At 37.1% G+C, this 62,785-nt stretch overlaps 2 protein-coding genes across 2 annotated transcripts; one reads left to right on the forward strand and one right to left on the reverse strand.

The window, feature by feature from the left end:
* Positions 1 to 1,226: 1,226 nt before the first annotated feature.
* On the reverse strand, positions 1,227 to 8,539 carry LOC132548005 (isochorismatase domain-containing protein 2-like). The gene is made up of 4 exons (XM_060211819.1): positions 8,330 to 8,539; positions 6,134 to 6,244; positions 3,925 to 4,057; positions 1,227 to 2,984 (listed from the first exon to the last, which is right to left on the reverse strand). The coding sequence occupies exons 1-4, from the start codon at positions 8,514 to 8,516 to the stop codon at positions 2,801 to 2,803; spliced, it is 615 nt and encodes a 204-aa protein (XP_060067802.1). The 5' UTR covers positions 8,517 to 8,539; the 3' UTR covers positions 1,227 to 2,800.
* A 329-nt stretch (positions 8,540 to 8,868) lies between these two features.
* LOC132548004 (GDH/6PGL endoplasmic bifunctional protein-like) lies at positions 8,869 to 25,034 on the forward strand. The gene is made up of 5 exons (XM_060211818.1): positions 8,869 to 8,958; positions 9,977 to 10,068; positions 10,622 to 11,312; positions 16,279 to 16,370; positions 21,512 to 25,034. The coding sequence occupies exons 3-5, from the start codon at positions 10,645 to 10,647 to the stop codon at positions 23,116 to 23,118; spliced, it is 2,367 nt and encodes a 788-aa protein (XP_060067801.1). The 5' UTR covers positions 8,869 to 8,958; positions 9,977 to 10,068; positions 10,622 to 10,644; the 3' UTR covers positions 23,119 to 25,034.
* The last annotated feature ends 37,751 nt before the right edge of the window (positions 25,035 to 62,785 follow it).

Here is a 62,785-nt window from a genome sequence, read left to right on the forward strand (position 1 = left end):
TTACCAGTCTTACAAAATGTAGTACAATGTTCTGGTTGGTTGACAGGTTCCGTCTCCATGACTCCTCCGTTGCCGAGTATCGAGACTCCTCTGGCGACTGTTGTTGACAGGTTCCGTCTCCATGACTCCTCCGTTGCCGAGTATCGGCTCACCGACGAACGTCAGTGTCCTGTCGACTGTTGGTTGGTTGACAGGTTCCGTCTCCATGACTCCGCCCATGTCTGGGTATCGTCTCACCGACAAATGTCAGTGTTCTGGCGACTGTTGGTTGGTTGACATGTTCCGTCTCCATGACTTCTCCGTTGCCGAGTGTCGGCTCACCGACGAACGTCAGTGTTCTGTCGACTGTTGGTTGGTTGACAGGTTCCGTCTCCATGACTCCTCCCGTGTCCGGGTATCGTCTCACCGACGAACGGCACGGTGGGGAGGATATGCAATTTTGAAATTTTGGTTGTTTGTTATGAACAGGCCAAAACTGATTGGTCAATTCAGTCGACCAACTACATGTATCATTGATTGGATTTGATCCTCTGAATTCACACTTGTTTACAATAGCAACTGGTGTCAGATGAAGTGTTAGTAATAATCCCCATGGAAAACGTATTGCAAAAACATTTGAAAACTGAAAAAAAATAAGTTACTTCTTTGTGTAATATCCTTTAAAATAACTGCCCCAAGTTTTCATCTGTGCTGTAATATTGAAAATAACTTACAGATATGAGAGTATCCGCTTGGTAAAATCACACTCGCCTTGAATAGTAAATGTACAAGCCAAGCGGTAGGTGGAAATGTTCCCGTGAACACACCAGTAATGTTGTATAGAACGGTATGAATACATATTAGACTACGTTGCAGTGATGGTTGAATACAGGCATTTGAATTTTTCTATGAAAATCCCCCAAAAATGCCATCTTGGACGGGAATCCTCCCACGGTAGATATAAATGTCGTCCAATCAAAAATGACAAGATTGTAGCCCTGACCTGGCATTGTATCTTTGAAGTAAAAAGTGCCAGAAAACAGAAAAACTCGGGCAGGCAATGCAGTCTAGTGGTATGACAGGAATAATGATTTACTCACATTCATGTAAGTTTTATTTTCCCTGATACAAACTGATATCTGACAGTGTAAAAATTATTGTATATGAATTCCAGACACCACCCGTCATCTGCAAATAAACTGTATCGCTAGTCTTAGTGTCATAATATCACTACACAAAGACTCATGGCAAAATTATCTTTATTCTTTTATCATCAAGAAAACAGACATAGGAACTGACAACATACCACTATGACAGCTTAGACTACATAGAATATAATTGACTGATTCCTTACTGATACAAATTATATTATTTTTGTGCTAAATAGAGATACTATATGTACAGTGAGGACATTAAGGCTTTGGGGACTTCCAGGCTGGCTTACTAGGTTCTAAATTATACCTTTGATTTCTGTTAGCACTTAGCAGTGTTACACCACACTCAGCAGTGCTACACCACACTCAACAGTGCTACACCACACTTAGCAGTGCTACACCACACTAAGCAGTGTTACACCACACTTAGCAGTGTTACACCACACTCAGCAGTGCTACACCACACTCAACAGTGCTACACCACACTTAGCAGTGCTACACCACACTAAGCAGTGTTACACCACACTTAGCAGTGTAACACCACACTCAACAGTGCTACACCACACTTAGCAGTGTTACACCACACTTACATGTAGCAGTGCTACACCACACTCAGCAGTGCTACACCACACTCAACAGTGCTACATCACACTTAGCAGTGTTACACCACACTTACATGTAGCAGTGCTACACCACACCTTGTAGTGCTACACCACACTTAGCAGTGATACACCACACTCAGCAGTGCTACACCACACTTAGCAGTGTTACACCACACTTAGGAGTGCTACATTACACCACATTTAGCAGTGCTACACCACACCTAGCAATGCTACACCACACTTAGCAGTGCAGTGCTACACCACACCTAGCAGTGCTACACCACACTTAGCAGTGCTACACCACAGTGCTATACAGCATGTCTATTGTTCTACGAAGTCTTCACCTACATAAACTATAATAGTGATGGGACCATAACTGATTCACCTCAACATTATATTATACAAAAAGTAATCAAATACACAAATAAAAAATATCTATATTCTAATACATTTTTGATAAAGTATATAAAAAAACAATACAGTATTTAAAAAATCCCTTTATATGTCTTGTAATTTTAATAATATAATTTGTTAATTCATTTAAGTGTTTGGATTACTCCTAAAAGTAGACATGATCATTGCATGTTTGTTGTACAGCTTGAAGGGATTGTAATCACATACTGTACCTGTGTGTGCTGTACACACCATCAGTACACACTAATATACCTACTACATCTGGGAGCAAACCATCAGAAACATCATTCTTATCCAACTTCCTCATTATATAAATGATTTAAATCAAAACACTTCTCAAAAATGAAATATCAGCATTATTGTATAATAATTTTGGTTGGCAAAATGAGAAAATGATTCAATGATAAAGCTATTCATATTTCATCAACCTCCTTGTCCTATTAACCAAATTGTAATACTGTTAACTGCTGCGTAAAGTCGGACATAATAATCTTATACACAATTTTCACATCAATCCTTGTATAAACACTGCTATAATTAATTAAGGTGCCTAATTTAACCTAATTAATAGATGTAATTATCAACAATTTTGGATAACAATTAAAAAATTACAAAAATAGACATATGCCTTTTGCCTCGGATTGAAAGTCCCTACACAGCAGTCTCGCCTTTGATTGATGTATTAAGGAGGCCACTGTCTGGTGCCATCTCCCAGATCAATTTCTGAATTGGTTTGAACTTTGGATGTGCCGCATCATTACACAGAGAAAGTAACATGCATTCACTTGTAGTGAGGAAAGCTCCAGCCTCCTTCATCCTCTGGAATGCAAACATCCTGTAACACCAAAATTATAAGGTTACTTCCAGGCCATAAATGTACCCTTGAATTTCAGTCTTTTTAAAATGAATCCCCCTGGTACTTAACAATGGTATATAAGCTACAGAAACTTGATCAATGACAGCTATGCTGTTCTGATGGTCTAACTGTGGCACATTGGCAACACACTAACCTTGACACCCCTGTTTCATTTCACTGATAGAAAGTGGAAAGGTACATGTATGCAGTAACTAGTCTCGATCATAAATGCTTCCCCATGATACTTGAATTGTAAATGTATATGTAAAAAGCCTCTCCCATTCAGGTCAATAAGACTGATCAGTAAGAGTGATAATCTGTACAGTGTTAATCTACCTTTACACAGTGTTTACATCTGTGGGTTTTGCAAAATGAATCCTTTGTATCAGAATAATCACCTTGTATAAATAGCAATTTGACCTTGTGACCTTGAAGGTTGGTCAAGGTGTTTAATATTAAACTTGCGTCCCGCATTTAGAGGAAACTATTCTTCAATACGTTTTGTATTTGACACTCTGTCCCTAGCGTTTTCTTTTATACAATAAACATTATGACAGTAGGACTTTGTATGTTAAAGAAATATTTGTTGACATTTGTTTACACATTTCAACACATACAGCAAATGAGAATGGCACAAGATCACACTTTGTTTAACCCGCTTTTGATAATTAATCCCACATCGACATAAAAAAACTTGTTAGATATCATTATGCAGACATTCTGGGTTTTTTAATGTCAAAAACATGTATACATGATTGTTCACGGATGATAAACAACAATTTATGATAAACATTGATAAAGAAAATTGGAATCATTTGAGGCCGTAGTTCAGATCTTAAATGTGAATTGTAGACCAGTGCCACAGAACCGTTTTCATTGCAGTTTTCTGAACAGAACAAACAAGTAAATTTGGCTTTACCTGTCCACCATAGATCGAGATGAACAAGCGTCTGCAATCACATGGACATCATAGTTTTTCTCCAGGAGGTCTAGAACTGTATTCTGTATACATACTTGTGTCTCAATACCACACAGCACCACCGACTTCACCTCTACATTGAAAAAAACAAAGCAAAAAAACACAAAACGAAAATAAATAAAAAATAGATACAAGATAGTACTGCTACCTTCAGTCATTTCTGCAGCAAACAAAAAGAGGTCCACAGGCCTGCACAGTCCTCTACCTACAAACACTTACAATAGGACAAGGATTATCTCTTTGATATTCACGTCACCTTTACCAAAATCTGTTTTCCTAAACTGCAGTTGTGATCATTGGTCGATCAGTAATCGTAACATAGAGCTCATGTGTAAGTTAGTGACTTGATTAGAGATTAAATTGTTGCCAATTTACCCTTATTTGGCCCAATTTACCCTTATCTGGCTCTGCCTGTCTAGCCCCAGGGGATTACATGTCTGTAAATTTCAGTTTTGTTAAAAAAAAAAAAAAAAAAGTTTGTTCTGATTTTGAAGTTTAGGCCAAATATTTGTTCAGAATCCATGCAATCTTTCGACAGGAAGAACAGAATTTAAAGCAGAATGTAATATATTTCCCTTATTGAGCCTCTGGCCATCTTGCCAAAGTAATGCTTTAAATTGTATGTAAACCCTCAGAAGAAGACTATGTAGCATTTTCATGTAACATGATACCTCATGTGCCCAACCTCTCTCCGACCACAAGGGTCAAAACAACCTCATTTATACAAAATAATGCTCAAGTGATATTTCACACAAACTATAGTTACAGACTGCAAGCAAAATAGAGGAGTTGAATTAAATTTCCCCTATCTGGTATCCGAATTCCATAAACTTGTCTCTAGGGGTCAAATATCATTTAATTATAATATTAAGAATTGCCCTACTTCAGCGATGTTTTAGACCAATTTGGTTGAAATCAGATAATTCCCCTTTGGGGTCCCGCCTCTTTATCCCAAGTGATTGAAGCAACCTCCTTTATTAAACAAGAAATGGTGAACCTCTTTGATGTTTCAACCCAGCTTCTGCTGAAATTTACTGATATTTAAAGAGTTTCAAGCAAATTATTACCTTATCTTGCCTCGGGGCTATTTATTAAAGAAATGTGTGCCCTCCACCAGTGATGTTTCAGATACAACTAGAACTGCCATCTTGAGCATAACTAATATCGCCTCTCCCTATTTTAAGCTTTCTGAATTATGTTGTGCCATATTAAGAAATAGAAACTTTTGCCTTCTTAAAGATATCTTCTACTGTCACAGTACCAGACTTTTGGAGTATCAGTGTTCACCTTTACATCTTCAATGGTACAAATCTAAGCTTATGCAATGCACTCAGCCCAATAGAGATGTATCACTTATCTGTAAAAAGAGGTCTGCCCGCCTCGGAAACATGCATACTGGGAGAAAAATTGTCTTGATCTGATTATACATATTGCATAGTAATGGTGCAGAGTAAAAATATGACATACATCTGCATATACCATGTATATATCTCAACCTGTACTCAAAGGTCTGAAGTGTAACCACATCCTGTAGAGGTTTTCATCTCCATATTTGGTAAAGCACATGCTTTAGTATTAAGAATATGTTGTGAAGTCTAAACTTCATTTGACTTGTGGGTGAAAGTTTGTCATGTGCTTGTCTATTTACATCTGTACACATTGATAGTGATTTCTCTGACCTGATGTAGCATCAATGGCATCACCTTGGCACAGCGCACAAAAAGAAAACAGAGTCATTGAATATAACAATGTAAAACTACACTGACAGATATCAAGATAAATGACATATAACATCATGGTCAAGAATGGCATAGATATAATTTAGAGTGATTTCAAAAGCATTTATTTATCTATGTAATAGGAAGCAGTAATGAGAAACACACTGCCAATCGTTGGGGTTCGAACCAGTGACCCTTTAGTATCTAGCCTGACACTCTACTGCTCAACCAAAGGAAAATTTGCACTAGCCAAGACAACTAGGACTCTCATCTTCTGCATCTATCACAATTCTTAAGTCAGAAATTATCAATCTTGAAGACGACACTATAACAACACTAGAGCAATATATTCCATGTAACATCTCCATACTATCTACGTCAGGGCAGTTTACAGACAGGATGTCAAAATACATGTAGGTGAGAATAAATACCTTTCATAGATGATAGCCGATCTACCACATCAGGTATCAACATGGAAAACTGTGTCTTAGGGTAAACCTTCAGCTGACTTACATCGAGTTCTGACACTGTAGGGCCGAGACCTGTAACACAAAATACAGAGATTACAGAACTTCAAATCATCTATGTATATAAGGTCAAATTCATTGAAATTGTATGTTTAATTGTCAGAAACATCTGATATATACGATACACTATACTCTGTTTCAGCTGTGTAGTCTTATCAATTTATTACCAAATATTACTATGCCAAATCTTATTACAATTCTAAATTTTCTATAAAAAGTAATTAATATCCTGCTATATAGATGCAGAACTTTTATTCTTTTTGTTGAGTAACCTGTATTTATAGTGCTGGGGGACAAAGTGGCAAAGCACCTAGCCACACAGGGTATGATTCCCAGAACACATGTAAAAAGGCACTGTGGTTTCCCTCCCACAATAAGACCTCTCCCGCGCTTGCAATCAAGACAACAAGAGTGAATAGTATATTAAGTTGCAAGAACTTGTTTCGCAATTGTTGTAAAATAAATAAAGTTTATATAAAATTCATATATAGTATATGAGTATAAATTGAACATATTTGTTTACATACATGGTACATGTACAATATTTGTACTGAAAGCATTAATTTTATTTGAAGTGTGAGCATGTAATTCGAAAATTTTTATTCATAGAAATGTGTAATTTTTATTTCTATATTAGCCTGGGGGTCTTCCAACCTCCACAGGGTATTTCCTAGTAACACTTTTTGATTGGCATCTGTCACCATTTCACTTGCAACTTTAATTGGTCCAATTATTGTCTTTGTGTACAGTAGCCCTAAAGAAGGTGTGTCCTCCTTTCTCAGACTCACAGAGAAAACACATTAATGCAGTAATGTTGTGACAGTAACTATTTATCTGTTTTCTTCCACAGTTCTTGGATCAAACTTCCATATATATTATATTCACATAAACTGTCATTTGGTTTATTTTCTTCAATTTTAATGGTTTTCACATAATACATATACAAAGATGTAAAAATTATTGTACACTGTGATGGTTAGAATTATTACTATTGTAGAAAAAAGGTCTAGAAATATTTTTTGATAAGCAAGCCCATTAGATCATTGTATATTTATCGTCACATCTCAATTATTGAATTTTGAGTATGGTGTCTTTATATCGACATCTAAAGCTGGTGTTGTGTATTGTCAAACCATGCACAATATTTTGAAGTGTTTGGCTCAATAACATCTAAATACTCCAATACTTGGAAGTATTTGGTTTAATTACCACTGAATACTTACAGTGATTTGAAGCAACCTATACAAGTATTCTGTAAGATGAATTTTGAATACTCACAATACTTTGATGTATTTGGTTTAATTACAAATATACAATTTGGATTCCCTTTCAATTCATTGGTCACTTGGTCAGGTGTTCGTGGTTTGTCCAGTTTTCATTGGACATATTAAATGTCCAGAGATTTTTCATAACACTTTGCTGTGAATTTGGCAAGTGATATTTCACATTCAGATATTTACGGGAAAACTTTGCGCCCCATAGTATTTATAATTAACTGAAAAAGAATATCTGGTTATTCCGTGTTAATGCCAATACGATATGTGACAAAGTCACATGTATAGTGACATCGATTGAAAATGGTTCATAGGTGTAATTTATTGCTCAGTTCAGCCAAATTGATCTGATCATATAGCGTTTGTTGACAGTTGTATGTGCTCTGTGTATACCAGTATGTGTGACATGTTTACTGTTCAGTGCACATAAAGCCGGGATAAAGCCTGCCTAAACCTTTTTCCATTTGTTTGTGTCTTGTTGTGCTGGCAGTCAGTGAACCAGATTTTTAGCTTCACAATCTTCTTCAAAGTGTATGCTTGGTAACATACTAGCTGCAATATACCACTCAGCTAGAGAGAATTTCTCTGTAACTCAATCGCTTGGGAGTCAGACCAGTAAGCCTGAGGTCCCAGGTTCGATAACTAGTGGTGGCATTGAAATAAACAGCGACCTCTTTTACAAAAGTATGCAAAACATGTGACAATGACTTATTTAACATGATACAAGCCACATTGATTAGCTTCTCTACAAAAGTATGGCCGTCAAGGTATACTGAACAAAAATCGTGCTGATATATATAGGCTATCTATCTATAAGAACTTTGACCTTTGGGATATTGTTCTGTAACTATCACTGGCATATCCAAAGCATGAGCCCCCTGGAGCATCCTGTTGGCCACGTTGAGAATCTGGGGATAATACTGAATGTTTCCGCGGAACTTTTCCTGCATGTCACATAAGAAGAGCACGGAGCTCTTGTAGTTGATCTTCCCAAGTTTTCTTGCGAGGGCCATGTTGTCGTTCTACTTAAAGTGACTGCGATGACACACGTACATCTAAAAGCGTTTCAACGACCAAGATTGTGACTTAAAACAAGAACCGACAACTTATGCCGACTAAAAAGAAAATAGTGACAAGTAAAGAGGAAAATATTTTGTTTTAAATATTAAGCTTATGAGTATGCAAACATGGTAAATACAAACCCAATACGTATTTTTGTTAGAGATATATACATACTAGTAGTCTGATACTCCAGTACTGGCTCAAGCGAAAAGGTGATCATGATCTACTTTCGTTTTCAATCTGACTCATTCGCGTTAGACAGCTGCATAGACTTGCTGAAGGTAATTTGAGACAAAAAAGACACGAAAAAAGCGCAGCGTTTCAGTAATATATATTGACACCTGGCTGTTGAGACTTTATGTTAGAAGTCATTTTCACCACAGGCACGTGCATGTACGTGAAATACATCCATCATACAACTGGCTTAAGACGTAACAATAATTTTTGAATGTGTTAATATTGGATTGATAAATTAGATTGTACATTGAAGCTTAAACAACAAATTTTGTATACCCATTTTTTTTTTTAAATCTTGCAGCTTTTGCTCAGATTTGTTAAAGATAAATACTTAACTGGTTATTGTACTGACTTAGTTGTGGAAAGCGAAAGCTGCAAAATTCACCTGGCACTTAATAAAAAATATTGTTTGTCCCTTTCACAAAACAGGCAAACACTAATTGTTTGATTAAACTGGATGCTGGAATTTTATGTTTTCAGTATATATTGTACATTGTGAAGTGAAAACATACAACAGCTTAATCTGACAAGTGATAATGGTATAGGAAGAGTGACCTCAGATGACATATAGAGTAATCCTTCAACAGCTGGCTAGTGCTCAACATGTATGCATGTACATATGTATCATACATTGATTGTCCCCTCCCATACACCCGACCCATTATGTTACGGATTGCCCTGATTTAGAACGTAAATTGAACAACTAGTTGTTATCAAATACAATTGAATGGCCTGGTGAGAGAATAGATTTTTTACATGCGAAAGTTGATGTTTGATATTAGATGGCAGAAACATTTTGCTGTTTTGCATTGCATGACAATGTACTTTTATTGTGATGTTGGTTTCGTGTGTTTGTGTTACAATGTATGTGGTGACATTGATAATTTGGTTGACATTTATTGTGATGTTGGTTTCGTGTGTTTGTGTTACAATGTATGTGGTGACATTGATAATTTGGTTGATATTTATTGTCATGAAGAAATTAAGTACAATTTTTTTATTTTAGAGCTTTCTGTGTTCTATGGTCAAACTTGATTTTAATGAGTTATAGGTTAGGTTTCAGAGATCCATACATAGGTGCAGAGTTGTGCCCCTTTAAGGACACTTTATTTAGTCATGTGGATGGATGGTTATCTTTACATTAAACCCATGCTTTGTTTACATTTTTATACAGGGAATGTGGGTTAAGCGACACAGCTTTTACATGTATTCACATGCAGAAAACCAACAGATGATCTTTAGCTGTGTATAGCTGCCTTACCACAGGTAGGATACAGTATGATCACAGGAAATGTAATTGTTAGTAAGTTGGACAGACCTGAAGAGAGTTTCATAAAACTATACATTTATGTTCTGCTTACCAGGTGCAATCCTCTCTACATTTGTTTGTCCTTAATTAAAGCAATATTCCGGCTTTACATTTTCCATGGAAAAAACTAATTTCCATGGAAAAAATGGGTATTTTCTATGAAAAATGCATGGACAAAATTAATTCCATGGACACTGTCACAGTTCAACACAATTTTTTAGTTTCCTGAAATTTTGCATAAACAGATAAAGCTCACAGGTCCTTATGGAAAAATATAGTCCAAAAATATAAAAACCGTGGGCAAAATATTGATCTTATAACCAATGTCTATTCACTATATGTGCTGATAGCACTTTTCCTCTGAACAAAATCAGCATTAAAAGACAAAATAGTGGTTCTTTCATCAGATCGCTAACTAAATTCAACCTACACAAATCTTTTACTATTATGTAATATCTTTCAGTCTCAATGTGATGATTGGCAGTTATATATTTTATATCTACATTGTAGTAACCTTGGCAACCAATACCAAAATGGAAGTTTGGATCATCTCTTGTTTTATCCTAGGCTTTGTAATAAGTACCCCTTTTATACACTGCTCGGAAGTTGAGAGGACACACACAGATTTTGTACTGATTGGAGCAACAGGAGATTTGGCCAAGAAGTATTTATGGCAAAGTATGTTTCAGCTCTATTTTAATCATGCCAGTGAGAATGTCGCGTTTAAATTCTTCGGGTGTGGACGTTCAAACTTTGAAGAGGGCACAAGTTTAATGGACAATATTTTACAAAAACATGTCAATTGCGATTTCAAATCACGTAGTGATGAATGTGAAAAAGCAAAAATAAGTTTCTCAAAAGCTGTTAGATATTTCCCTCTTCAGACTGACTTAGATTTTGAAAACCTTGGACTTCTTCTTGACATCGAAGGAAGCAACGAAGGTGTAAAGAGGGGTCGAATTATGTACATGGCTATTCCACCTAGTGCTTATGGGTCTATGTCAGAAAAGGTATGGAAGTGTTGCTATAGCAGATCATCAACGTCTTGGAATCGGCTTGTCCTGGAGAAGCCATTTGGGAGCGACCACAACTCCGCTGTAAAGATGGCAGAACAGATTGCTAAATACTACAAGGAAGAAGAGATATACAGAGTCGACCATTATCTAGGGAAGTCTGTTGTGAAACAAATACTTCCATTCAGGTAAGACGGAAATGGCATATTTCATTTTAAAGCTGAAAGTTTAGTTCATTATAATGTTATTTCAATTGTTTCAGGACGAGATTGGGTAAACATTGGGTAAACATCGGCATACATAACACACTTCATTGGATAAATGGTACGAACCAGTAGTTAATAACACACATCAGAAATATGTAATACACACCAAGGATAGATAATACACACCAGGGGTAGATACTACACACCAGGGGTAGATACTACACACCAGAGGTAAATACTACACACCAGAGATAAATACTACACACCAGGGGTAAATAATACACACCAAGGGTAGATAATACACGCCAGGGGTAGATACTACACAACAGAGATAAATACTACACACCAGAGATAAATACTACACACCAGGGGTAGATAATACACACCATGGGTAGACAATACACACCAGGGGTAGATACTACACACCAGAGGTAAATACTACACACCAGAGATAAATACTACACACCAGGGGTAAATAATACACACCAGGGGTAGATAATACACGCCAGGGGTAGATACTACACAACAGAGATAAATACTACACACCAGAGATAAATACTACACACCAGGGGTAAATAATACACACCAGGGGTAGATAATACACGCCAGGGGTAGATACTACACAACAGAGATAAATACTACACACCAGAGATAAATACTACACACCAGGAGTAGATACTACACACCAGGGGTAGATAATACACACCAGGGTAGATACTACACACCAGGGGTAGATAATACAAGCCAGGGGTAGATACTACACACCAGGGGTATATAATACACACCAGGGGTAGATAATACACACCAGGGGTATATAATACACACCAGGGTAGATACTACACACCAGGGGTAAATAATACACGCCAAGGGTATATAATACACACCAGGGTAGATACTACACACCAGGGGTAGATAATACACGCCAGGGGTAGATACTACACACCAGAGATAAATACTACACACCAGGGACAGATACTACACACCAGGGGTAGATAATACACACCAGGGGTAGATAATAAACACCAGGGTAGATACTACACACCAGAGATAAATACTACACACCAGGGACAGATACTACACACCAGGGGTAGATAATACTACACACCAGGGGTAGATACGCCAGGGGTAGATACTACACACCAGGGGTAGATAATACACACCAGGGTAGATACTACACACCAGGGGTAGATAATACATGCCAGGGGTAGATACTACACACCAGGGGTAGATAATACACACCTGGGGTAGATTCTACACACCAGAGATAAATACTACACACCAGGGGTAAATAATACATGCCAGGTGTATATAATACACACCAGGGTAGATACTACACACCAGGGGTAGATAATACACGCCAGGGATAGATACTACACGCCAGAGATAAATACTACACACCAGAGATAAATACTACACACCAGGGGTAGATAATACACACCAGGGGTAGATAATACACACCAGGGGTAGATACTACACACCAGGGTAGATACTACACACCAGGGGTAGATACTACACACCATGGGTAGATAATACACACCAGGGGTAGATACTACACACCAGAGGTAAATACTACACACCAGAGATAAATACTACACACCACACACCAGGGGTAGATACTACACACCAGAGGTAAATACTACACACCAGAGATAAATACTACACACCAGGGGTAAATAATACACGCCAGGGGTAGATACTACACACCAGAGGTAAATACTACACACCAGAGATAAATACTACACACCAGGGGTAAATAATACACACCAGGGGTAGATAATACACGCCAGGGGTAGATACTACACACCAGAGGTAAATACTACACACCAGAGATAAATACTATACACCAGGGGTAAATAATACACACCAGGGGTAGATAATACACGCCAGGGGTAGATACTACACAACAGAGATAAATACTACACACAAGAGATAAATACTACACACCAGGGTAGATACTACACACCAGGGGTAGATACTACACACCATGGGTAGATAATACACACCAGGGGTAGATACTACACACCAGAGGTAAATACTACACACCAGAGATAAATACTACACACCAGGGGTAAATAATACACACCAGGGGTAGATAATACACGCCAGGGGTAGATACTACACAACAGAGATAAATACTACACACCAGAGATAAATACTACACACCAGGGGTAAATAATACACACCAGGGGTAGATAATACACGCCAGGGGTAGATACTACACAACAGAGATAAATACTACACACCAGAGATAAATACTACACACCAGGGGTAAATAATACACACCAGGAGTAGATACTACACACCAGGGGTAGATAATACACACCAGGGGTAGATAATATACACCAGGGGTAGATAATACAAGCCAGGGGTAGATACTACCACACCAGGGGTATATAATACACACCAGGGGTAGATAATACACACCAGGGGTAAATAATACACGCCAAGGGTATATAATACACACCAGGGGTAGATAATTCTACACACCAGGGGTAGATAATACACACCAGGGGTATATAATACACACCAGGGTAGATACTACACACCAGGGGTAAATAATACACGCCAAGGGTATATAATACACACCAGGGTAGATACTACACACCAGGGGTAGATAATACACGCCAGGGGTAGATACTACACACCAGAGATAAATACTACACACCAGGGACAGATACTACACACCAGGGGTAGATAATACACACCAGGGGTAGATAATAAACACCAGGGTAGATACTACACACCAGAGATAAATACTACACACCAGGGACAGATACTACACACCAGGGGTAGATAATACTACACACCAGGGGTAGATACGCCAGGGGTAGATACTACACACCAGGGGTAGATAATACACACCAGGGTAGATACTACACACCAGGGGTAGATAATACATGCCAGGGGTAGATACTACACACCAGGGGTAGATAATACACACCTGGGGTAGATTCTACACACCAGAGATAAATACTACACACCAGAGATAAATACTACACACCAGGGGTAAATAATACACACCAGGAGTAGATACTACACACCAGGGGTAGATAATACACACCAGGGGTAGATAATATACACCAGGGGTAGATAATACAAGCCAGGGGTAGATACTACACACCAGGGGTATATAATACACACCAGGGGTAGATAATACACACCAGGGGTAAATAATACACGCCAAGGGTATATAATACACACCAGGGGTAGATAATTCTACACACCAGGGGTAGATAATACACACCAGGGGTATATAATACACACCAGGGTAGATACTACACACCAGGGGTAAATAATACACGCCAAGGGTATATAATACACACCAGGGTAGATACTACACACCAGGGGTAGATAATACACGCCAGGGGTAGATACTACACACCAGAGATAAATACTACACACCAGGGACAGATACTACACACCAGGGGTAGATAATACACACCAGGGGTAGATAATAAACACCAGGGTAGATACTACACACCAGAGATAAATACTACACACCAGGGACAGATACTACACACCAGGGGTAGATAATACTACACACCAGGGGTAGATACGCCAGGGGTAGATACTACACACCAGGGGTAGATAATACACACCAGGGTAGATACTACACACCAGGGGTAGATAATACATGCCAGGGGTAGATACTACACACCAGGGGTAGATAATACACACCTGGGGTAGATTCTACACACCAGAGATAAATACTACACACCAGGGGTAAATACTACACACCAGGGGTAGATACTACACACCAGGGGTAGATAATACACTCCAGGGTAGATACTACACACCAGGGGTAGATAATACACACCAGGGGTAGATACTACACACCAGGGGTAGATACTACACGCCAGGGGTAGATACTACACGCCAGGGGTAGATAATACACACCAGGGGTAGATACTACACACCAGGGGTAGATAATACACACCAGGGGTAGATACTACACACCAGGGGTAGATACTACACACCAGGAGTAGATACTACACACCAGGGGTAGATAATACACACCAGAGATGTTTATGGTTCTGATACCAGTATATTTGTCTGTATTGTATCTTTATTGATCTGACATCAGATATGTTACTGATACATATTTATAGAATAGAAGTTCTTATAACACAACCAGTAAAAGATTAGAGTGTCATGTTTTGATGACTACATGGTCACCTTCATCAGACAAATCTTGACAATAAGTTGACATTGAATAGGGTTGTTTATAGTCAGCTTCAATTGTATATCTTATCCTAACTTATCTCATGTCAACACTACCAAGAATTAATAACAGACAATGGCATAAAAAGGCATTGTCAGTAAACAGAAGATTTATTTAATTCACTTTTATCTTGAGAATAAAAATCAACCAGAATTATCAATAATTACAACCTATAATTTGAGAAATTGGAATATCAGCCAAACAGTGAATCACTTGAACATTTTACTGAAAGAAGATGAAGTTATGAAAAGTATATTTGAAAATCAATAGTAAATGACATTTTAAAAAGATCTACATGATTATTATGCAAAGTTTCAAAGTAAAAAGATCTACAATGTGGCACATGTGAATATCTAGAAGAAGGGACTTCCAAAAAATTTGTGGAAAAGGAATATATCTACACGGTTATGTAATTCAAATTGGAAAAATTTATCAATTTTAACTTAGATTGACAGATGTACACTGCCGAAATGTAAACCTGATACAACAATAAAGAAATGATGTAACTGAAATTTGATGGAAAAACCCTATGTTTGACATTAAACTGAAATTTTAATCTTTCCAGTAAATATTTATTTTGGCTTCAATATTCTCTGATCTTGTCTGTGAGGAAATCTTGTATACTTTATCATCTATAGATTTATATTGTGTATACTAGAGAGAACAACATCAGACATGTCATTTCATAGTGATATGACCAGTGTCCATCTCTGATTCTGTTTTAAGACACGCCAACCAAGATATTCTAGAACCACTGTTGACCAGTGGACATGTGGCACGAGTAGAAGTGGTCATGAAAGAAAACATTGGTGTCCAAGGTGAGTACGTAATACAGTGCATACATCAAGGTGAGTATCTACTGTAGTACACACATCAAGGTGAGTACCTACTGTAGTACACACATCAAGGTGAGTACCTGCCATAGTACACACATCAAGGTGAGTACCTACTATAGTACACACATCAAGGTGAGTACCTGCCATAGTACACACATCAAGGTGAGTACCTACTATAGTACACACATCAAGGTGAGTACCTACTATAGTACACACATCAAGGTGAGTACCTGCCGTAGTACACACATCATGGTGAGTACCTACTATAGTACACACATCAAGGTGAGTACCTTCTATAGTACACACATCAAGGTGAGTACCTGCCGTAGTACACACATCAAGGTGAGTACCTGCTGTAGTACACACATCAAGGAGAGTACCTTCTATAGTACACACATCATGGTGAGCATCTACTGTAGTACACACATCAAGGTGAGTACCTACTGTAGTACACACATCAAGGTGAGTACCTGCTGTAGTATACACATCAAGGTGAGTACCTACTGTAGTACACACATCATGGTGAGCATCTACTGTAGTACACACATCAAGGTGAGTACCTACTGTAGTACAGACATCAAGGTGAGTACTTACTGTAGTACACACATCAAGGTGAGTACCTACTATAGTACACACATCAAGGTGAGTACCTACTATAGAACACATCAAGGTGAGTACCTTCTATAGTACACACATCAAGGTGAGTACCTACTATAGTACACACATCAAGGTGAGTACCTACTGTAGTACACACATCAAGGTGAGTACCTACTATAGTACACATATCAAGGTGAGTACCTACTATAGTACACATATCAAGGTGAGTACCTACTATAGTACACACATCAAGGTGATTACCTACTGTAGTACACACATCAAGGTGAGTACTTACTTCCGTAATGAATAGAACCACAAAAAATGCACACATTTAGTTTAAAATCATTTAACAATAGTCCATTACATGACTTCTATGAAAACACATAATTGTCGTTCAAAAACTTTTGGTGAAATCTCCAAACTTTTACAAACAATCATGGTTGATAGAACAAATAAAATGATTGCTTTTTATAGTTTTTTTTGGCCTGTGAAATACAGAATTCACCAATTTAATTATATACCTATAATGTATATTATCACCAACATTTGACAAATCAGAGCAGTGCATTTTGGTCATTGCATTGAGAATGGCCAATTTTTCTTTTGAATGTAAACAAAGCAAATTTGAAGTTGAAAAGATGGTTTTCCATAAAGTCTTTTCTGTGAACAATTTGGGTTTTAAATTCTCCTTTTTGGTATTTAAAAATAGTTTAATTGATTATAAAAAGATAATTGCATAAGATTGTAGAATACATTGCAGAGCAAAACATTCAAAATGGTTCTGCCTCGTCAAGTATGATATCAAACTATCTGACGACAAAGAAAATGCTAGTATTTCTCATGTAGTTTTGGACATTAATCCACCTTGGCTTTTTAAGTCACCTGAGACAAAGTCTCGTAGTGTCATATTGTGATCCCATTTGGTTGACTGTATTCTTGTCAACATATTGATGAAAATGATGTCTGGGGTGAGGGAGGGAGCATCACTTTTCCATGTCCATGATTAAGTGAAGCATTTCACTTTTTGGACATTCAATCCACCTTGGCTTTTTAAGTCACTTCACTTTACCATAATGGTAGATAATCACACTCCGTCATTCCAAGTAGATAATCACACTCCTTAATTCCCATTAGATAATCACACTCCTTCATTCGCAGTAGATAATCACACTCCTTAATTCCCAGTAGATAATTACACTCCTTCATTTGCAGTAGATAATCACACTCCTTAATTCCCAGTAGATAATCACACTCCTTAATTCCCAGTAGATAATTACACTCCTTCATTTGCAGTAGATAATCACACTCCTTAATTCCCAGTAGATAATCACACTCCTTCATTCGCAGTAGATAATCACACTCCTTCATTCCCAGTAGATAATCACACTCCTTCATTCGCAGTAGATAATCACACTCCTTCATTCGCAGTAGATAATCACACTCCTTCATTCGCAGTAGATAATCACACTCCTTCATTCCCAGTAGATAATCATACTCCTTCATTCCCAGTAGATAATCACACTCCTTCATTCCCAGTAGATAATCACACTCCTTCATTCTCAGTAGATAATCACACTCCAGTAGATAATCACACTCCTTCGTGATCATTCCCAGTAGATAATCACACTCCTTCATTCCCAGTAGATAATCACACTCCTTCATTCCCAGTAGATAATCACACTCCTTCATTCCCAGTAGATAATCACACTCCTTCATTCTCAGTAGATAATCACACTCCTTAATTTCCAGTAGATAATCACACTCCTTCATTCCCAGTAGATAATCACACTCCTTCATTCGCAGTAGATAATCACACTCCTTCATTCCCAGTAGATAATCACACTCCTTCATTCGCAGTAGATAATCACACTCCTTCATTCCAGTAGATAATCACACTCCTTCATTCCAGTAGATAATCACACTCCAGTAGATTCACATTCCAGTAGATAATCACACTCCTTCATTCCCAGTAGATAATCACACTCCTTCATTTCAGTAGATAATCACACTCCTTCATTCCAGTAGATAATCACACTCCTTCATTCTCAGTAGATAATCACACTCCTTCATTCCCAGTAGACTCCTTAATTCCCAGTAGATAATCACACTCCTTCATTCCCAGTAGATAATCACACTCCTTCATTCCCAGTAGATAATCACACTCCTTCATTCTCAGTAGATAATCACACTCCTTCATTCGCAGTAGATAATCACACTCCTTCATTCTCAGTAGATAATCACACTCCTTAATTCCCAGTAGATAATCACACTCCTTCATTCCCAGTAGATAATCACACTCCTTCATTCGCAGTAGATAATCACACTCCTTAATTTCCAGTAGATAATCACACTCCTTCATTCTCAGTAGATAATCACACTCCTTCATTCCCAGTAGATAATCACACTCCTTCATTCTCAGTAGATAATCACACTCCTTCATTCCAGTAGATAATCACACTCCTTCATTCCCAGTAGATAATCACACTCCTTCATTCCCAGTAGATAATCACACTCCTTCATTCTCAGTAGATAATCACACTCCTTAATTTCCCAGTAGATAATCACACTCCTTCATTCCCAGTAGATAATCACACATTCTCCAGTAGATAATCACACTCCTTCATTCCAGTAGATAATCACACTCCTTCCTTCATTCCAGATAATAGATAGATAATCACACTCCTTCACTTCAGTAGATAATCACACTCCTTAATTTCCAGTAGATAATCACACTCCTTCATTCGCAGTAGATAATCACACTCCTTCATTCGCAGTAGATAATCACACTCCTTCATTCCCAGTAGATAATCACACTCCTTCATTCGCAGTAGATAATCACACTCCTTCATTCTCAGTAGATAATCACACTCCTTCATTTCCAGTAGATAATCACACTCCTTCATTCGCAGTAGATAATCACACTCCTTCATTCGCAGTAGATAATCACACTCCTTAATTCCCAGTAGATAATCACACTCCTTCATTCTCAGTAGATAATCACACTCCTTCATTCCCAGTAGATAATCACACTCCTTCATTCCCAGTAGATAATCACACTCCTTCATTCTCAGTAGATAATCACACTCCTTCATTCGCAGTAGATAATCACACTCCTTAATTCCCAGTAGATAATTACACTCCTTCATTCCCAGTAGATAATCACACTCCTTAATTCCCAGTAGATAATCACACTCCTTCATTCCCAGTAGATAATCTCACTCCTTAATTCCAAGTAGATAATCACACTCCTTAATTCCCAGTAGATAATCACACTCCTTAATTCCCAATAGATAATCACACTCCTTCATTCCCAATAGATAATCACACTCCTTCATTCTCAGTAGATAATCACACTCCTTCATTCGCAGTAGATAATCACACTCCTTCATTCCCAGTAGATAATCACACTCCTTCATTCCCAGTAGATAATCACACTCCTTCATTCTCAGTAGATAATCACACTCCTTAATTTCCAGTAGATAATCACACTCCTTAATTCCCAGTAGATAATCACACTCCTTCATTCCCAGTAGATAATCACACTCCTTAATTCCCAGTAGATAATCACACTCCTTCATTCCCAGTAGATAATCACACTCCTTAATTCCAAGTAGATAATCACACTCCTTAATTCCCAGTAGATAATCACACTCTTTAATTCCCAGTAGATAATCACACTCCTTCATTCGCAGTAGATAATGACACTCTTTAATTCCCAGTAGATAATCACACTCCTTAATTCCAAGTAGATAATCACACTCCTTAATTCCCAGTAGATAATCACACTCCTTCATTCGCAGTAGATAATCACACTCCTTCATTCGCAGTAGATAATCACACTCCTTCATTCCCAGTAGATAATCACACTCCTTCATTCTCAGTAGATAATCACACTCCTTAATTTCCAGTAGATAATCACACTCCTTCATTCTCAGTAGATAATCACACTCCTTAATTTCCAGTAGATAATCACACTCCTTCATTCGCAGTAGATAATCACACTCCTTCATTCGCAGTAGATAATCACACTCCTTCATTCGCAGTAGATAATCACACTCCTTCATTCGCAGTAGATAATCACACTCCTTCATTCCCAGTAGATAATCACACTCCTTCATTCGCAGTAGATAATCACACTCCTTCATTCTCAGTAGATAATCACACTCCTTAATTTCCAGTAGATAATCACACTCCTTCATTCTCAGTAGATAATCACACTCCTTCATTCGCAGTAGATAATCACACTCCTTCATTCGCAGTAGATAATCACACTCCTTAATTCCCAGTAGATAATCACACTCCTTAATTCCCAGTAGATAATCACACTCCTTAATTCCCAATAGATAATCACACTCCTTCATTCCCAATAGATAATCACACTCCTTAATTCCCAGTAGATAATCACACTCCTTAATTCCCAATAGATAATCACACTCCTTCATTCCCAATAGATAATCACACTCCTTCATTCTCAGTAGATAATCACACTCCTTCATTCGCAGTAGATAATCACACTCCTTAATTAGTAAAATTGACTATCTATGATCTTCTATACGGAATAATTAGGGATGTCATGCAAAACCATTTGATGGAATTACTTGCTCTTGTTGCTATGGAGCTACCAGTGGAAATTACGAACACACAGCAGATTGATAAATCTAGGTTACGATTGCTGTCACAGATACGCCCTGTAAACAGGAAGTATCTTTTGACTGGCCAATATGATGACTATATGATGCAGGCACAGACAGAAAAAGATAATGTGACAATGTCCAAATTCACACCTACCTTTGGCGCTGCCCGTGTTGAGATAAGGAACCGACGCTGGAGTGATGTCCCCTTCCTTTTGGTTTCTGGAAAATATCTAGATGAACGTTCAAGCTTTATTCGAATAGTTTTCAAAGAAAATGATTTCTGTATAGCTGGATGTCAACATCATAATGGCAGTCACTGGAAAGGACAAAAACAAATCATTTTCCAAATTGGTCATGGTAACTTACCATCAGCAGGTATATTGGTTTCCAAGGATCTCTTTAACCCGGTTGTGCCCTCGTCTCTGAAGGACCTGCCTATAACTGCGGATGATATTGCAATGTATGGTCAAAATTTAAATGATTTCACCTTCCTGGTTCCGAAGGATAACCAACCTGCTTATGTGTCAGTGGTGGAGGATATGTTCATTGGGAGGCGGGAGAATTTTGTGGCTAAAGAACGGCTTTTAAGTCTGTGGCGACTTTGGTCACCAGTACTGAATGACCAACACAGCATCACACCACGTTTGTATCAACGCAATGAGGATCGGTCACTCAACTTTAAACTGACCTCAGACGGTCTGCAATATATATTTTCTGATGAGGAAAATATAATTGTGGATGAAACCTTTGGTCAGCACTTTACATCTCTACCTGCTAACTACCTTGGTCATCCAATAGTGGTTAAATCTACAGAGGATTCACTCGTTCATGCTGTTGCTGAAGTTATAGTCAATGCTGTTAATGAAAGCTTGAAGGTTAGGGATTATGTCAACATTGCGTTTTCAGGTGGAAAAACTCCTATAAAATTATTTCAAGTTTTAGCTGATAGACAACCGCCTGTTCCTTGGGAATTTATCCATATTTGGCAAGTCGATGAAAGATGTTTCTCTCGTCAACTTGATGAATCAAATTTTAAATCACTGCTTGATAATCTAATCAAACATATCCCCATTCCTTACCTACACATCCATCCTATGCCAGTAGAGGTCGCAGGTCGTGTGTGCAGTCCTGATGATAGAGGTAGCCGTGTTTATGAAGAAGATATCCAACATTACATCCCTGATCTAAAGATTGATGTAATCGTTCTTGGATTAGGCTCTGATGGACACACTGCTTCACTTTTCCCAAACAGATCACATGAAAACTCATCACTTATTTCCATGGAAACAAAAAAATCAAGAATGACTATGACATTACAGTTACTTAATAAGGGGAGACAAGTATTAGCTCTAGTGACCGGTAATAAAAAACATGACATATTGATGGCACTTCAAGATGATAAGAAAACTGCCTCAGAGTATCCGATACTTGGAATAAAACCAGTATTGGGCAATTTTACCTGGTTTGTAGATTACGATGCATGGTTTGGTAGTAGATAAAATTAACAACGAAGGATTTTTTTCTGTGACGCAGATTTAACAAATCAAGATTGAATATATTTGATTTCTATGATATTGTTATTTTGTATGTGTAACTCCTTTCAAGAAATATTTCGCATAAAGACATTCGCCATAATAATGCACGAGAGACTAGGAGAATACCTTGGTGCCAATTGAGCTAAAAATTAGTAGCCATCTTGAACAAAGAAATACATTTTCGACTTGTGCTGTTGAGATGAAAATTAATCAAAATATTAAGGGATAAAGTCCTCAAATTTGGGGGATATTTTTTAATTTTTTTTTATTTTAGTTAGGTTTTTCCCCTTCTTCCAAAGATCAATATGACAGACATGGCAGTCATTTTGTAACATGACTGCGCAATCTGGTTTCCCGGGAACAATATCTATTTTTAACAGCTTCTCGTAATTCACCTGTCGGATGTAGCTGAAACTTGGTCGAAGTGATCCTCAGATGGTGCTTACTATATGCTGTTAATTTTTGGATCAGTTCAAAACAAATATGGCTGCCATGTGATCTGTCTTTTAAAAAAAACACGTTTTAAACATCTTCTCTTGTTTTACTGGTGGGAATGTCAAGAAACTGAAATAAGAATGTGCCTTTACTGGGCTAAAATATTCCTGTTTTTATGATTTAATAATTGTTTCCACTGGGACGACTGTTGTTACCAACGAATCATGCTTTTATAGTCAGACGACCATAAAGGTCCGTGGGCTTCTTGTTTTATATAGATATTGAATGGTTTTATTTTTCAAAAGGAAGAAATTAAATGTTTTCTAAGGAGAACGAACTCCCTAAATCAAACATCTCAGGGATCTGTATTGAAATTTTGGGAAGATATTGGTGGTTTTTTTATGTGATTTGAAAAATTGATATGTAGTTGTCATGAGTGTGTTATAAGGTTTTGTTGTCAGTGCTCTTGTTTTAACTGAGAGAGAAAGGCACTTATTCCATAGAAACCTCAGTTCCCTATATTGGTCTGGTATGTTCTGGGTATCCGTGTATAATTTCAAGCTTTAGAATTGCAGTTTTGTTGTATAGAAGATATTCTTTGTTCCTTAATGAATAAATGTGACATGTCACCTTTTGGGTTGAAAACTACCCGTTTCTGTAATACATCTCCTAAACACATCGATTCAGTGCTCTAGGTGGGCTTTCTGCTATGGATGAGTTTTGCAGTCTCGTTCTTTCTTTCCTTACCATGGAAACAGAGAGTCTTATCCACGGATTCTAGCATTTTCAGAACATGTTATCTCCAAATTTTAATCATCACTTGTGTTGCATCGTTTAGACTGACTCCTAGTTACTGTGGCATTCAAAATTTGTAAGATACATGAAATAGTAATTTGATTTTTAATTCATACCATTGTGCATGATGACCTAATTGTCAATATATTTTAAAGTGACACAGTTTGTGACTCTTTGACGTGACAATATTATGACACATTTTTAAAGATCTAATATTTCTAATCAGAATCAATGCAAAATATTTCTCTATTCCATAAGCTAAATGATATTGTCTAAAACTGTTAAAAGTTTATGAACACCTTTTGTGACGTCACTTTTTCCGGAGCTTGGTAATACGTTTCGTTTTTATGATATGTTTCCTACTTCCCATTACGAAGTTGACTTTACGCCTAGGCGTTTTAATAAGGTTTACTATTTACAAGATAAAAGCTTTGGATAAGTATGGTAAACTTTTCGTAGTGGAATTAGATTTATTATTACGATCGGTGTATTAAATAATGAAACACGGTGGTTGCTCAGCAGCGGTATAAACAGGGTTGTCGGTGTGATAAACTTCATTACGTTGTTTTACTTTGTAGTAAAGATCATGATTAGCATTAATTATATAGAACGTAAATGTACAATCAGAATTTGAGAAATATATATTCTCTACAGTGCAGAATTCTTTTTGTTTTCTTTTTTAAGATATTTATGTCAGACTCTAAATGGAACTTGTGAAACGGATTGAAGTGCTGACAACAGAAGAAATGCCAAAGATTAAGTAATGTCGGTAAAATATTGGAACCGTTAGAATGTCGTCCTCTTGGCTTTCCATAAAGATCATGTGAGAAGTATACAAACAAGATACCCAAAAGGGTTGTTCATGTTCACAAGTATTTTATCTTCATTTGTTCTTTACAAGTCTGATTTTTTCTCTTGGACTACGGGCAGAGGGGTCCTGCTGTATATATGCACTTTTAGACTAATCCTCCAGTCAGTCCCTCTCTAGAAATAGCAATAATAAAAATTCATAATCAAAATCAAAGATGGCTACCTGGCAGCCATTTCAAAAGAGCACCAACTTGGGACTTAAATGATCCAAGGGATTGGAACAAGTGACTTGTGACGAGATCGACTTGCATTGATAGTAGCCATGAAAAATGACAAAAAGTATCTGAAAACGGTTCAACCGTATAAAGACTTTAAATATAGATAAGTAGGCCGATACTATTTTCAGATAACTTTATTATCCAAAATGATGGAGGTCTGAAACATACAAAAAGTAACATTGTAAATAAAATTAACTATCTGTTGGTAAGACATAAGTAATAGACTAACAAGTAAATACATAATCCTCTATCCCTCCCCGAGTCATTTATAAGTATTTTGAATGACTGATTTAATGTTTTTGTCCTTGTGTGGGAAATATGGATGGAATAAGTCTATTACTGTTCATTGTCACTAAAAATGTGATATGCCTCAACACTGTTATTACATTGTGAGATCAAATTATGTATCAATTAACAGTAAATGTAACATACAAAGAAAATGAAATTAAAATGATAATGTACTATTTGTACATTAATTAAAAAAGTAGAACTGTCATTGGGCAGACTACCCTCCAGTTCGGGGATTATTCTGCCCTATTTAATGCTCATAATCACTAAGCCATTTTGGCTCTATCGTTGTCGATTAGGACGTCTTGGGGTAAGGTCAACGGATAGTTGCTCTGGTCTGTTTGTCACGATCCTCCTGGGTGTGACTGGTGTTGCAGGTGAGGTAGTTGGAGGATGTGGTGACGGGTTAGCTTGGGCGATGCAGGAGAGGGAGACGGATTAACCATTTGTGGGGATCCGTCCAATTCCAAGGGTGTTTGCGGTTTAGATTGGACTGTATGAGACGTCCTATCCTGCACAGGAGGTGGACTGTTACTCAGATCTTGTGAAGCTGGTGCACGCTTACTTATCCCTTGATTGATGTCCAGACTGGGCTTCAAAGGATTTGCCGGGACCACTGGAGTTCCGCTCGTCGGTGGTGTAGAGTTTGGAATGTCCCTTTTGAAGTAATGTTTCAAGTCCTGCTCTATGGATTGCTTTTCAGGGGGAGAATACACAGGTGTATACTTGCGCAGAAACTTTCGATTGCGAAGCGTGATTCTGCCCGACCCGTCGATACGTACGACGTATTGGTCATATTGGTGAACCTCTATAACAGTTCCGGTTTTTCACCATTCACCATTGGACCAGTGTTGTTTGTGATCATGCGCTTCACAGTCTTCACGCCAAAAAAACTTCTGCTCTACAAACACACTGAAAAGGATAGAAAGGGGTGCACGCCCCATGTTTTTGGAAATCTCTGGTTGGCGCTGGGTTGGGATGGGGCATTTCAGAAGATGGTTCATGGGTATTCCAAATGTGATGTGTGCGTATGCCGGGCCAATCAACACAGATGTTTCTGCTCTTGACATCATGGATGAAGTGCCTTGGTGGGCTGAGTGTAGCCTTTCAGCACGTCTGTTCTCAATGAAGGTGGTATCACTATTCTGTCCTTATATATGATGACTCCGCGATAGTTTGTACGGAACTGGAAAAAGTCTGGGATGCCACTTTCAAACACACTGACAAATGGAGTCCTTATATCCAAGGTTATACACTGAAGTGAGGTGACTGATGACAATGCTGTCGGTAGGGATGGGGCACTTTTCAATGGGATTTCCAGTGTATCATCTGCGATTTCATGATTATGTGTTTGGTGATGTGGCGCCTCATTCTTGTTGCAGGAACAGAACACATCATCGATTAAAACCATGCTATCAGGTTTGACTGGGTGATGAGATGAAGTGCCTTGGTGGGCGGGCACGTGTAACATTGTCAGCACATCTGTTCTCAATGAAGGTGGTTCACTATTCTGAATTATATATCTAGTGATCTGTCACCAAAAAGTTTGAGAGGGCTTGTGATCTACAGCGATGATGCTTTCATCCGGGAACAAAGTATCTCGCTTTTTCTAAAGCATGCAACCGCAATCATCTGTACGAGCTGGAACATGTACTCGGTGGCGCTTGTTGTCCCAACAAGAGTTATTTTCCAAGGTTATACACAGAATGGCACAGTTGATGAGCAATTGCAATGTTTTTGAAAAAAGCCAATTTTCAATGGGATTTCTTTGTATCATCTGTGGCATTTCATGATTATGTGTTTGGTCAAATATCTGGACGCCGTGTTCTATTTCACTGATACAGAAGCTTTTATCATCGAAAAAAACCATGCTATCAGGTTTCCCAGCAAAATGGAGAAACGGTATGAGCAGCTCGATATTTGGCGCCGGGCACGTGTAACATTGTGAATTTGTAACATATCAGTTTTCTCTTAGGTTAAGGGAAGTCCAGAATTAGGAATATCTTCTAGTGATCTGTCACCAAAAAGTTTGATTAAGGGCTTGTGATCCACAGCGATGATTAGCTTGTCACATCCGAGAACAAAGTATCTCGCTTTTTCTAAAGCATCAATTGCACGATTGAAAGAAACTTTGCTGGATACTGTCCGACCAAAGAAGAGCATCATCTATACACTTTGTTTTGTCAGGAATGTCAGATACAATTTCGTCAAAGCGGCGTGCATATCCATCTCCGGAGGCTATGTGTCCTTGAGGCGCTGTCTTATATCTGTATCTGCCCCATGGTGTGATGAAGGTGGTCAAGTGCTTGTCCTTTTCACGAATAGGCACACTATGGTACCCATTCCAGGCATCGAAGACAGTCTTCTTAGTGTGACGTGGAACAGAGCGAGCTTGATGAAATGGGGATTGTGTGTGGTGGGTTTCCCTCACTGCATGAAAATTTAGTGCCTGAAAGTCTACTGTCCGTCGCGGTTTGCCATTCTTCTTTGCACAGACGACCATACGATGACACCATGTAACTGGTTCCCCGACCGGAACAGGCTCAATAACACCGAGTCGAACATCTTGATCTAAGCCTGCCTTCACTTCATCATGCCAGTGTAATGGTACTGGGACTGGTGTATGATGGGCAACAGGTGTGGCGTCAGGGTCCACCATGAGCCGCATCGGTTGGCCTGACATGTGCGGAAGTGGTTGGTGCTGACATGTATTGAAGGTGCTGGATTTGTACCAGTCTAGTAAGTACTGTTGCAGTTTCTCCCGGTTCGTTTCAGTTGCTGGGAACGGCAGAACCGATGGTGCAGGCAGTGGTGTTTCGCGTTTAGGACACTTGCAGTCGTCACTGTCTATACGTAATGTGGTTGTAGAATCCACAGAAGATGCAATTGTGAACCGTGGTGTACCAGCTGATCTTGTGATGGTCTCTTCGTTGTTGATGTTACGTGCTACACCAAAGAAAGCTGTTATCATGCCAAGTGATGCAAGTTAAGAAACACTTTTCCAGAGTTATTTAACGTACACAATTTGTGGTTTCTAAGTTTCAGTCCTTTCCATCGTGAGAGGAATGCTGGCGTTGTTAGCAGCATGCATCTTCATAGTCACTGGGATCATCTCTCGTGCCAAGCCGATGTAGCACCTTAATGCCGGCTAGGCAGCTTTGGCAACCTGTGTCAGCCATGGCGGTGACGGTAGCTGTCTTTGGTTTCGGTATGACCTTGGGGTCAATGCCGAAGTGGTCATAGTCTTTAGGGTCAACACGAGCAGTCACATGCATAAAAGGATGAGATTGTGACGACTGGCGAATCCAAGTGTCTGATAGCTGATTGTAAAGATGATGATCAAATTGAACAACATTTATGCCATAGTTATTGTCATGACTCTTTTTTGCGAGTTTGTGGCGTTGCTTTGGCACCATGACCTTTATTTCCACAATAGGTGCACAGTGTCTCTTGTTTTTCAGTTTTCTTAGTCACTATACGAGCGGCACTCTTATTGCGGCGATATGAACTGCTATGCTCTGCTCCTTGAGAAACAAGTAGTTTAGATGTTATTCTGTGAATTGAAATGTTTGTTCAAGTGTCATGTTTTGATTTCTTTTTCAAGTTGAATCTCAGAGTCGTTGAGTCCACGAATAAGCACATCACGTAAGATTGCGTCAGTATAGTTGACTTCGTTGTCGCAGCTGGGGCATGGTATTAAAAACTTGCACACACCTGCTTGTTAGTCGACTCCAAAATGCACAGTTTCTTCACGGTCTTGTGTCATGTTGTTCAGTGCTACCCGAGCTACCAATTCTCTTCACGCACAGCTAGGATCCTGATGGCTGTTAATACATCTTCTTGAGACTTATCCGTCAGCGCGCCACCAGCTGATCTTGTGAGGTCTCTCCGTAGATTCTCATCGCTACACTCAAGAAGCTGTATAACAAGTTCCTTTTCCTTTATTTTAGTGGCTTCTACGTAGTCTTTCCATCGTGAGAGGAAGTATGACCAATCTTCACTCGTGCCAGCGGATGTAATAGTGGGCCGTTTGACTTTTTCCACTTTATTACAGCTTGCAGAAGTCGAGGCTGCTGTGTGCACTAGCCCATGGGTAGTCAAATGTGCAGCAAGGATTGCAGCATCTAAGTCATCTGTTTCAAAGTCACAGTCTGGGATTGGACACTTCACTGAAGGCATCTTGCTTGTGTGTAGTTGTTGCTGTGATGTGTTGTTAGTGGTCTCTCAGTGGATTGAATCATCCATCATAGATAAGTAGGCCGATACTATTTTCAGATAACTTTACTATCCAAAATGATGGAGGTCTGAAACATACAAAAAGTAACATTGTAAATACAATCAACTATCTGTTGGTAAGACATAAGTAACAGACTAACAAGTAAATACATAATCCTCTAAAATACTTGTAATTGAGTCTTAACAATATTTACAAGGTATAATCTGGAGGCAGGCCGACCCGACCCGTGTCTGTTCCTGCCCTTTGTTATAGAAGTACTTCCCATTTTCTCTGTGTCACCCATTTTGTCTGTGACATTTTTATTGAACTACTCCCCATTCTTAGTGTGTCCTTCCGTACGGGAGTTACCCCCCATTCTCTGTGTTTCCTTCCGTACGGGAGTTATCCCCCATTCTCTGTGTTTCCTTCCGTACGGTAGTTATCCCCCATTCTCAGTGTGTCCTGTACGGTAGTTACTCCCCATTCTCTTATATTAACGTGATTTCCAGTGTTCATAGCTTGAAGGGCCACGTGAGCTTATAGTAGGTCAAGTCCTTTCCATTCATCTGCTATTCTACATATCGATTTTGACCGAATTTCATCAGGATCATCCTTGGGGAAGGGAAACCAATCTTGATAAATGGTGAGTCTTGGCACCCCAGGGAATGAGGAGTGGGGACGGAAAGGGGGGGGGTCGGAAATTGTTAAAAGTCTTCATTCTGTGGGATTTTGTAAGATTTTGTCTTAATTTTGTTGGAACCACTCTTGGATAAAGGGACTCATTTGTTTATAATTGGTTTGTCTTAAGCATTTAGAGGCTTATCGGGTCCCAATCGGGGAATTAGATGACTCACTTTAAAATCCTTTTCGTTTGGTATGAATTTTTTTTACCAAATTTAGTCAGAAGCAATTTTGAGAGACTCGGAAAATAATTTCGAAGAAAGAGTTAGTCTCGGCTCCTAGGAGTCTAATGTGCCTAGTTGGGATACACAGGAAATTTGTTTAAACTCGCTTTCTTTTGTTGGACTGACAGGCTTTTAGGCAAATTTGGTATAGTTACAGTTATGGCCTAGTATCCACTTTTGTCGTGCCAAATGGTGGTCGGCCGCTGGACAAACGACGGCCGAACACTGGTCGGTCAGAAGCCGAACGATATAGCCGATTGGCAAAGCTAGGTTTCAGCCGCTCTGAGCCGAGCGGTCGATATGTTTGGCAGCAGGCCGAGCGAACGAGTGTTCGATCATTCGGAAATCGGAGAACATTCCTAATATATAAATGTAATGAATAGAGCGCGTGACTATCCAAAGTAACAGCACACTGCTATTCAAGGTTTTACCTGTACAGCTGGGAGGTTCCCTATTTGCCTATTTCTATAAGATATTGTTTTATGAAGACAATGACAAACCAATTATAGTAAGTTCCATGCTGTTGATATATTTCACCGAGTTCATTTACCTTTGTTTTTACCTGTGTTACCCGTTACCTGAGATACTATTCCTCAGAAGATTTTAGCTCACCTGATCCGAAGGGCCATACCCCGGCGTCCGTCGTCCGTCGTCCGTCTAGGCGTCTCGCCGTCCGTCCGTCAACTTTTTCGTACAAATCACTACTAGTCATAAACGACTGAAAGGATGTTGACCAAATTTGGTCAGAAGCATCCGAAGGGAAAGCGGAAAGCATTGTTATACCAGTGGTGGGTCTCGGCCTCCAGGGGTCTGCGCAGCGGGGCCCGTAAGAGCAATTCTTAAAATCCTACACATCCTGTAAGAATGATTGGATTTTGCCAAATTTGGTTTGAAGTATTGTTGGATGAAGGGGAATCAATTTGATATAAACGGTGGGTCTCAGCCTACAGGAGCGGGAGGGGCGGGGCCCAAGGGGAAATAGAGTAAATTCTTTAAAATCATACTCCTTCTGTAGGATTTAGATTTTGTCCAAATATGGTCGGAAGCATTGTTGGGTGAAGGAGAATCAATTTTGTATAAACGATGGGCCTCGGCTCTTACGGGCGGGAAAGGCGGGACCCTATGGGGGCCTTTAAAAGTCTACTTCTCCTGTAGGAATGATTGAATTTCCATCAAACGTGGTTTTAAGCATATTTTGGTAAAGGGAAATCAATTTAACATAAAATATTGGTCACGGTACTCTGGGGTTGGAGGGGTGGGGCTCAATAGGGGACTTAGAGTAAATTATTTAACATCCTTCTCCTGTTAAAGGAATGAATGTATATTTTCCAAATTTAGTCTGAAGTTTTCTTGGGTGGAGCGGAATCAGTTGTGTATAAACAGTGGATTCCGGTCTCCAGGGGTTTGAGGGTCGCGGCCATTTTGGGGGAAATAGAACACATTACTGTACCAAGTGACCTCTTCTTACCAGGTATAAACTTGCCGAGGCGACGAACATTACCCAACTCGATATGGTAATCAATATCTAACTCGAAATGAAGAAAGTCTCTGAGTTTGCGCTCAGTATCCTCTTCCATGCCCTCGCCTAAGTACCCGTGGAACACGGACCTAGATTCTAGATCAAGAATTTAACTCATCTCGTCCTTCTCCTTTTTCAAAATGTCCAAACTCACTACGAATTACAGAGATGTCAGATATTGTAGTCTCTTGAAGAGTGTTCACCGGAACTTTGTTACCATCAACTTGTAATTTGACTGAGTCAAACATGTCTCCCAGAGCCTGTGCGCCGTGCGCGTAGTCACGGATTTGTACAGTTCATGTATGTATTTATCAACTTCAGCGTTTTTCACCCTTACATTACCCAGCTCATGTTCCAGTTTATTAACTTTATATGATGAAATGGCAAGGTGTGTTGTACGTCGTCGATTTTCTCTATCTGGACATAAACATCAGTTATACATAAAGTCATATCAGAAATTAGCAACGTAATTCGATCCAGCATTAGGTCAATATCATCGCTACTGGACCTATACAAAACGCTATGATCTTCGCTAACTACGCGTAGAGAATCAGTCATAATTCAAACACGAGTGACACAGCACAGCATACAAGGAATAGTACACATCAAAAATGAACTCTCTCCTATTGGGCCTCACGCAAGTTAAATGTCACGGTTCAATAGATTTACGATTGAGAACGCCTTAGTTTGTCATGTAGATACTCATGATTAATCGAACATTAAGATGCCGGCATTACAAAGAAGTTGAGTAAAAGTTAGAGACACTTCAGCAGTCTATAATAGGTAAATGCTGCAAAATCTTTCTGAGGCATACAATACGTGTTACGTCAGCCGCCATCTTGTCGGTAAATTGCCTTAACACTGAATCCAAACTTCTGTCGACGCCGAGGCGGTTCTGACCAAGCTTGTTCTGACTTTTCTCTGTTCGTGACAGCCAGTTCCAATGGTTGTGTTTAGTGGTTATGTTTTTATTAAGATTTAGATCATTTTACTTCCTGATAATCTAACAGACGGGTATTACTTTAACTTTTCCCCTGAAATTCAAGCGAAGATACAACATAGTCGGAGAAAAACCCCGTGGAACTCTTCTGTTAAAAAGCACTTTTCACGCATGAATGATTGCGCATTCTTATATTGCCAAAACGTCGTTTTCTTTTCTCGTATTTACAGATATCTGCCAGTTTAGCAAATGTTTTTACCGTGACGTCCCCTTAAAACTCCAATAAGGCAATACTTTAAATGAGAGCATAGTTGTCTTATATGGGAGAAAAAAATATCACAGAGAGATGGATATAAGTGGAACAGGAAGGACACTAGCCGGACACTCTACCGCTCGGCGAGTGGGAAAGCTAGTGAGGCTACCCAGAGACGTCTCTGGGCTACCTGTACTCTCAACTTCTACACTATTCCCTCCTTCACAAAGTCTTCGACACTGAAAACAACAACAGCTCAGGTTCAGTATCTCCAAGGAAGCATCTCAATCACCTATAGCTTCTACTCTTGGAGTTGTCAACAGTACCAAATCTGTAATAGGAAGGAGTAATGAAAAACACCCTGCCACCACTGGGATTCGAACTAGCGACCCTTCGGTCTCTAGCCAGACAGTCTACCGCTCGACTAAAGGGAAATCCCCACTAGCTGAAGATGTTAAGGCGACCTGTACTCTCAACTTCTGCACTCGTACTGATGTTTTACAACCCAGATTACTACAGTACTTCAAAATTATGCAGATAAAATTAGCTATTTGTTTATTAGCAAACCTGGATAAGATTGTCTGAACAAATGGATTGAATTGAGCTTAACGAATAAAGATGTTAAAGATATGAAATTATATTTTAATATTTGCTTGTAGAATGGAAAACTTTTGACCAAATCAGGCTCAACGTTTCTTAAACACATAGACTGATCTCAAATGACTGAAGAGTGATTAAAATCAAAATTTTCTTAGTTTAAAACAGCTAAGGAACAAGGCACCGATGCACGCCCAGTAGATTTCCTTGTAGAAAATACCAATAGCCTTATATCGTAATGTAGACACGATCATGTAATGTGTCCGTTATAAATGTTATAACTTGTAGTGGGATTGTAAATTAGGATCCACACGTGAAAAGTTGCCGACTCTCGGGATCTAAACATATTTCGTTGTAAACAGGTAGTCCTCTTGTTTATAAATCATTATTTGGAAAAAAATAAACAGAATTTATTTTGGAAAGTCTTTCATTTTATAAAACAGAATAAAAAGCCAAGTACACAATTATGACAACTCGTACCTATGATGAATGTTTTAATTATCAAACTTAAAAATTGAAGCATCAAGATGAAGAACCCGAAAAGGGAAAAACTGATCTGAACACATGATGAATTCCTACGTGTCTGCTGGTGTTTTTGTATATTAAAAATATATAAAATTAATTACAAGAATATGTGGATGACACAAATGACATGAAAAAGAACTTCAGTAGAGATATAGAGATCGATTTCTAATATAATTCACAAAAAAATCAGAACTGGCTAATAAAACGGTTATAACCAAAACACGATCCGAGTTATTTGGTAAGAAGCATATTTTAAACTCAAGAAATATGATCGGTAAAAAAGCAGGCAACCCTATTAGTTGGATTACATGTGTATGTCTCTGTACCTTGCTGCCGGGTGCAGCCACGGGACCAAGGAAAATAACTATCGATCGGATATATCATGGCTTTATTTTAGTTCAACAACCAAAACACAATATTGACAAGTTGCTTCCGGTAAAATCCAGTCATAGAGAGCTCGATTATGACGATATTAATCATCAATATCACGAGAGGTATTGAAGTCTAATTTGATGATAGGGAGTGGCGATGAGTATACACGCACGTTCTATTGACGAACTAAAACCTATTGTAGGCACCCTTTGTGTCTTATTCCTAACGACCATAGCCCGTATTTGCTATAAACCTCCCATCTAAAAACCGTGCATTTTCATATTTGTTTCTAGAGATCTAACCTTAATGTAACGAGCATTTTGTACCGTATATATCTTAGAATTCGTGCATTTTCCTGAATAATTTGTAATTATATCGTATTAATCTCCCTGACAAATTTGTGGGGCGTTTTTTGTCAGGAAACCTAGATAAGTAGATATACAATATCATGATGCTGAAGATAAAACGTCATTTAAAATTCAAAAACAGTTTTTACAGCTATTGTTTTGTGATAATAATAGTCTTACAACATTACAAATTTTACAGCAATTTATGTCGCTCACAGCAATTCTCATTCCAAAAAGGTCGAAATATATATATATATAACATCTTTCGGCCATTCAGAAATCACGGAGACCTTAATGATTTTGGCTAATTATTCATATTAAATGTCTCGTCTCGCAAGAAATATCACATCCAATTAGGCAGCCATGTATAGAAATGAAAGTTGTTCGCACGCTTTCTCACACTAAATAATAATCATGTGAGGTTTTAACAGAATTGATAAATATATAACTCTTTGGTCATAGCGGATAACGTCGAACATTGTAACTTTTCTTGTCTCTGTTGTAATCTTAATAGATTTGTAGTTGGAATGGACTTAAACGTAATGCATTTTCTTTTATTAAGAATCAAACGTGAATTGATCACTAGATGTTATTGATATAGTAAACAAAGATGTTTTCGCACGTGTGCTGTACAGGAAAAACAACCGGAAGACATCACCATCATTCTAATTATCAAGCCAAACTCTTCTCCATAAGTCATCATTGAGTGTTAAGGTGCGGTTTGATTTCGATCTCGTGTAAAAATGTTTCAGGCGGACCAAGGCATGTCGGCTAATGACACTGACCGATGACTGACAAGTGTGAATTGACCGGAAGTAACGAGGCTAATTGCGGTCATGAAATGACCACGACAGAAAGTCGGACAATACAGTGGAACAGGTGTCCGATTCTTGTCACTGCACTTGTAGATTGTCTTCGGGTCTAGTAAAATTCCATGCTAACGGAAGTTTGACATGCTCCATTAAGTTCACTTCCCCTGTTTACTGTTCGCAATATATCATCCATTTTAGTTTCGAAATAAGGAAAAAAGGCGTTCAATATCAAGAAAATATAGATTATTACTGGAAACTGCGAACAGTGACACGAATAAAACAAACTGAGAATAGTTTGTATAGGACAACAGTAAGTTAATTAAACTATAGACCAGTTTGTTCAGAGAAAAGAAATAATGGTTTTAACTTTATCATATAGGAACAGACTCTATCTTGCATTCAAACAGTAAATACTTCATTCGAGCGTTACAAGTGTATCTACTTTGTCCGTCTGTTCTTTTGAACATATCTTATGGTGTGTACCTTTGACCTTCTGTTCTTTTGAACATATCTAACGTTGTGTTCCTACTTTGACCTTCTGTTCTTTTGAACATATCTAACGTTGTGTACCTTTTTTGTCCGTCTGTTCTTTTGAACATAACTTACGCTGTTAATCGAAGTCTTCATCACTAAGTACTTTCGTGTCCATTTATTATTGTTAATCAACACGAACATACGTGTTCTAGTCAAGTCTCATTATGATAATTGGTGATACATTTTTATACGTACAAACATTTAATGATTGTGATGAATATTGGAGTTCGTTTATCTACAAATCACTTTGTGATTGATAACATTTTTCAGAATATCAGAGAAGTTTCTATATTTCATTACGCATTCAGTTACATTGCTCTCAAATGCTTGACAATCCTTGTAAGAAAAGTGATGATATGAATACCATTTGTATCAGAGGTCACCAATTAATACAAATACATATGTAGATGATAGACTAGACGTGCAATGAACTATCGATAGATAATATGAAAATTTCAGATTTGTTTTACTGGTGTGTCAATGAAGCGACGGGGAACCATGAACTACCAACAGTAGCGTGATAACTGTACAAATAGTCAAAGTATATAGATTTAGTGATATTAATGATATAGTCATAATGACAGGTGTGATCAATCATTTGTTTTGTGATGCCTTGAACTATCCATTATGTTTCTGTTGAAAATATGGAAATCCTTCAGGGGCATTGGTTCAGCCAATTACACGTAACACTTGTTAAAGCATGCTGTAAGTTTGCTACGCTGAACTGGTGCCATGGTTCTTAAGAATACCCATTTATTTTGTTTGGTCACATCAAACGAATTTTGAATTGAATGTGAACACTTCGAAGTATATTCCACATTATTTGAATATCTTTAGAGTTTCGACAATAACTTTTTAACTGATCAAGCGGCACGCGGCGTTTATGTGAGACATTCGTAACCATGATTACCGCGCGGTGACGTATCATAGAACAATAGGGATTTACCACGCGCTCACGTGTTTACTTATTATCTTCAGGATTCAGCACATTTATCACGGGTTCAACGTTATCATATAATAGTATCTGTTTTAAGGTTGTTATAACTTTAGAATGAATTCTGTTTTAAGGTTGTTATAACTTTAGAATGAATTCTGTTTTAAGGTTGTTATAACTTTAGAATGAATTCTGTTTTAAGGTTGTTATAACTTTAGAATGAATTCTGTTTTAAGGTTGTTATAACTTTAGAATGAATTCTGTTTTAAGGTTGTTATAACTTTAGAATGAATTCTGTTTTAAGGTTGTTATAACTTTAGAATGAATTCTGTTTTAAGGTTGTTATAACTTTAGGAATGAATTCTGTTTTAAGGTTGTTATAACTTTAGGAATGAATTCTGTTTTAAGGTTGTTATAACTTTAGGAATGAATTCTGTTTTAAGGTTGTTATAACTTTAGAATGAATTCTGTTTTAAGGTTGTTATAACTTTAGGAATGAATTCTGTTTTAAGGTTGTTATAACTTGAGAATGAATTCTGTTTTAAGGTTGTTATAACTTTAGAATGAATTCTGTTTTAAGGTTGTTATAACTTTAGGAATGAATTCTGTTTTAAGGTTGTTATAACTTTAGAATGAATTCTGTTTTAAGGTTGTTATAACTTTAGAATTGTTTTAAGGTTGTTGTAACTTTAGAATGAATTCTGTTTTAAGGTTGTTATAACTTTAGAATGAATTCTGTTTTAAGGTTGTTATAACTTTAGAATGAATTCTGTTTTAAGGTTGTTATAACTTTAGAATGAATTCTGTTTTAAGGTTGTTATAACTTTAGAATGAATTCTGTTTTAAGGTTGTTATAACTTTAGAATCTTGTTTAACTTTTAATTATTTGAAGTTTTTTATTCTTCTAATCACATTTGTTTGGATTGCTATCGACACAAATATGACCTCTCATCCCTTTGTAAACAATACATTTAATCGGTGTGTTTTGTAAACAATAAATATAATCTGTGTTTTGTAAACAATAAATATAATCTGTGTTTTGTAAACAATAAATATAATCTTTGTTTTGTAAACAATAAATATAATCTGTGTTTTGTAAACAATAAATATAATCTTTGTTTTGTAAACAATAAATACAACATGTGTTTTGTAAACAATAAATATAATCTTTGTTTTGTTAATAAATATAATCTGTGTTTTGTAAACAATAAATATAATCTTTGTTTTGTAAACAATAAATATAATCTGTGTTTTGTAAACAATAAATATAATCTTTGTTTTGTAAACAATAAATATAATCTTTGTTTTGTTAACAATAAATATAATCGGTGTTTTGTAAACAATATATATGATTTGTGTTTTGTAAACAAAACATATCTTCTCTGTGTTTTGAGTAAGTGACGTCACACACCGCGTAGAATACACAAAGCTTTTTCATTTTTATATAAGTAAAACGCGAACAGATGATTGTTGAATCAATACAACTATAACCAAATCAGACATAACAATTGTTTGAGGTTGTTTTCTAAAAAAAAAGAAAATGTATTCATTGCTCCGTGTTGATTTCGTGTGTGGGCCATGGCGGATATATTTCCTTTACATTCGAAACTGCACCCTGCTTACGTCTTCATGTGTCTGGGTGCAACGTACTCCATATTCAGAAATACCACGAAAAATCAATTTTTCATTTCTGCCTGCAGATAGAACAATACTGCACTTGTAGTGCAGCAGTGTCGCAGGAACCTATTACATCACACAGGAGCATGTTAAAGCACAATGTTTCAAAGAAAAAATCGGTCTTCTTGTTTGTTTTCATTAGCGAAATAAAAGCTGAAGTGGTGCCTTGATAATCGACTCAATAGGTATTCGTTCGCTTCTACTGCAGTCCCTCAAAGTAAACAATTCTAACTGTTTATGTCCAGGCAGATATCCTAGTCCTGAACATCCGGTAGATCTTGGCCCCGGTTAAGGGTTTTTTTCCCTTAATCTAAATAACCAAAAGGAAAGCATTTCATAATTTTTAAAAAAAATCCTTAAATTTATAAGTTTATTTTCTCAACGTGTAACGTTTTTTTATGTTAGTACAAATTTCCTTAAGTTAAGGAAAAGTCCTGAAAGTATGGCCTGATTAGTCTCGCTCTTCATAATTTATGTATATGGCACGGTTCAGTACACAAAACAATAAAACAATGTCATTAAATAATAATTATTATCATAAATTTCGGTCAGGATCTAGAAATGTACATCTGAAAGGGAGACTCAAGTTACGATTTAAATGCAAGGCATCCAAAGTTTGGTTTCTCATTTTGATATCATAACGACAACAAGACCTGGGATATCACGTGCCGCGAATAAATATACTGCTCTAGCACTGCAAATAAGTGAGCTATTTTCTTAATTTTAATACACAGTGTTGACGTTTGACCTTTAAAGAAGCTCTATATACAGTGTCGCCATCATTGGATTATGGCAAATAAATGTTGAACTAATAGAAATTTTTAACATGCAGATTTTGACAAAAAAGATATTTGTTCCAAATAAAATACAATCTAAAACTTATATATGGTTTAGAATGGTTTAGAAATAAAGAAAATTCATTGTATGCTTTTCTGTTTTCTCAAGTTGCAATCAATTTGAAAAAAGTCTTACAAGCACTTTCAATTATGACTAATACATTATTTTTCACCTCGAATTTCTGCGCTTTTCTAACATCTAAAATCTTACTGCTTAAAGGATGTGTTACTTCTATGACATAAATAACAGGGCTGGTTCTTAAACGGTCTTTATCTTGGTCGTGTATGTACCATACCAGCAATACTATATTTACAATGTTTATTACATGAAACCTTGATAATGAAACCCGAGATTTTAGTTTACAATAACTCATTCACATGAACACCCCCGCAAATTGGTGTCCTTGACATTATCGATTTTGTCTCAATTTGAGTTTAAACAATGATGGTGCTCTTCCATCGATCGGAAAACTTGCTATTTCATTCTAAAAAAAAGATAATGTTTAGACTGTTTTATTCAATTCAATAATTATCTCAACGTTGAACATTATAATGCATTTCATCGCGAGCTATTTAAATAATACGCACATAGTGAATTGTTGGGCCCGAGACCGGAACAGGACACCGTTATCCGCTCTAACCATTAGTAGACCTATTTCCGGTTCCACGACTACCAATAAAATGTTAAGTATTCTTAAAATGTTATCAGCAAGAGGATCGAATTTGGTAACAATAGGATTCTAAATGGGACGGTTGTTAAAAAAAGATGTACGTCATTGAACATAATCAAGTACAAATACTCACAAAACCAATGGTACTTTAGTGATTTGATGCAGAGATTAAATTTGCATTTTCACTTAATGTTCGTCAGTACTACACGCCCATGTGGAAAATATTTGCTGCATTCGGGAATTAAATCTATCGCACACTATTCAGCTCTTCCAGAACAACGAAGATAGCTATGTTAGGAAAGTTCTAATTAAAAACACATTTCCTATAGGTTTCAGTTATAAGCAAACATCAGATCAGCGTATCGGTTTATAACGCTCCCTTGCAACAAAAAGTTGTACTAAGACAGATATTCAAAGCCTGCATGTATTTAGAACTCTCGCCCATAGCCCCATGAACATTACCAAAGGTGACTGCTTTAAATGTAGCGTGAAATCGAGTCTATATTGCCAGATTGACAAAGAGTTCCTCATGTCTTAGAAAATATTAAAACAGTTAAAATAGTTTTAAGCTATCGCAAGTACCTAGCATAATATTGATAATATTTGTCTCGCCCTTAGGCAGGTCCAATTTCATATAAAAATTAGCGTGCTCGGTAACCATGGAAATACATTTGATCCAATATTTCGAAACACGACATACCAGTGATCTCCAGCATTCTTACCTTAAAATCATATTTATATTAAAACTTTTTAAAGATTTTTTTACATTATATTAGCACAATCAGTTCCAAAAAAAAATATATCACCTTTAGTCTCTGGTCACGAGGGTTGCCGATGTAAGATGAATGGCAATACTGGGTAATGGGCGTGGTCTTACTGGACTGTATTACGAGTAGTAGTAATTAAATATAAACTTTATTTATTTTACAACAATTGCGAAACAGGTTTTGTCAACTTATACCAATCACTTATGATGGCCTTGATGTAAGCGTGCGAGAGGTCTTATTGTGGGAGGAAACCGGAGTACCCGGGGAAAACCCACGTGATCGGGCAGGACGAGAGCGTTACCACTGCGCCATCCGATCAGTAATTAGAAAAAGCTTGCTTACTCTGTTGGATTTGGTGGTAAGATCTCCCAACAGATTCATAGGTACAATCTATTTCCCTTTCTTAGCCTGTCTAAGATTTGTTTTAGCTTATACCACACAAGCTGGTTTGATAAAAAACACACAACTATTGACCATACTCATAGCATATAAGAATTTGAAATCTTCGGTCAACACACAAACCTAAATAAAATCACTTTTCGTCGAGTTTCATGAGACACATGTCGACTTCCCACATAATGTGTTTTTCTAGAAAGTAACAAACCGTTAACGTCCCTTTTATTTATTTCCTAATTCTTGATTCGATATTCTCGGACCTATTCTAAATGTTATGATCGCCATAGAAGATCGGCTGACAGATAAAACTACAACACAGTGTTTGCCGGGGAGTTCTTCCTGTAGACTGTTGGATTGACATACACAGTGGGTGTCGTCGATGAAACAGAAGAAGCTAGTTATTCCATCATCTGAAATTATTTTCTGCGTTTATGCAATGTCGGTTTTGTCTCTCTTTGTTAACAGCGTGATGTCGGTTTTGTTAATATTCGGTTTTGTTTACATGTCGGTTATTCGGTTTTGTTATCATGTCGGTTTTGTTTACATGTCGGTTTTGTTTACCTTCGGTTTTGTTTACATGTCGGTTTTTTTACATATTGGTTTTGTTTCCATGTCGGTTTTGTCGGTTTTGTAAACATGTCGGTTTTGTTTACATGTCAGTTTTCTTTACATGTCGGGTTTGTTTACATGTCGGTTTTGTTACCATGTCGGTTTTGTTAACATGTCGGTTTTGTTTACATGTCAGTTTTGTTTACATGTCGGTTTTTATAACATTTCGGTTTTGTTTGCATGTCGGATTTGTTTATATGTCGGTTTTGTTTACATGTCGGTTTTGTCGGTTTTGTTAACATGTCGGTTTTGTTAACATGCCGGTTTTGTTAACATGTCGGTTTTGTTTACATGTCTGTTTTGTTAACATGTTGGTTTTGTTGACATGTCGGTTTTGTTATCATGTCGGATTTGTTTGCATGCCGGTTTTGTTTGCATCTCGGTTTTGTTTGCATGTCGGTTTTGTTAACGTATCGGTTTTGTTTGCATGTCGGTTTTGTTTACATGTCGGTTTTGTATCATGTGTTTTGGTTACATGTCTGTTTTGTTTTGTTTATTTTCATGTCGGTTTTTTTTGTTTTGTTTATATGTCGGTTTTGTTAATATGTCGGTTTTGTTTGCATGTCGGTTTTGTTTACATGTCGGTTTTGTTAATATGTCGGTTTTGTTTACATGTCGGTTATATCGGTTTTGTTATCATGTCGGTTTTGTTTACATGTCGGTTTTGTCGGTTTTGCAAACATGTCGGTTTTGTTTACATGTCAGTTTTGTTTACCTATCGGTTTTGTTTACATGTCGGTTTTTTTACATATTGGTTTTGTTTCCATGTCGGTTTTGTCGGTTTTGCAAACATGTCGGTTTTGTTTACATGTCAGTTTTGTTTACCTATCGGTTTTGTTTACATGTCGGTTTTTTTACATATTGGTTTTGTTTCCATGTCGGTTTTGTTTACATGTCGGTTTTGTTTACATGTCAGTTTTGTTTACATATCGGTTTTCTTTCCATGTCGGTTTTGTTTACATATCGGTTTTCTTTCCATGTCGGTTTTGTTTACATGTCGGTTTTGATTACATTCCGGTTTTTTAACATGTCGGTTTTGATTACATGTCGGTTTTGTTTACATGTCGGTTTTGTCGGTTTTGTTATCATGTCGGTTTTGTTTACATGTCAGTTTTGATAACATTCCGGTTTTGTTAACATGTCTGTTTTGTTTACATGTCGGTTTTGTTTACATGTCGGTTTTATTTGCATGTCGGTTTTGTTTGCATGTCGGTTTTGTTTACATGCCGGTTTTGTTTACATGTCGGTTTTGCTATCATGTCGGTTTTGGTTACATGTCTGTTTTGATTACATTTCGGTTTTATTTTCATGTCGGTTTTTTACATGTCGGTTTTGTTAATATGTCGGTTATGTTTACATGTCGGTTTTGTTAACATGTCGGTTTTGTTTACATGTCGGTTTTGATTACGTGTCGGTTTTGTTAACATGTCGGTTTTGTTTCCATGTCGGTTTTGTTTACATGTCGGTTTTGTTAACATGTCGGTTTTGTTATAATGTCGGTTTTGTTTACATGTAGGTTTTGTTTCCATGTCGGTTTTGTTTACATGTAGGTTTTGATTACATTCCGGTTTTGTTAACATGTCGGTTTTGTTTACATGTCCGTTTTGATTACATGTCGGTTTTGTTTCCATGTCGGTTTTGTTAACATGTCGGTTTTGATTACATTCCGGTTTTGATTACATGTCGGTTTTGTTAACATGTCGGTTTTGTTATAATGTCGGTTTTGTTTACATGTAGGTTTTGTTTCCATGTCGGTTTTGTTTACATGTAGGTTTTGATTACATTCCGGTTTTGTTAACATGTCGGTTTTGTTTACATGTCCGTTTTGATTACATGTCGGTTTTGTTTCCATGTCGGTTTTGTTAACATGTCGGTTTTGATTACATTCCGGTTTTGTTAACATGTCGGTTTTGTTATAATGTCGGTTTTGTTTACAGATAGACAGACAGACAGACAGGCAGACATTCTTTATTTCCTTCTTACGGAGATTAGCATTTTCAACACGATATTATGAAAAGTTGTATGGACATAACATATTCAGGACAGTCGTATAGAAATAATAATAATAATGGACAATGACATGACTATAGATATTACAGCATATCACGCAATACCACATGTGTGGTATCATAGTCGTGATGACACAATCCTTTATAAGAGTTCATTCATTTCGAACATCATGCTTGGAATATTTGAAGCCATATTTAACACAAGTGCTTCCCATTCAGAATCCGTCACATATATATTACTTCTATCTCCTAGAAGAAAACTGCATTGTACCTTTTCAGGAGCGTTCGAAAATTGAATATAATTTTGCACTTCAATAGCGTTAACAACACCGTCTAGTAGCTTATCCCTACTTTTAAAGAGCTTTGGACACAACAATAAAAAATGCAGAGCTATGTCTTTGCTTCTTTTACCACATAATTTACACAGAACTTCTTCAGACTCACATTAATATGCTAATTTGATCAGCTTGGCAATTTTCCAAGTTGATTTCGGGTGCTTCCTGGTAAGTTTCCACAAGGGATTAGGGCCTCTCTGTGGATGTATCGATACGTATCTACTGAGAGCATCAATGTTATTTGCTCTTTCAATCCAAATTGCATCATAGTAATTCTCAACACAGTTTTTTACGAACATTTTCCAGTGCCTTGTGTCCGGTCGGAACGCTGAGAATATGTAGTCATAGAAAAGCGAAACAGCACCATATTTCACCATTATGTCAAATATGTCACGTATGAAGCTTACTTCTTTCAGGTAATTATTACACAAAACAGAGCCACACAAACGAATTAAAAACAGCGTTTTCCAAATGAAACCTGTATCAGCGCGACAAAGTTTGTTCCAGAAGAACAACTTTCTTACCTCCACTTCTCCCCAGATATCGCGCATTCCTAACGCCCTTGTTGTAATGAGTGAGGGAGATCTCTGTTCGAACCCTTGGCATCGCCTGGCGGCATATCGCTGGGTTCTTTCCAGCTCACTGATACAGGATTTTGTTGGGTCGGACCATAATTCGCAACCGTATAGGATACTGGAAATCACGACCGTTTCTACCACTTTACTGCTCAGCAATGGATTCATTCCATTTGGATGAATACCTACACTGATGAGAGAGTTGAGCGACTTCCTTCCTTTAGAACACGCTTGATGTATACCCTCATTACAGGCAAGATTGGAGCAAAACATTACACCAGCATATACTTTGGATGTTTCCTAAATAACACTGTGCAGTTGGTGTTTTCTGATTGCGTTTTTTGTTGTTGAACTGCATCACTGAACTTTTATTAATTAAGTAATTAAGTCTCCAAAGATTGGCGTAGTTTTGTACGATGCCCAATTGCTTTTGCAACTTCCCAATGGAAGCCGAAAGAAGAAGGGTGTCATCCGCCAGAAACACGCACGGTATATGTAACTGGCTTATTACCAACCCGTGGCCAGCTATGTCTAGTTGCTTTGCGAGGTCGTCGATCATGACTAAAAATAGCCAAGCGGATAACGTTCGGCCTTGACCGACCCCTTGTAGCACAGGATACTCCTCTCCTCTTTCTCCATCGAATAGTACACACGCGGTAACATTTGAAAATGAGTTTGCTAGAATGGGCGAAAATTTTCCGTTTAATCCTAGCTTATACACTTTGTAGAGCATCCCATCAATCCAAACACTATTGAAAGCTTTGGCATTATCAATATTATTATATATGTAATGTTTTGAAATTAGACAACGCTCTTTCAGAAAGTTTAGAAGGGCAAATTACTTTGGAGGAAGCAACAATTACTTTGAAGTGTATGAAAAATAATAAAAGCCCAGGTACGGATGGTTTTACTGTTGAGTTTTTTAAAATGTTTTTGGAAATATCTTGGGGGGTTCATTTTAAGGTCTATTAATTTGGGTTATGAAAAAGGGAGGTTATCGGTTACACAAAGGCAGGGGGTTATAGTATGTATTCCAAAGGGAGATAAGTCTAGACAATTTCTTAAGAATTGGCGACCAATTACATTGTTGAATATAGTATATAAGATTGCATCAGGAACCATAGCTAGAAGAATTAAGAAAGTTTTAGACACATTAATTAGTGACGATCAGTCAGGTTTTATCTCAGGTCGTTATATTGGGGAGAACACAAGATTAATATATGCCATTATGCAACATGTAGAGGAAAAAAATATTCCCGGAATGCTGTTAATGATAGATTTTGAGAAAGCATTTGATTCCGTTTCATGGAAATTTATTGACAAGGTTTTCAAATTCTTTAAGTTTGGTCCAGATATTCGTAAATGGATAAAAGTTTTTCATACTAATGTCAGTGCTTTTGTTAATCAAGGTGGTAATGTATCTTCATCCATCAATATAAGAAGGGGCTGTCAACAAGGTGATCCAATCGCGCCATATATCTTTATTCTCTGTGTTGAAATTTTGGCCATTAAACTAAAACATAACAAAAACATTAAGGGTATAAACATCAGTAATATTCCAATTCTTATCTCACAATATGCAGACGACACCTCTCTTATATTAGATGGCTCTGAAATATCATTAAAAGAATCTATTTTAGAATTGAATGCTTTCGCAAAATTCTCTGGTTTGAATCTAAATATTGACAAAACACAAGTGATCTGGATAGGAAGTAAAAAATATAGTGAAGATACTTTGTTACCTGACTTGAAATTACAGTGGGGAAAGGTCAAATTCACGCTTCTTGGAATTGAATTCAGTGTCAATCTTCATGAAATTCCAAAATTAAACTATGATAAAAAATTAATTAAATTGAAATCTATCATTAAGATGTGGAATAGGAGATCACTGACTCCAATTGGGAAAATTCATCTTATTAAATCTTTAATGATATCACAGTTTATCCATTTATTTATGTCTTTGCCAAACCCAGACAACCAGTTCTTGAATAAGCTCAACTCCATCCTTTTTAGCTTTTTATGGAACAGTAAAACTGACAAGGTAAAGAGAGATATTGTTACCCAGAATTTTGATAACGGTGGACTTAAAATGGTAGATATAAAGTTGTTTATAGATAGTCTGAAATTAGGCTGGATTAGAAGATTGCACCAGAAATCTGCTAAATGGCAAGCAATTCTTCAAACATATATTGACCTACACATGCTATCTTCCTGTGGAAGTGATTACATTCAGAAATGTTGTAATATCTGTAGAGATAATTTCTGGAGTGATGTTTTCAAAGCCCTGTTGAGGTTCAGTGAAATGGTGGGGGTAGAATATGTTAAGAAAAATATTTGGAAAACTCCTTTATGGTATAATAAAGATTTGTTGATAGGGAAGACAAGTATATTCTACAAGACATGGTATGATAAGGGAGTGATGATAGTTAATGATTTATTCAAAGATTTTTCTACTTGCACTTTCTACACTTTTCAAGATTTTAAGCAAATTTATAATGTAAATTCAAATTTCCTTGAATACCATGGTGTAGTCTCTGTGGTTAAGTCATATTTAGCTAGATCTGACTTTGTAAGAACATGTACCTCTCAAGTTTTTCCAACCATTCCAAGTAGTATTGAGTGTTTTGTAAAAAAAGGAAATGGGTCAAAAGATATATATAATCTTTTAGTAAAAAACGATACAATTTCTACTGGGAGGAAAAGATGGGAAGAAATATTAGAATTTGATGTTCTAAATTGGAGGGATATTTATAAAAATTGTTTTCGTGCAACAAAAAATACAAAACTTCAATGGTTTCAGTACAGAGTGGTTCAACACATCTTAACAACAAATTTATATATGTTTAAAATTCGACCACTGAATAACCCACACTGTACATTCTGTAACTTAGAAAAGGAGACAATTATTCATATTATGTGGGAATGTCCAGAAGTTCAAAAATGTTTAGAAAGTGTAGTGTAGAAGTTTTGCTGGAGGCTCTTTTTATTCCATTTTCCTTCAATAAAATAAGTTTTCTGTGTAAGGGTAGTGTTGTGATGTTAGTAAGGGTGTTGGTGAAAATGCCAGGCGATGATGTATGGATGGATTTCAAGTTATAATGACAAATTGTGTTGATAGTTAGGTTGATGATGAGGTGCATATGTGATAATGAATGCTGAGGATGAATCTATCGACATGAAGGTGGTGACAAAGGCATATTGAATATGACAATGATGAAGAATGTATTGACATGATTACTTGATTGAGATCATGATGACTGATGATTATGATGAGGAGGTAATGTTTATAATGAGGAGGATAATGATGATGAGGTAATGTTTATAATGAAGAAGATAATGATGATGGTAATGTTTATGATGATGATGATGATGATGATGACGATGATGATAATGATGATGATGTTTCTTTTTCTTCTTCTTCTTCTGATGATGATGATGATTACGATGATGATGTTTGTGATGATGATGATGATGATGATGATGATGATGATGATGATGATTATGGTGGTGATGATGATGATGATGATGATGATGATGATGATACAACTTAATCGAGATTATGGTGATGTGTAAGTGAGCATATTGTATGTTGTATGATTGATGATGTTTTGTTGATGTAATTGTTATGTACATTAAAAACTCTTGAAAAACAAAAAAAATTTAAAAAAAAAAAAAAACTATTATTATATAGTATTATCATTCTGTTTGCTCTGTCGATACATGTCTGCTAACTTGTCCTGTATTTCGTCCTTGAACTTATTGCTGAAAGTGTTTTTTTCGGAGGGCTTCGATAGCGCACTATAGTGATCGGTCCATGCCTTCCTATTTCTGTCCGGGTCACGGCTGACTACATTATCCACACAAAGTTCCATCGTATCGAAACCTTTCCACTTTCGCTTACGTACAATGTTATAGAATGTTCCTATATCTACATTGGCTGCCTCTTGTAAATCCTCCAGCTGTTGTAGCTCATAGACTTCGCGCGCAGCGTCTAAGGATTTTCGAAAACGCGCTTAGAGCGCTTATATGCTGTGTATGTTTCCGACCTGGGGCCCCTTGGTCGGCCGGCATGAATCCACTTTACCCGAAACTGTCGCATGGCAGTGTGAAGATCCTTCACTTGCCCTGCGTTCCAGTACGGCTTAAGGTATGGGCGGTATTGCTTCATAGGTAGAGTTGCATTAGCTGCTTCGTGCAAGATATCTACAATACATTTGGTAATCTTATCAATATCAATAGCATCACGTATTGTTCTTTCGTTAATTTTCTTGTCTAGAAGCAAAACATTTAATCGAGCCTCGTATTCCGCTCTCTGATCAGTGGTAACTCTTTTCCAATTTATCGACTTTTTGTGGATCTGTTTCCGTTTATGTGCAGCAGGTATAACATAGCATATTGACACGGGAAGGTGATCAGACACGTTTAGGTAGTGATCATCGTGTGTATAGGACGATCTTACACACTCGAGCTTACTATTCTCAACAAAAATATGGTCTATTAATGAGCAGTGACCGTCATTTGAAACATATGTACAACATTCTCCAGAGCTCCAGCTCTGAGAGTTAACAGATACAAGGTTGTTGTTCCTGAGAAACTCTTCTAGAAGTAAACCTCTTTCATTAGCTTGTTGAGTGTTTTTAGCACCAAACATTTTCGAGATCTGTGCATTAATGTCTCCAAGAATTAGGACTTGGCCCTGTTCGCTATATCTTTCATGAACATCCGATAGACATTCAAGAGTTTCTTTGTACACACGGATTGGGAGATTAGTGGACGGCAACAGTGCTCCCAGGACATACAAAGTCGAATTATTTTCCAGCTGTACAGCATGTCGGTTTTGTTTACTTGTCGGTTTTGTTATCATGTCGGATTTGTTTACAAGGCGGTTTTGTTTACATGTCGGTTTTGTTATCATGTCGGTTTTGTTTGCATGTCGGTTTTGTTTGCATGTCAGTTTTGTCGGTTTTGTTTACATGTCGGTTTCGCTACATGTTGTTTTGTCGGTTTTGTTTACATGTCGGTTCTGTTTGCAGGTCGGTTTTGTTTACATGTCGGTTTTGTTTACATGTCGCTTTTGTGTACATGTCGGTTTTGTCGGTTTTGTTCACATGTCGGTTTTGTTTGCAGGTCGGTTTTGTTTATGTGTCGGTTTTGTTAACTTGTTGGTTTTGTTTGCATGTCGGTTTTGTTTACATGTCAGTTTTGTTTGCATGTCGGTTTTGTTTACATGTCGGTTTTGTTTGTAGGTCGGTTTTGTTTATATGTCGGTTTTGTTTACATGCTGGTTTTGTCGGTTTTGTTGACATATCGGTTTTGTTTACATTTCGGTTTTGTTATCATGTCGGTTTTGTTTGCATGTCGGATTTCTTTACATGTCGGATTTGTTTACATGTCGCTTTTGTTTACATGTCGGTTTTGGTTACATGCCAGTTTTGTTGATATTTCGGTTTTCTTTGCATGTCGGTTTTGTTAACATGTCGGTTTTGTTTACATTTCGGTTTTGTTTACATGTCGGTTTTGTTTACATGTCGGTTTTGTCGGTTTTGTTTACATGTCGGTTTTGCTCCATGTTGTTTTTGCCGGTTTTGTTTACATCTAGTTTTTGTTTGCAGGTTGGTTTTATTTGCATGTCGGTTTTGTTTACATGTCGGTTTTGTCGGTTTTGTCGGTTTTGTTTACATGTCGGTTTCGCTCCATGTTGTTTTTGTTGGTTTTATTTGCATGTCGGTTTTGGTTACATGTCAGTTTTGTCGGTTTTGTTTACATGTTTGTTTTGTTTGCATTTCGGTTTTGTTTGCATGTCGGTTTTGTTTACATCCGGTTTTGTTTGCATGTCGGATTTGTTTACATGTCGGTTTTGTTTACATGTCGGTTTTGTCGGTTTTGTAAACATGACGGTTTTGTTTACGTGTTAGTTTTGTTGACATGTCGGTTTTTTTGACATGTCGGTTTTGTTAACATGTCGGTTTTGTTTACAAGTCGGTTTTGTTTACATGTCAGTTTTGTTTACATGTCAGTTTTGTTAAGTTTTCGGTTTTGTTTACGTGTCGGTTTTGTTGACATGTCGGTTTTGTTAATATGTCGGTTTTGTTTACATGTCTGTTTTGTTTACATTTCGGTTCTGTTAATATGTCGGTTTTGTTGACATGTCGGTTTTGTCGGTTTTGTTTACATGTCGGTTTTGTTTACATGTCGGTTTTGTTTACATGTCGGTTCTGTTAATATGTCGGTTTTGTTGACATGTCGGTTTTGTCGGTTTTGTTTACATGACAGTTTTGTTAACATGTCGGTTTTGTTAATATGTCGGTTATGTTTACATGTCGGTTTTGTTAATATGTCGGTTATGTTTACATGACAGTTTTGTTTACATGTCGGTTTTGTTTACATGACAGTTTTGTTTACATGTCGGTTTTGTTAATATGTCGGTTATGTTTACATGTCGGTTTTGTTAACATGTCGGTTTTGTTTACATGTCGGTTTTGTCGGTTTTGTTTTCATATCGGTTTTGTTTTCATGTCGGTTTTTTTTACAGGTCAGTTTTGTTTGAATGTCGGTTTTGTTAACATGTTGGTTTTGTTTACATGCCGGTTTTGTTAACATGTCGGTTTTGTTTACATGTTAGTTTTGTTAACATGTCGGTTTTGTTGACATGTCGGTTTTGTCGGTTTTGTTGTCATGTCCGTTTTGTTTACATGTCGGATTTGTTTACATGCCGGTTTTGTTTATATTTTGGTTTTGTTTGCTTGTCGGTTTTGTTTGCAAGTCGATTTTGTTGACATGTCGATTTTGTTTACATGTTAGTTTTGTTTACTTGTCGGTTTTGTTTGCATGTCGATTTTGTTGACATGTCGATTTTGTTTACATGTTAGTTTTGTTAACATGTCGGTTTTGTTTACATTTTGGTTTTGTTTACATTTTGGTTTTGTTTGCTTGTCGGTTTTGTTTGCATGTCGGTTTTTTTGACATGTCGGTTTTGTTTACATGTCGGTTTTGTTAACATGTCGGTTTTGTTTACAAGTCGGTTTTGTTTACATGTCAGTTTTATTTACAAGTCGGTTTTGTTAAGATTTCGGTTTTGTTCCCATGTCAGATTTGTTTACGTGTCGGTTTTGTTTACATTTCGGTTTTGTTCGCAAATCGGTTTTGTTCACATGTCGGTTTTGTTTGCATGTCGGTTTTTGTTTACATGTCGGTTCTGTTTGCAGGTCGGTTTTGTTTACATGTCTGTTTTTTCGGTTTTGTTTACATGTCTGTTTTGTCGGTTATGTTTACATGTCTGTTTTGTAGGTTTTGTTTACATGTCGGTTTTGTTAACATTTCGGTTTTGTCGGTTTTGTTGATATTTCGGTTTTGTTTACATGTCGGTTTTTTTTACATGTCATGTTTGTTTACATGTCGGTTTTGTTTACATGTCGGTTTTGTTTAAATGCTGGTTTTGTCGGTTTTATTTACATGTCGGTATCGTTTACATGTCGGTTTTTTTTACATGTCAATTTTGTTTACATGTCGGTTTTGTTTACATGTCGGTTTGTTTAAATGCTGGTTTTGTCGGTTTTATTTACATGTCGGTATTGTTTACATGTCGGTTTTGTTTACATGTCGGTTTTGTTTGCATGTCGAATTAGTAAACATGTCGGTTTTGTCGGTTTTGTTGTCATGTCCGTTTAGTTTACATGTCGGTTTTTTTTTCGATTTTGTTTACATGTCGGTTTTGTTTACATGACGGTTTTGTTAACATGTCGGTTTTGTTTACATGTCAGTTTTGTTTGCATGTCGGATTTGTTAACATGTCGATTTTGTCGGTTTTGTTGTCATGTCGGTTTTGTTTACATGTCGGTTTTGTTAATATGGCGGTTTTGTTGACATGTCGGTTTTGTTTACATGTTGGTTTTGTTTACGTGTCGGTTTTGTTAACATGCCGGTTTTGTTGACATGCCGGTTTTGTTTAAATGTCCGTTTTGTTTACATGTCGGTTTTCTTTACATGTCGGTTTTTTCCGTTTTTTGTAAACATGTAGGTTTTGTTGACATGCCGGTTTTTTTTACATGTCGGTTTTGTTTGCATGTCGGTTTTGTTTACATGTTGTTTTTGTTTGGATTTCGGTTTTGTTTACATGTCAGTTTTGTTTGCATGTCGGTTTTGTTTACATGTCGGTTTTATAAACATGTCGGTTTTGTTAAGATGTCGGTTTTGTAAACATGTCAGTTTTGTTAACATGTTGGTTTTGTTGACATGTCGGTTTTGTTATCATGTCGGATTTGTTTGCATGCCGGTTTTGTTTAGATGTCGGTTTTGTAAACATGTCGGTTTTGTTTACATGTCAGTTTTGTTAACATGTCGGTTTTGTTTACGTGTCAGTATGGTTGACATGTCTGTTTTGTTTAGATGTCGGTTTTGTTAACATGTCAGTTTTGTTTACAAGTCGGTTTTGTTAACATGTCGGTTTTGTTTACATGTCAGTTTTGTTTACGTGTCGGTTTTGTTTACTTGTCGGTTTTGTTTACGTGTCGGTTTTGTTGACATGTCAGTTTTGTTAATATGTCGGTTTTGTTGACATGTCGGTTTTGTTTACATGTCGGTTTTGTTTACATGTCGGTTTTGTTTACATGTCGGTTTTGTCGGTTTTGTTTTCATATCGGTTTTGTTTACATGTCAGTTTTGTTTGCATGTCGGTTTTGTTAACATGTCGGTTTTGTTTTCATGTCGGTTTTGTTTACATGTCAGTTTTTTAACATGTTGGTTTTGTTTACATGTCGGTTTTGTTTACATTTCGGTTATGACGGTTTTGTTTACATGTCGGTTATGTTAACATGGCGGTTTTGTTAACATGTCGGTTTTGTTTGCATGTCGGTTTTGTTTGCTGGTCGTTGTTGTGAACATGTCGGTTTTGATGACATGTCGATTTTGTTTACATGCCGGTTTTGTTAACATGTCGGTTTTGTTTACATGTCAGTTTTGTTAACATGTCGGTTTTGTTGACATGTCGGTTTTGTTTACATTTTGGTTTTGTTTACAGGTCGGTTTTATGAACATGTCGGTTTTATGAACATGTCGGTTTTGTTTACATGTCGGTTTTGTTGACATGTCGGTTTTGTTTACATGTCGGTTTTGGTTACATTTCGGTTTTGTTTGCATATCGGTTTTGTTGACAAGTCGGTTTTGTTGACATATCGGTTTTGTTTACATGTCGGTTTTGGGAAGATATAAGGATGTTACATGTGGAGTCGGATTGAGAAGAGATAAGGATGTGACATGTGAAGTCGGACTGCGGAGACAAGGTTGCCACCCGTGGAGTCGGATTGAGAGGAGACATGGATGCCACTCGTGGAGTCGGATTGAGAGGAGACACGGATGCCACTCGTGGAGTCGGATTGAGAGGAGACACGGATGCCACTCGTGGAGTCGGATTGAGAGGAAACACGGATGCCACTCGTGGAGTCGGATTGAGAGGAGACACGGATGCCACTCGTGGAGTCGGATTGAGAGGAGACACGGATGCCACTCGTGGAGTCGGATTGAGAGGAGACACGGATGCCACTCGTGGAGTCGGATTGAGAGGAGACACGGATACCACTCGTGGAGTCGGATTGAGAGGAGACACGGATGCCACTCGTGGAGTCGAATTGAGAGGAGACACGGATGCCACTCGTGGAGTTGGATTGAAATTAAAGATTGCCTCAGTTATAGTCATTTAATGCCACGTTTTGTCGATTTGACGCGATATAATAACCTTTCACCTTAGCACATTATTGGAAGTCTGTAATATTTTGCTCGATGTTAACAAATGATAAAGAATTGATTTCTCAATTCACTAATTGAAGTAAATTAATTCAAACAAAATCCACTCCACGTCATGCACCCATTTGCAGTTATACTTCTAACTGTACTGGTGGAAATTTGTCGTTTAATACCAATTTATCTAAAAGCTTAGGAAAAACAAATATATGAAGGAAGTTAACAAACAAATAAAAAATGAATAAATTGATAAGAGTGTAGCGAACAGAAGAAAACGACAATGACGTAGTTAGTGACAGAGACAAATGTGTTTTTTAAATGTTTTGTACGCCTAACATGGCACGTGCGTTCATTAGCGTGTAAAAATATATAAACAGTATTAAGCCTATACTTTATTTTCACTAAAACAGGCAGTTTTATCCTGATTCTGATCAAGGATAATCCTTAAATGTTTATTTTGTTTAATGACGGTAATAGTCATAAAGGTGTCTATCAATTGAATTGGAGTTTATTGCTAATTGAAAACCTCTGACCGTTCAAATGTCTCACCATAAAGCTAACACAGGTTTTTAACAAAACAAATAGTAACGTAACACTTATTCGGAAAAAAACCGCGAGCAATTACAATAGCTGGGTTTAAACGCCTTATTGATCTTGTCTAAGGTAAAGCGGAACACGATTCTCATCAATATCATTGTCTATGTTAACTTATCCAGAAACGTGGATTATTTCAATTCTATCGATGATGTTGTAGATTCCGACAGTAACGCTGATGACCCTTCCAAGCATGACAATAGAGTTTATTACAGTTTTGAATACAACAGCAGCGTAATCATTACGATAAAACCATTATCTAATATTCATCAACAGAAAATCCTCCCCTTAATATATTCATGCAGTGCGGTTCAAAGGTTATATGAACCACCCTTTCAACTATACTTTTCCAGATCATTTGGACCTTGGTACAGTGACGTCAGTGACTTGGCCAATGGTATATATGGCGGAGACAACGATGAAACATTAGTTCACTCCTGGAGCAAAGAGCGCCTCATAAGGTATGTCTTGTTAGTGTCCAACATTGTAGTGTCCACTATTGGTCAATCATGGTTTCTAGATGATGTCTATTGACTTTTATTGTGTAGTAGAGCAATCTGACCAGTGGATATCAGACGTTGTAGCTATTTAGAATTGACAGTGGACCATATTTTAAAATGTGTAAAATTGATGTATTTGTATACCTCTGATAATAATTGCCTGCTTGCATGAAATCTGTTTTTGTCTAATCATTCCGCAATATTTTCTAAATTTGTAAGTTCAATATACTTTAAATTAATATATGCTATAAAATAGTTTTAAATAAGCCTTGATCAAATATTTGACTAAAGCATCCTACAACAGTCCTTAAATCGTCTCTATTTAGCTCCACTAATTTCTTTTATTTTCTTTTTCGCGGGTTTGTTAAATCCTCGAAATTAGCAAAAATAGAACCCGCGAGAATAACAGTCTTTACAGTATACGTATATATTTGCAGTAAATACAATTATATCCCCAGTGGTATCGTTCTACCATAACGCCTGGTGAATATTATCATATATTGAATCTGTATTTGCCTGACCAAATTGTATAACTTATATTAAAACCAGGATTGAATTAAGTCTCCATGAAACACGATATCGGCTGTTAATTGTATGATGTGTAAACAAGACATGGTAAAATCCGGATTTTATATCATCACGTGGTTAGAGCTTACAATTGTTTCAAGTCTCTTTGTTTATTTTCCTATATTGGAGCACATTAACAGATTCGAATCTACGCGGACAACTTACTATTTGGACTGGAAAATAGTTTTGGAATTATGTTGTTATTTACGAAGAATTTAAATCAATTAAGTGTAATATTATGACACGATCAGACGAATCTAGAATGGCGTTCGTGATGAGAAGTTTCTAACGGAGTAACATTGTTGGTTAACCTATCTAGCGAGTCTTTGTCGCTATGACAACGTGTGTACGTTATATAAGTAAACGGTAAATCAACACTTAGGTGACTTGTTCAGGTGTTATATTCAGAAAGGTATGGGTCCTGATTCTGCATGCCTGTGCAGCGAGGCATCAACCTTTTAATGGAAAATTCGTTACCCTTGCATAGAAATATTCTGTCATGGCAGGTAAAGTAAGAACTGTACATAGTGTGTGACTTTTATAGACAACTGACTGTTATCATTCTGCAGATATGACAATTAAGATTTATTTTACAGTTACAACTTTTGTGTTCAGATGCTGTATTATACGGATGGGTCAGTTTTTCGTTTTACAAAAAAAGTGCAAAACTCGTATTGTTGGTAAACATTTAGTAAATATTTGCTACCTTCATCCGATATTATTTGTTGTCCTGGAACATCGTTTACGACTGCATTTAATCGAAATAATACCCTGTTCTCCAATGGGTATTTTCCTTTCAGTATACTCAAAAAACTTTACCAGTGAAGAATTATATCATCGTTGTACATTTTGTACGTCAGCTTCGCGTCAGTTTTATACATAACAACGAATTGCACCATAATACGCCATTTTTGACAGATATATTAGCAACTCGAGTTATTTCGCGTCACATTAAACAGATGTTTTCTAATACTGGAGCATTAAAGTCAAAGCATAGTTTACAAGATTATTGTGACGGTTCGGTACTGTAGACATCTCACCCAATGCCGTGAAGTTTAACTCTGTATTATGCTGAAATACTGATGTATCAAAATTTCTTTTGTAGACAGGTGACATAATGATTTTATTACGTTGCGATAACAATGGCATTACAAAGTCCAATATTTTCAGTACAAAACACATCATACCAAACACCGTGATGTTACCGCTCTGTAACCGGCTGTAACATACATACCAAACACCGTGATGTTACCGCTCTGTAACCGGCTGTAACATACATATCAAACACCATGATGTTACCGCTCTGTAACCGGCTGTAACATACATACCAAACACCGTGGTGTTACCGCTCTGTAACCGGCTGTAATATACATACCAAACACCGTGATGTTACCGCTCTGTAACCGGCTGTAATGTACATACCAAACACCGTGATGTTACCGCTCTGTAACCGGCTGTAATATACATACCAAACACCGTGATGTTACCGCTCTGTAACCGACTGTAACATACATATCAAACACCGTGATGTTACCGCTCTGTAACCGGCTGTAACATACATATCAAACACCGTGATGTTACCGCTCTGTAACCGGCTGTAACATACATACCAAACACCGTGATGTTACCGCTCTGTAACCGACTGTAAGATACATACCAAACACCGTGATGTTACCGCTCTGTAACCGCCTGTAATGTACATACCAAACACCGTGATGTTACCGCTCTGTAACCGACTGTAAGATACATACCAAACACCGTGATGTTACCGCTCTGTAACCGGCTGTAATATACATACCAAACACCGTGATGTCACCGCTCTGTAACCGGCTGTAACATACATACCAAACACCGTGATGTCACCGCTCTGTAACCGACTGTAAGATACATACCAAACACCGTGATGTTACCGCTCTGTAACCGGCTGTAAGATACATACCAAACACCGTGATGTTACCGCTCTGTAACCGCCTGTAACATACATACCAAACACCGTGATGTTACCGCTCTGTAACCGACTGTAAGATACATACCAAACACCGTGATGTTACCGCTCTGTAACCGCCTGTAAGATACATACCAAACACCGTGATGTTACCGCTCTGTAACCGGCTGTAATGTACATACCAAACACCGTGATGTCCGCTATGTAACCGACTGTAAGATACATACCAAACACCGTGATGTTACCGCTCTGTAACCGACTGTAAGATACATACCAAACATAATTGTAGTACCGCACTTGAAAAAAAACACATACCTTGAGGGTACCGCAACGTTTCATTGGTTAGAATTTAAGATTCGATAGCTATTTAACAACACTTTCAAGACAATATGGAACAAATGTTTTTTTGTTATAACCCAGAGTAGATCATGCTATGTGATTTATTATAGCCTCTTGTGTTGTGAACCTTGCCTTATGAATTTACCCCCATAAACTTGTTTTACGTTTTTCTTTTCTCGTGTACCAAAATGACCTCATTTCTTCTTAATGCATGAAATGCTATACAGTAATTGGTACGTTTCCCATCTTTTGATGTTACTTATTACACGTGTTTCTTGCCTGCAGTTACCCAGTTGCCACGGCTACAGACCTACCCGTATTGATGGCAAGAGTTAGCTGTTTATTGTTGCTGGGCTGTCTGCTGTCTCTATCCATGGCAAGCACACTCGAGAGTCTTGTAAGAAGGTAGGTCGTTTTACCCGTATATTTTTCTCAAGCCCCTTTGTCTCTCATCACAAAGAATAAATTGGCATCTTTCATTATGACTGTAACGGTATATTGATAATTTAGGCGAATCGGATGTGAATAAGTTTATTGTCACGGATGACTGATTTTTAACATTTATTGGGGATTATGTGTCCTAATGTTCCTATTATTTTTTATGTATTCAATACAAATATTTTGTAATTAAAGAAGACGCCGTTCTTTATCCTTTCAGTGTTACTTTTGAGTGGAGGAAAATAATCATGACCCTTGTAATTTTAAATGTTTCTTTAAACCAATAACTCTTGGCAATATTTCAGAAAGATATTATTGTATACAGTGACAAATCGTGCAGAGCATCAACCATCAACATCGTAACAATAGAAATGGATAGGTCACAGAAGAGAGATACATGACATTTCAAACGTCAATATGCTTGGAATTTAAAAGATACAAACAATTACTAAGAGTATGATGATGTTATGCCCTTTAAGGCCAGACAAAGTTAATGTTTGTTGAAGTTTAAGGAATAAATTTTAAACATTAAATTAGTTGTCTTCCATCTCGTTTCAGGAACACTCCGAAAGGGCACACTTTCAGCGCGTTCGTGGAGATATGCGAGTCTTGTGGCGAATATTTCGGAAACAGTTTGTCCTACCGTTGTATCATGGATAGGTCATTGGCGACGTTTCAGCAATGCAATACAGCTGTTGTGTCTATAAATAGGCGGCGCCGATAACAATGTCACTTCCGGGAACTATACACAGCCGATGTTTGCAGACTTTCTTCATCATTCTAATGAATGAATTTATTTTGTTTACAACTGGTTCATATGTTGATGAAATGAAATAAAAAAAATTGTAAAATTTGACAAGCAGGTTTGTTGCGTTTTTGACAATATTGGTGTTATATATCACAGAATGAATGACCTTTCCTTTCGTTCAATTCTTTGAATTTAGTTAGTCATTTGAGTTAAGTGAGTTCCTTGAGTTAAGTGAGTTCCTTGACTTTAGTAAGTCCTTTGTGTAAAGTAAGTTACTTAAGTTAAGCGAGTTCCTTGAGTTAAGCGAGTTCCTTGAGTTAAGTGAGTTCCTTGAGTTTAGTGAGTTCCTTGAGTTTAGTAAGTCCTTTGTGTAAAGTAAGTTACTTCAGTTAAGCGAGTTCCTTGAGTAACGTTAGTTCTTGAGTTAAGTGAGTTACTTGATTCTAGTTAGTTCCTTGAGTCAAGTTAGTTCCTTGAGTTAAGTTAGTTCCTTGAGTTAAGTTAGTTCCTTGGGTTAAGCAGGTCCTTGAGTTAAGTTACTTTCTTGAGTCAAGTTAGTTCCTTGAGTTAAGTTACTTTCTTGAGTTAAGTTAGTTCCTTGAGTTAAGTAGTTTCTTGAGTAAAGTGAGTTCCTTGAATTATGTTAGTTACTTTATTTAATAAGTTCCTTGATTTAATCGTTAAATTGCTTGCACTGTTAAGTTGTATATTCCTGTTATCTCTATTAGTTCCTTGAGTTAATATTTTTAGTTTTAAAAAGTCCTTGAGAAGTTTTAAAGTAAAGTGAAAGTTCCTTGAATATATGTTAGTCAACTTTTTTAATAAGTTCCTTGATTTAATCGTTAAATTGCTTGCACTATTGTATATTACTGATCCCTATTCGCTGCAGTAAAATTTTTAGTTTTAAAAATGTAATTGGAATTCAAAAAAAGGACGTTTGAAAGTTGTTTGAATATATACATCAACATGTTTTATAACCTGATTTATACAGCATATCGACATCCTGTACGCTCTCTCACTTAACTTATAAATATATAAATAACTTACCGTAGACTACTGGGTTTTTATCACTTGCAATGGACATACGATGACGCTAGGAAATTGGTGTCGTGAACAGGTCGCACGAAGCTTGTACATAGTCCTTTCAACTTAGCAAACGAGAACCTCTAGGTCAACGGTATTTTCTTGTGGTCCCATTACTACAATAATACTGAAAGGAAATTTCTAAAGAAATTATAGATATTGTCGATGATTGAATAAAATTTGAAAATAGTTAATAAAATCAATTTCAGTGAACTTATGACTTGGGTAATAATATATAATCATTGTTTCAAACACTTGATTAAACATTTATGTGAATCGTTTGAAGATTTTAAAAAATACATTGTAGTTTAAATATGGACTATTTCTTCGGCAATCACCTACTTGATATCAACCACGTAGACGCATTGTTTCAATGATCCATCAACATTTGTAGAATATGATGAAGTTTTTAATGTTATCACCAAAACAGAACAATCCAGTCAGGTTATTATTTTTTTGTAAATATTTTTCATTAAAAATCAACTCGTTCCATATTCGCCAAGCACATGTCAGTCACTAACTACGGACATTGGTCTTGTTCTTCTGTCCCATTTTGTTATATGTATGTATATTTTTTATCTGGACCAAAAACAACAACAATTTCAGTTGAAATTCCGAATGGCCATTTTAATTACAAAAAATGAAAACCAAGAATCACAAGAAAAAATATTAGTTAGGTCTAACAAATTAAACAATAACACCAATAACTGCACAAACTTCATATATATATATATATTATTCTACGTAGACTCGTTATAGCTGACGTTCGTCAAATCGTACCTCACTCGCTGCTTCATGGTTTGTGTCTATATTCAAACGATCAATAGAATCTAAAATTTCTATATTGCAAACAGCGATTTTTTAAAAGCATCATTCTTATCTGGTTTTGTAAATGTGATTGTATGAAGGTTGGGCTTCATACATCAGAATCATTTCCATATTAAGAATATCATCTTCCTTATTTAAACTTCAATTAAGATTTTCTTGACAAATTTTACCTAGATGTGTTGTTAACATTACTGTGAGAACAGGACTCAAAGATCGGACAAAAAAGCACAATTGACTAGCATCTGTTGATACAAGTTAATATAGAAAAGAGCCCAAATAATGAATTAAACTACATCATACAACTGTTTGACTTGGTAGAATTCAGTCATGGATAATCGACTGAGCTTCTTTCGGATATTAAAACAATCAATTATAATGTTAGTAATTGATTATATCGGTATATTAAATGTTGATTTCCA

The sequence above is a fragment of the Ylistrum balloti genome, unplaced genomic scaffold, assembly GCF_031769215.1.
Source record: "Ylistrum balloti isolate Yb309-2 unplaced genomic scaffold, AGI_CSIRO_Ybal_v1 Utg369994, whole genome shotgun sequence".
Classification (NCBI taxonomy): Eukaryota; Metazoa; Mollusca; class Bivalvia; order Pectinida; family Pectinidae; genus Ylistrum; species Ylistrum balloti.

Bases quoted from the DNA above. Each gene is read 5' to 3' on its own strand.
- LOC132548005 (XM_060211819.1), bottom strand. From the start codon at position 8,516: ATGGCCCTCGCAAGAAAACTTGGGAAGATCAACTACAAGAGCTCCGTG. The intron at 4,058-6,133 runs GTATTTATTCTC...TTTTCAATGTAG, and splicing joins TCGGCTATCATCTATGAAAG to AGGTGAAGTCGGTGGTGCTG. The intron at 2,985-3,924 runs GTAAAGCCAAAT...TTGGTGTTACAG, and splicing joins TCTCGATCTATGGTGGACAG to GATGTTTGCATTCCAGAGGA.
- LOC132548004 (XM_060211818.1), top strand. From the start codon at position 10,645: ATGGAAGTTTGGATCATCTCTTGTTTTATCCTAGGCTTTGTAATAAGT. The intron at 11,313-16,278 runs GTAAGACGGAAA...TTCTGTTTTAAG, and splicing joins AAACAAATACTTCCATTCAG to ACACGCCAACCAAGATATTC. The intron at 16,371-21,511 runs GTGAGTACGTAA...CTCCTTAATTAG, and splicing joins AGAAAACATTGGTGTCCAAG to TAAAATTGACTATCTATGAT.